The 72,089-nt window shown below is 43.3% G+C and overlaps 2 protein-coding genes across 2 annotated transcripts in view; one reads left to right on the forward strand and one right to left on the reverse strand.

Annotated features, from left to right (window-relative positions):
• The first annotated feature begins 17,068 nt into the window (after window positions 1–17,068).
• tle2a (TLE family member 2, transcriptional corepressor a) lies at window positions 17,069–53,573 on the forward strand. Its single transcript, XM_070909071.1, has 20 exons — window positions 17,069–17,145; window positions 26,961–27,127; window positions 36,829–36,892; window positions 39,766–39,810; window positions 42,029–42,091; window positions 42,531–42,635; window positions 43,163–43,376; window positions 43,779–43,795; window positions 44,985–45,080; window positions 45,674–45,718; window positions 46,690–46,851; window positions 47,381–47,504; window positions 48,487–48,689; window positions 49,049–49,128; window positions 49,828–50,077; window positions 50,350–50,597; window positions 52,084–52,231; window positions 52,371–52,521; window positions 52,766–52,842; window positions 53,129–53,573. The coding sequence occupies exons 1-20, from the start codon at window positions 17,122–17,124 to the stop codon at window positions 53,234–53,236; spliced, it is 2,391 nt and encodes a 796-aa protein (XP_070765172.1). The 5' UTR covers window positions 17,069–17,121; the 3' UTR covers window positions 53,237–53,573.
• A 6,055-nt stretch (window positions 53,574–59,628) lies between these two features.
• tle2b (TLE family member 2, transcriptional corepressor b) overlaps window positions 59,629–72,089 on the reverse strand; it is a 70,118-nt gene continuing 57,657 nt past the window's right edge. The window contains exons 11-20 of the mRNA XM_070908952.1: window positions 68,407–68,574; window positions 67,763–67,922; window positions 66,854–67,023; window positions 66,012–66,088; window positions 64,830–65,079; window positions 64,300–64,547; window positions 63,621–63,768; window positions 62,519–62,669; window positions 62,282–62,358; window positions 59,629–59,771 (exon numbers count right to left, since the gene is read on the reverse strand). Coding sequence (XP_070765053.1) covers window positions 59,664–59,771; window positions 62,282–62,358; window positions 62,519–62,669; window positions 63,621–63,768; window positions 64,300–64,547; window positions 64,830–65,079; window positions 66,012–66,088; window positions 66,854–67,023; window positions 67,763–67,922; window positions 68,407–68,574 — 1,557 coding nt within the window. The 3' untranslated portion in view covers window positions 59,629–59,663. The remainder of the gene's footprint in view (window positions 59,772–62,281; window positions 62,359–62,518; window positions 62,670–63,620; window positions 63,769–64,299; window positions 64,548–64,829; window positions 65,080–66,011; window positions 66,089–66,853; window positions 67,024–67,762; window positions 67,923–68,406; window positions 68,575–72,089) is intronic.

The following is a 72,089-nucleotide window of genomic DNA, read 5'->3' on the forward strand; positions in this document are numbered from 1 at the left end:
TTTTAATTAGGCTCACTGTTTTGCAGTGAGCATACAATCTGTTTCTCAGGCCATGTTTGCTGGAAATGGCTGCCCACAGTTTTATATAATGGGTCAGTGAGAGTGGTTGGGTTTCAATTATATGGATTCATGAATTAAAGCAGCCTGAAAGTGCAGGAAAAATACAGAGATCTGGTAAAGGGAGATATGGGTGTTGATTCACAGTGGGATAGTGGGATACAACTCTTTTACTCACCAGGAGCTCTTTGATTCAATGTTAACACCAAATATATCGCTTAATGGAGCTTTAACATTTTTTGTATGTTTTTAATTTCTGTATGTAGAGAATCAAATTAGTTTGCAGTGATGAAAGAAATGTAAGAGAGGAAGAAAGACAAGAATGTCTGTAAATGTTGGTAAAGGCACAGTTGGTTGATTAGCCTCACTTTAGTGCACCTTGAACTGGCTACACTAGAACAGTGTTGCAAAGCATAACAAATGATTGGAAACAAACAGTTTACATTAGATGAGCTAATTTTCTCCATGTATCATAGCTCACAAACTAAAAATGTCAGCTGCAGCACCCCAAAGCTGCTTTGAAAGGAGATATATATATACAACATTCAGAGGTAATCCTATGATCTGAAATAAGCTGATGATGTGTTTACGCCAGCTCTCGTAACTGCCACACAAACAGGTCTGGGTATCTACTCTGACAAACAATGTAATGTTTTTAAAAGTGACTATACAGGCTTGTCGTGCCTGGTGACTCACACTACTTTGGTCAACTCTAATTCACTAGTGCCATTGGATTTCGACTCCTAGCAATTATTCTTACTGGCAACTCTAAGTGTCATGTTGTATCACTACCCAAGTGTGTCCAGAAAAGTGTCTGACTTGTTGAACTAGTCTGAATCTGAATTAAGGAGAGAACATAAACCTGAAGGGCAGACATCACACTCAACAGTAGTGATGCTTTTCTAAAATGTATACATATAATTGTGGAGTTTTTGAATGGTTTATGTTTCCCCTGTGTGAAATGGACTGCAGAGGTAGAAACCATTGATGCAGATAAGCTTTAATTTCTTTTGGACTTTGTGTCATACCACTACTATATTGCCAATCAAATATTAAGAAATTTGGCCTCTGTCTTTGTATCTTTTGATTGTGTTTTTTTAATCTCTCAAATAATAATAATCAAAGAAGGATGAGACAACCATTTTGAAAATGGTGTTTAATTTATTTTAAATACAAGAAGTTCTTAATTTACTCTTACAAGGTTGGAAATGCCAGCGCTGTTGAGGTTTTTGTGCAATCTCCCTTGCTTGCCACTATGAGCCACAAATACTGTATATATTAATGCTATGAGACATGTTTCATGTTGCATGAAGGATGTGTATATATATGCTTGTGTGTTTTTATTTCACATGTAGCTACATTTTAATTTCACCTGTACAGTGTGCTTTGGCCCATTCCTTCTCAGACTGGTGGCTGTTGGAGTTGCCACACAAATGGATCCAATTCCAGATCCAAACATAAGCCAGATGCCTTGGCAGGGCTTTTAAAAGGCTGTTGTAATGATAAAGGGTTACATACCCAACTGTGTTTTTGAAGCTAGTTACACTGCTCCCTTCCCACTTCAAAGATTTGTCTGTGTTCCTTTTTCTCTTCCTGCGCTGATAGATGAGGTTAATTTGTGAATAAGGTCTCCTGTACAGTTCTTGTACAGCATGCAGATGCCTGGAAGACTAACAGCAGATCAGACAGACCACAAACCTGATGGGTTGGGGGGGCAGGAGGGGCAGGAAGACAGAGAGAATCTCACCTGGTAGTGATTGTGAAGCCCCGAAGCTGAGCTGGGATTGGAGAAAGGTGGGGTACTTTAGAGGGTGGGGTGTGGGGTATTCCATGGTGAACCTCAGTCCCTGGGCTCTTCTACACATTTAAAAACACAGATTTACAACAAGAAACAGCTGCAGCTGGTTGCGGTGAAGTGCTGCATGAGCCCCCCTCCCCTGCTCCCAACATCTAAATCTTCTGTGGGTTACTGCAGCCAAACTAATAGCCCAAATGAGGATGAGGATGTAGAAACGTCATGGTGTTTGATTCCCCTCCAGCTTCATGGAAACCAAGGCTCTCAGCTGGTGATGTCGCTCCATGTGTTGTTGTGCTTTATTGAATTAGTGCCTTAAAGTAGGCACTAGTTGGCCAATCTCCTGTTTATATGTCAATTTGTAGGTATGATTCATGTTGTTTGCTTTTTGTATAGATTATATCTATAGGCTCTAAACCAGAGAATTTTAAATAAAGATATAATCCACTTTCAGTTATATTGTTTTGTTTTAATTCATACATTTCATGTCACTGATGGATTTACGCCAAGCTTTCTAAATTGTTGATACAAAGACTTGAAGCACAATGTATTACATGTCTACAGTCCTTGATAGAGGGTGATGGTAAACACGTGTCCTGCAGAAAGGAATCATTGAAATGAAATACGATAAACTACATTATTGCAGCATCAAGATTTCAAGATGTTCTTGGCATGTTCACTGTTCACAATTATATTGATTGCAAGCAATTTTTCATTGGAATGATGCAATGATTGCAACCAGGCGTCCAAGGGCAGCATTGATTTCATTTAGTGTTCGTTCTCTGAAAATAGTTAATTTCATAGTGACAAAGTATCTGTTCTCAGAAACTTGATAACAAGTCAGTTTGCCCAAAATACAGAATAAAAACATATTACCTCTCACTCACTTACCTCTAATGCTATGTAGCCATGTAAAAAGTTTGGGTTTTATCAGCCCAGGTTGTGAGATATCCGTCTTTAAGATTACTGCTTCCACCCCAGTACAATGAAGGTAAATTAAATTTAGTTTGTTTTGCTAAGAGGTTAAAATAAGGACATTTTGAAAATTCCACAGTAAAATGTCTTTCCAGAAACTGTCTGGGTTACTGTAATTCATAACTTTGAGGATTCATTTTCCCTGCTCAGTCAATCATTCCTGCTTGCAACATTTTACAATGTGAGGGAAAACCCTGAATTCACCAGTATTTTCCTCATTCATGTGAAAAAGGAAAACAAATTTGCTTCCATTAGTTTGCCAGCCTTTCGATACATGATGAGTTTACTGCTGTTGGGCAACTTTCATCTATAATTCACACTCTTTCAAAATAATTAGCATAGCATTAACAGTGGAGAGTGACAGGAAAGATGAGGTTAAAGGTTCCAACAAAAGTTCAGATTCACATGTATAATATATATATATATAATGTAACAAGCACATGGTTCGAGCACTCAGTGCCTAAAGATTTACAGTTTTACCTCCGTAGTGACTGATTCATGACATGACTATCTTGTGCATTAGACATTTGTTTTGCAACAAGAATAATTAAAACCAAGTACTGAGGATTCAGGAGGGGTTAATCAAGGCTGCCCTGCTGCTTCAGTGCGTCCAGGTCAGAGAATGGAACGCTCCACTAAAATAAACACATGTATTTATAACGAAATAAACACTGGACCCACAGGGACACTTGTGGGAGTGTCGTTGGCAGTGGTATTGAAAACCACTGTCATACTTCATTTAAAGCAATATTACTCGCTTGCATGCAGTGAAAGTTATGCATATGTAAAGCTATTTTTTTAACTGTGGTGTCAAAACAACTGGGAATGGAAAACATGAAGGTATTTTATTTACATGACTATTTAGCCATTTAGCTTCTTCTTCTTCTTCTTCATGGTGATTTACAATATGTAAGTTCATAGCTTTGTCATTAATTTCTCCAGAGATGCATTATATACCCTCGCTGAATTTATTACCTTTAAGGCCTAATAGTAAATGTACCTTGTTACATTATGAGAGATGATCTCTATAGTACCCAGGGCATTTCTGAGCTTGCTAAACAGCATATCTGCCTGTGGTTGTAAATAGTAAGGCACTATCTATCTGAATTATCTAACACATACATTAGATCTACTATCTGCCTGAGGCGTTAATGAGGCAGAGGAAATAGACAATAGATAGACAGATTCCTGTGGCTTTACATTAAACTGGTCACCAAACCATCAGCATGCCAGGAATAATCATGGAAATGTGGAATAACTAGCATATTCTATCAGGAAATATTGTTCACTTAATGATGGCAGTCTTTCATGAAAGGATAAATATGGTGCAAGACCTTGTTTTAAGCCAACAAGCAAATAGCCAGACTCATATCAAAATAACGTGGTATGTCTGATCTGCTGACAAAAGTGTCGACACACACACAGCAAATAGATCATTCCTTAGAAACCATCACAAATCATGAATTGTCCGGTCCACAGGGATGGAATTCTGTGAATGACCCAGAGCCTGGTGAGAAGTGGCGCTTGAGATGAGCGGTTTTGGGAAAACCTCAGCACTGGAAGCAGTAAAGCATGACAGAAAAGACTCGGTTTCCAGTATTTTGATGCTGCGGTAGGCGACTCTGAATGTTATATACTCGAGCGGCCAGCCCGCTTTGGTCTGTGTCCCTGGGGGCGACGGCCATATGGTTTCAAGCTGGAATTTGAGGACCAGAAGAGGAGAGAGAAATGAATGTGGGACAGGGGTGCTGCAAGAAATGCCCCTTATAAGCTTATTTAGGGTCCTGAAATAATGAATATTTGTAATCTCTGGCATGTTCTAATTGAGCATCCCTTATGTGGTGTAGATGACTCTTCCACTTGTTAAATGTTGGAGAGTATGCATCAGATAGGACATTGAATTCACATTCAATTATTTGATGAAAATAAACTGAAGTTGGAGTAAAGGTGGGCTCATCAGATAGATGGACATCAATGGGCATAACAGTCAACTGAATCAGAGAGCCCTGAGTAACGAGGCTCAAGCTAAGAACCGTTGAGGAAGAGAGAATATAGAGGCAACATAACAAGCAAAGGGAATCAGGGGGAGGGGGTGTAAACCTGAAACAGACATGGAGGAGAGCTGAACTGCTTTACGTGATTAGAAGTGGATAAATGGGAGCCACTGTCACGGTCTTGTTCTTCAACCTGTGTCAAATTTAACTTTATTATTTCGTGGCTTCCATTGAACTGGAACTGTTTACATCCCGTTTTCAGCAGTCAAAGAGGGAAACCGCCTCTGAGAAAGTCACTTAATGCTCCACAGTCACACACCCACAGTGTCACAGACAGTCAATACTGCAGCCTTAGGAAGCGCTGGGGCTTCTGACCCTCTGCGTCTTAGGACATACTATCATTGATTGCAAAAAGTCAAAGGGGCAGGAGAATGTATCACAGCTTAGTGATCTTACATGAAGGGCCTTTGGCTGAGCCGTGTAGCCTGACACCCACAGTGAAGTCATGTAGTCTGTTCTCATGTGATGAATTGAGTGAGTGAGGGAGAGAAGAATTTGTACAGATTAGACTCAGATGTGCACAGCATCAGAGGCAGGTTTCTCTACAACAGTGACTTTTATCACAGTAGAAGTTACAGTTCAGTCAGAAGATCTAATTTCATTAAGTGCACCCCATGTAAGTGCTTTATATTTCAGTATTTTGACAATTGACATTATTCTGCAGCATTGACTCCGAGGTGTTGCAGAGAGCAGCTTCTGTTGCTTTCTCATGCTGGAGGCCAGTGGAGACATTTTTAGCTTGGCGCTGTATTCTAGCAATTAAAATGCCTCCAGAAATGAGCAGCTAGTCTCTGTTGTTTTTCTCTTCCTATTATAGACAGTTGTCTTCCTGCTCCATAGCCAAAAGCATTGCTTCTGCAAAGAGGCACACTAATTAACCCCTTTTCTATTCCCCACACACACACCAACATTATTAATGCAGGTTTGTCAGCCAGTGTCATGGCCTTGTGTAATTTGAAAAAACAGTATGAATATGTTGTTTTATAATTAAGCCCACAAGACTCAAATCTGATCAATTGTCTGCTCTAACCCTTATGTGCTGAGGGAATTATCTTATAGTTTCAGCGTTTCTGCTATGAAAACCTGCCGAGGTTTGATATGTTAGTCACATAGATTGCATTTCAATAAGGCAGCTACTACTGACCCTCCAATTTAGACCCAAATTCCTGCTTTCTGAGCTTTCCCTGTAAATTTGTGCCCAATTAACGTCAACAGGAAACCATCACCACGACAGTTATTTACGAAGGTATATGTTTATGGTGAGGGAGCATCATCTCTCAAAATACCAGCTCATTTCTCTACAGTTACAGTGTTGTCATATAGACTGTTTACATTTAAATGAACCATGAAGTTTGTTCCTATTGGACAAAATTTTCCTATTCATTTAAAATGAATGAATGAATTTATGTTTATTGTTTCCAGCCTACTAACCTGCAGCTGCTTGCCTTTGGAACTGATCCATGGATTTATTGATTCAAAATGTATGTATTTATGGGGGGGGTTATGATTTGTTTCTATAATCAATGATGACAGACACGAGTGACTCTACACCCACAACTATTATTCCACTCAGCTGTGGGAGACTGAGATCAAGACAGAGGGAGATGAGGATGAGGAGTCAGACAATGGTGGTGATGATGATGATGATGAAGTAGCCAAAAGTAGCTAATTGCCAGGGCCTGAAAGCTCTGGGGTCGTGTTGTCATCCAGCACAGCCTTGACTGCTGACAAAGGGAAAGTGATGATAGAACAAGAGATTAGCCACAATCTTATCTCTAAATGTTGACTTCCACCAGTAAGCAGTTCGCTGCAGTTCCCCTGCACATTTCTGACAAAGAAATTCAGCAAGCATCACACTGACTTCACACAATTACCTTATTGTCATATTTTTATTGTTCACAGAAAGGTGTGCTCTGTACTCAGGGGCTTGTTGGTTTTTAGAGGTACAGCTCTGTAAACATCAGTTACCTAAGTGTCCACAGGTAAGGCACCTAAGCCTCAACTTCCTGATAAGCACAAATGGTTAAATATCCTTCTGAATCCTTGAGTCAAACATTTAATTTGCTTTGAATGTGTTGAACCAATAACTGTTGAGCTGTGGTCAGCAAGGCCACCAAGCACTAGTCTGCAGACACCAATCCTGATTCCATTAGTGGGCCCTAGTGCTTTGTTTTAAACGAGGTTTTCTCCAATCATTTAGGGACCAGCAGCCTTCATAAAGACCCCAGAACAGACCCTGGATGTGATAAAGTGATTATATCTCCCTGCTGCTTCCTTGGGACCACTTGGGCATCCCCAGGGAGGATGAGGAAGTTGTTTTCTCTGATCTGCTCATCAACTTGTCACCTGAGCTCTGACCAGGACATGTGACTCAAAACAAGAAATAAGTGAGGACACAATGTATTGAGACCTGTGACAGTGATAAAAAAATAAATTCCTATTCTAAGCTGTATGATAATGTCAGGCTTTATGTGATTTATTATCTAAATCAGATTGTAGTTTGGCTTTTAGCCATAACGCTCGTATCTGGAGCATCTCAACAATGTGAGTAAGTAATATTTCATTGTCTGATGAACAGTGAGCCAGGACAAATGGCTGCTGCAAAGATTTTCTAACCATTAGGCCACATTACTGTGCGACTACGTCATGACGTTATATTCATGTCTCTTGCAATTTTGTATCTCAGACAGGGAGTTCAAATTCAGCTGCAGTCTGAACTGCTGAAGGAGACACTTGGCTGGAGTGATGAAGCTGTGCACATGCACTCTCAAAACGTATTTCATTTAGCAGAGATCAGTCCAGGTTGAACTCAGGAATGCCTACTCAGCCGCGGTGCTCTGCAGACGTTTCTCTCTCACTGGCAATGACCGACTGGAAAGAAAGAAGCAGTGAGGGAAAGGTTGTGGGGCAGCAGCAGCGTTTGGCTGTAGTGGAGGTGGTCGTAAACAGTCTGAGGAGGTATCTAAAGCTCTCTCCTCTCCAGCTTCCAGTCTCCAGTCTCTTGGCCTTTGCATGTTGTCTTGGACAGCAGTTCTGTGCTCGGGGGCCCTGCAGTAGGGGCCTCACTGGATAATGGCACATTTCTTTCAGGCAGCCAAGGGAGAAAGAGCCAGGGAGAGCAGAAGCAGCTTATCTGGCTGCTAGCCATCCTCACCACTGCCACCAGTGACCCTGATGAGGGATTTATATATTTATATATTTACACACACACACCATTCCTCTCACCTTGGCCAGGGGCTTCACGTCGTTCCCCCCTCGACCCTGCAAGTCATGCAAGACTTTTTAGATTTATGGTCGAGGGGAAAACGCGTCCCGCTGTGGAACAGTGGCGACACAGAGAGGTAAACAAACCTTGTGTGTGACAGGGCCTCTGTTGGGAAACAGCCCGAGGTCCTGTTTCAGGCTGGAATGATGTCATTCCAAAGGGACCAGCACCGTGTAGTCGAGTCCACGTGGATGAATACAGGCTGGAGTTATTAATGCACAAGAACGATAAGTAGGATAGGTGGAGTTTTGTTTCTGTCCTATGTTTACACAAGAAAGTGACACACTAATATACAGCGACACACCGTGAAGCGCTCATGCAGAGACCACCCATCTCATCAGCCAAGGATGATGTGTGTCTCTCACACACAGCTACGTTACAGTATTTAACCCAGGACATTTTTATAATGCTGTTCTGTTATTTTTAAGTTTCCAGATTTAGATTGCAGAGAGTTATGTATTATCTTACGGGGGCAGAGAGGAGATACAGGAGATACAGGCAAAGAGTGTGTGTGTGTGTGTGGATTTAACCCATCAGTGCGCTCAACACATTCAAAACCCCAAAACTCAGCATTTGCACAGTTTAGAGATGGTAATTCACAAATATCAACATATTTTCCTAAATGACACTTTAACTACATTTTTGTGGAAACCAAACTAAACGGTCTGACTGGTCACTAAATCAGCTGTATTGAGTGCACAGTCACTCAGCCCCAGTGGGGTACCAGGGTGCTGTATATCACTCTGAACTTGTCATTTAACACTCCTGTTTACACAGTTACTCCAAATGTGGTCTGTCTTTGTGATAACATATTTTGCTGCCGATAATAAATCCCATAGCTGAACAGGAAATTGCTTTAGGCCTCTTTATTGCTTTAAGTTTCTTTCAACACGATCATTGGGCTCTCTTCAGAATTACAAAACCTATTAACACAATAGCGGCAGAGTCATCCACACAATCTGACATCGGACTCTTGGAACAGACCTCATTCTTGCGATTAATTATATCAAACTGGTTTAAAATGGGCTTTTTTCTCGTCTTGTGTCCATGTAGCTGCAGCAGAGAGAGAAGGACCACAGGGGGAAGGGGGAGGCCTGGGTCTGCTCTACAGCCAGCTGGTCTCCCCTGGAAAATACAAGATGCCTTCCTGTGCCAGAAATCCGCAGATCGAGAGGGAATCATGAAGGAAAGAAGGGAAAATGTTAGTGTACACGCTGCCAGCCAAGAAGGAGAAGGTGGCTCATATTCCTAAAATTCAACAATCTTCTGAAGAGGGGAAAGTGCAAGCAAAAAAGAGCTGGAGGGAGGAAAAGAGAAAAAAAACTTGCATTTACCTTAATAATAAGAAGGTAAAGTAGTTAAAGAAAGTCAAACAAAAATGTACATGGCTGAGTTTTCTGATTACATTATGAAAAATGGTGTAGATGAAGCATATTGTATGATATTGAAAGTTTTGTTTTCTTGGACTGCCATGAGGTAGACATTATGGCTTCAAAGGTACTGAGCTATGGTACCTTACTGAGGTAGTTTGACCTTACGATACAGCACTTAGGAAGTATTAAAAACAGGATATAAGAGGGTAAAAACAGGAAGCAAACCTACTGGAATACAAGTTCTCCCTTAACCACAGAATGTGGGACCCAGACTTGTCACTCTAAGTGACGATCGAGTACATTTACTCAAGTATGTGCAGTACACATTTGAGAAACTTGTACTTTACTTTTTTATGCTGCTTTGCACTACTTTTTACTCCTCTATATTTATTTATTATTAACCTAAAGTTGCCAGTTACCTTGCTGGTTAACATTTTACATATAAGAAACATGACGCGCTTATAGATTAAACTAAAGAGTTCAAAATGGCTTCAGTTAAAAGTAACATTGCTAAAAGAAAATTTAAAAAAAATCATCATTACATTTTGAGCCCTGACCAAGGCAATTACTGGTTCCATTATAAAACTCCACTTCAAGCTTTAGTGAACTCAATAAAGCTTGTAGTGGTTGTAATTTAACAATTAGCTCAGAGGTAATCGTTGAACAGAGCTCCACCTTTCAGTGAAAAAGAAGAAAAAGACTGTTCCCAGTTGATGCTGTGACCAGTCTGGTGTTCACAGGCATGTTGTCTGTTTACAGTTACAGGTAACCTAAGCGTTTAACATGTTTTGCTTTTCAACTAAGTTTCTCTCAGGTTTAACCTAGACGTCAAGACATCTTTGGACCTGAATATTCACCAAATCCAAGCCTGCTGGGACAGTACCCCGTTCACATGAACCACAAACCTTAAAGCCTACTTTACTTCTATTATTATTAGCATTAACATTCACAGCCGGAGGAGCGCTGCATCTACCACTAAGATATGAATGTATGAACTCGAAATATATTTTATAAGTTTACACAAGACAGTGTTTGAATGTTATCAATAAAATAAATCAGAAAAGAAAATCAAAGTTGCAACCCTTTATTGCATAATAAATATTTGTGTGAATATATGAAAATATTTGGGTCTGACTTGGTGGTAGGGGAGTTATATAAATCAGTTTGGGTGAAGGGTACCACTGAAGGTGATTTAATTCTATTGTGACTGCCATAATTGCAGAATTACGATTATTTTGGTAAATCCACTGGAGTAAATCCCCCCTATGGCCCTCAGTAGGCGTCATGTCTGTGAGGAAATCATATTCACAGATTTAACTGCTTGTGTGTGAAAATAAGTCTCCATAGAAAATAATGTATTGCACTGGTGTGTTGACTAAGCATACATATGGGGAAGGATTCCTGATGCTTGAATACAGCTCGGCAGGTACAGTGTAATGGCGACATCGTGTGGTACAAATATATAATTGCAGCCTGCTGCCGGAAAATGGCGTCTCTACACAATAAAGCATTTAGCCTCCGGTGCAATGCTTTCCCCTAACTATAGAGAGTTTTCACCATCTTACAAAGACGCTGACAAGTGGATGTTAAATATTGAAATGACACAGTGAAAAGCTGTTTGTCGGCGTTAGTTTGACGTTTGTTCACCAGAGGATTTCATGGACTTTTTGCTGCGCAGCAGGTAACTTGGAACTTCCTCCTGAAAAACAGGTTGTACCGACATTTGAAGTGAACATTTAAAACTTCATCAGCTATATAAGATACAGTGTTGACTATTACTTATTAATGAAAGTGCAGCACTGCGCCCTGGAATGAATAACAAAAGCTGTACTGAACGCATCCTGTCATCGTAATTCAGTTTGATTTGGCTGCAATACTTGTGTTGAACAGCAGGTGGCAGTATAATGCAGTGTTCTAGCTTGTTTGCTGTATGTCTTCAGGTGAAAACCCACAAGAGACTCTGCATCAACACACAGCTTGAGTTTGGATATGGGAGTTTCTCTGGAAGGCAGGTATCATTATATTGACCCATTTTATGTGAACTGTTTACTGCCTGTAACCAACAACAACAACAATGAAGTTATTCCATTATTTAACATCCCACTCTTTACAAATGTGGCTAATTAGTGCTACATATTAATTTTAGGGAGAGTTCAGTATCTTTAGTGTCATTTTGTCAACCATAAGCAAGAGTTATGTGCTATCTTTTTTATTAAGAGAAGCCATGTACTTCTTTAATGGTGGTTGGCCTAATTTTGGAGCAAGTCTCTGTGAACATCCAACAGATAATTTCACTCTCTACCACATCCCATGTCATGCAAAGCAGCATGAAAAAAATGAAAAATGTATGTATTCTCATTCCTATTTTAACACACAAATTAACACCTGACCTGCACTCTCCAGCTTGCCAACGCTCATGTAAAGTGGAAACCTGTGGCAGTAACTGCACACAGCATCCCTCCGCTGTGTGAGATGAGTGACAGCACACGCCGAGTGCTGTCGGTAGCATTTGCAAGTCAATGCTCAGATTTAACCTCTTCACTCTCCCTTCAGTGTGGATCGACTTGCCTGAATTCAAAATCAACCTCTGGAAAGATGCTCTTTTCTCACTCTGCCCTAAAAAAAAAAAGCAGCAGAATGTGAGAATATGAACCATCGATTTGACCTTGTCGAGGAATTCCACTGGCACATATGAAGTTAACCTTTTTTTTGCAACAAGACACCATGAGCAAACTATTTTAGAACCCTCTTGCTTCGTCATTACCTCTGTGAACGTGCAGCGCAATTTTGGATTTCATGACCGAATTGTGCAAGCTGGTGCATTCATGGATATTTGGAAAGTCAGAGGGAGATCTTATTCCACGCCACTGCAGAGAGACACAAATCATCCCATTGTTCTGTCTTATAAAGAAAAAAGCCAGTGAAAAGGAGAGGTGTACATTCCTTCTTCCCGAGGTTACAACAGGTTATGATGAAAACAGTCTCCCATTTATTAAAAGATAGAACTATTTAGCAAATAGCATAGAAGTAGACGGGTCAGTATTGATCTCTTCAGCGTTGTGTTGTGTGGAATTCCTGAGTTCCCACATACACACGCCTGTGGGCGTAAATGTGTCAGCGTCTGTTTTATGTGTACATACGTGTGTGTATGTGTGCCACAGAGGGTATTTATTTGTATCTGGAGGAGGAGGAGAGGAGGTGTGTGTGTGTGTGTGTGTGTGTGTGTGTGTGTGTGTGTGTGTGTGTGTGTGTGTGTGTGTGTGTGTGTGTGTGTGTGTGTGCGCGCATGTGAGCATAGCTGCTGCTGATGTGGGTCATTACCCCTTCTTTCCCTCAGGGGCCATGCAGCAGGAGAGGACAGAAGGGGAGGGGATGGATGGACGGGGGGGAGGGAGGTGTTGGGGGCAGAGGGGGGGGATGGGAAAAATGGAGGGTGGTGGAGGGAGTGTGAAGAGGAGGGAGGGCTTGAGATTGTGTGTGTGTGTGTGTGTGTGTGTGTGTGTGTGTGTGTGTGCGTTTCAGGGGATGGAGGTGGGAGGTGGGGGGGGGGGGGCCCAGAGGAGTAGAGACCAATAAATCACTGTGCCGTCTCTGCGCTGACACCCAGCTTGTCTGATGAGGGACAGGGAGGGAGGGGGGGGTGGGGGGGGCACCACCATGACAACACTGTGGCCTTGTCTTCCTGTCACTCAAGCCCACGCTGGGCCGGAGCCATTCTCAAACCCCATCGCGAAGGCACCGGGGAAATTGGGGAGAGGTGGTGCGGCCGGGAAGGGCGGGGAGCAAATAGGGACAGCGCAAAACCAAAGTTTATGACCTGAACCAAAGCACCTGGGATGCCTTTTTTTTTTTTTTTTTTAAAGAGGAGCTGTTGAGTTGAGCAATGTTGACCTAAAGGAACACCCCACTCTTTAACTCACCTCCATGCTTAGACATCATTGACTTGTATTGCAGGACTTATTCTGAATTTAAATGTAATTTTTAAGTATGGTAATCTGACTGCTTAGAGATCAGTTAGTCTTCATTTCCCAAAAATCTCAATATTTTCTAGAAAAGGGGGGTGAGCTTAATAGACTAAATAGAAATGGTGGAACGTCGCAGCCCTCAAATGGTTTCCCTGCTGTGTCTACCAGTGCAAGTGTTGCAAAATTGTAGGTCTGGAAAGAAAGCTTTGCTCTTTGATTCTGAAGGACTGTCTCCAAAACCTGATTGATGTTTTACATAGCTGAACACTTATCAGAAATCAAACTCTATTATTAGTACGAGTAGCTCTAGTGGAAATACACTGAAGACATGTGAGGTCATCTAGATTCAGCCTTTCATCAAATGCTGGACCAAACAACAAGTGGCAAATAAATGCATCAGCGATACTGTCCACGCTGCTGTGGTTTGAGTGGATTTTGTTTCTTTTTTGAGCTTGATTTGTAGAGACTTCTGCACCTCATAGTTTTGTTTATCGATTGGATTTTAGTATACAATCCCTGCAACTGCCAGTGTCTAAGGAGAAAGCGCCAGACAAGTGAAGTCTTATTGATCCAAACACACTCATCATCGCGCTGCCTTCCAATGAACAAAAGTAAAAAGTGTGAGACATGATAGTTCATCTTCCTGACCGGATGTCTGTCTGTTAGACTGTGTCCAGTGTTATCGGGGCATCATTTAGTGTTAATAACATAGTCACAGTTTGACATTGATATTGCTGTTGGCAACCACAATGGAATGAAGTTTCGTGGGAAGTAAACTTGTTTTCATCTCCTCATATGAAAAAGCCCCCACTCCCTCCTGATGTGTTGGTCGGTGATAATTTGCCCACTGTATGAATAACCTGCTGTGTTTTCTTCCTTGTTGTGGTTATAAAGGGATGTTGCTGCTCCCTCAGGCACTTTCCACTGTTTCGCCCTTTGAGACAGGTGTGTGTGTGTGTTTAGTTGCACTCAGCGTACATGCGTTTGACAGAATTGTCTCTTTACGACCTCACACCACCGAGCTAAAACCAAGAGCTCCTGTAGCATTACGCCCATTGTGTCCTGCCCCATTGTGGGGGCCACTTTGATGTCCTGTTGGTCTGAGCCTCTGTGGAGGAGAGAAGGGCACTGTGGACTTGGTGTATTTAATCACTGGAGCTCAGCCAACACACACACACACACACCTAGCAGACTCCTTCATCTGACCTGCCAATAGCAATAATACGTGTCCTTCACTTATCATTTTCTATCATCTATATTATTATGCCTCCCCCCAGCACAACGCAACGGAGCCTCATACATCCTGTGCACTCCCTTCCTCACCCCCACCCCCACCTCGCTGCCCAGCCCAGCAAGCACCCCCTAACACACACACACACACACACACACACACACACACACACACACACACCAACATGAAACATCTCCCCGTGCAGCAGCAGCAGACTGCAAAGCACTGCATTCCTCATGACTTTTTTTTTTTTTTTCTAATAAATGTGATCCCAGAATCCGGGAGAGAGACCAGTGCTGTGCATTAAAATTCATGGGAAAAAATGGCAATAAAATCTTTCTCTCTCTCCCTTCCCCTCTTTCTCTCCTTCTCTCCCCATTTGCTCCCCTCACCCTTCTCTCTTTTTCATTCCCTCACTCGTCTGCTCAGCACACACACACACACACACACACACACACACACACACACACACACACACACACATATGCACGCTTCTTTTTTTTTTCCATCGCCCGTGTGCACTCTCCCTCTCGTTCAATCTCTAACCCTCCTACTGGCTCGTCTTTCTCAGCATCCCCCCTGCTGTCCTTCATCCTTTATTCTCTTCCTCCTCCTTCCCTCCCTCCCTCCCTCCCTCCCCCTCTGCCTTTCCTCTCTCTGTCTCTTTCTCACACACACACACATATATACTCTCACACAAACACACACACGCGCACACCCATCTATATTTTCCAACTCCACCTCTGGCAGGTTGTGATTTCCACTGTCAGAAATTGCTTTTTCAATATCTCTCTCTCTAATTATGAGCCCCGCCAAAGGGGTCGTGCCACCAGAATACCAATTTTTCCACCATTTCTCCCTTCGTCTCCAGAATAATTCTCCTTTTCCAGGTAACAACAATGCACACATTCAGTATGTAGCCATGCAAGCGTTGCAGCATTATCACTATTGTGTTTCTGTGGGTTCTGGCGCCTTCTTGGGCTTTTTATTTTAGATCCATTCTGTCTTCTCATGTTTGGTCAGTTCCCTGTGGTCATGATTCATTTTTTGACTTCTAGACAGGAGCAGGGTGATGCAGAAGTTAGAGCAAAGTCTATTTACTTCCACACCAACAAGGACGAAATGTAAGATTTCTCAATGCATTGACGGTTTGTGGGGAGCAAAAGGAAAACCACTGAATCTTGATACAACCACCACACAACTCCTCGCACTCTCAATCACTCCCTGAACCCAGGAAAGGGTTAACCTCACGGAGCAGTTGTAGCCTTGCCTGATTGACGTGCGGAGCACTGTGCTACCTGTGCCCTCCAATCAGCAAACGGTCAGCACGCCCCACGTGGGTGTGCTCACCACTCATTGGCTCGTTTTACCAGTGTTTACTGTGCCGAGGCCGAGCCCCACGTGGAGATTTCATTCAATCACTGAACACTTCCTCTGAACCCCTTCTTTCTAAAGAAAATGTTGCACTTTTTTACCTAATTTTAAATGTCCTAATTGTGTGGATAGTTTTCAATTGCGTGGCTATATGATGACGAACCTATAACCACAATGCAACAATAACGAGAGAGAATAAAATCAAATATCATCAGGATATTTGAAGAACAGCATTGTGTGGATGCTCGATGCTCTCAGTTTGCCCATGTGTAACTTTAAATGGTGGATTGGATTGAATTAATTTTTCTGGGAAAAAAAAAAAAATTAGCAAACCATCATAAGGTTATTAATTTTGCTAAAACAAACTGTGGGGGGAGGCAGTAAACCGTGTCTTTAGGTCCCCCCCTCCTCCCCTCCCCTCCCCTCCTTAAAGAAAGCTACTCATATGTTATGTCCCAGTGAGGATCAGAGAGGGGGGGTGAGAGGAGTGAGGGACTGGGAGTGTTGTGTGAAAAGAGTGCAGGCCAACGAGCGAGACAAAAGAGGCTGCGGCTGCATTGAATGTGCCGGTGGTGTGTCCGTCTCCCGAAGCCACAAGCAAACCACATACCCCCCCACACCCCCCTCCCCTGGCCTTTATGCTACAGACGGCGGAGAGATATCGGAGAGGGAAACCAACTGCGATATCGTAATTTGATGGAAGCGCGAAGTTGAGGACTTGGAAGAAAAGCTCGCTTGGACCCGAGTGTTCCTCCTCTCCTCGTCCCCCGTCCTTACTACACGTCGAGAGCGGTGCGGTTTGGGGTTGGAGATATAACCCAGAACAAAGGAGTCTTGAAGCAAGGAATGAGCGAGCCGAGACTAGCTTTGCCATTACCTTTGAAACCGGGCCAAATGCCTCTCTGAGAACCAACAATAGTACATCGGCTGCTCGTATTTCTCGACGAAGCTTTCCGCCCCGAAAGGGAAAGAGAAGAAGAAGAAGGACAAAAAAATAAAAGGCACACGGAGACACACAAGTCGGCGGCTACAATGTTTCCTCAAAACCGACCACCGGTAAGTAGGCTACGCTGCTATGTAACCGTCTGCACGCGTTTAACGAGGTTATTGTCTTGTTTTAGGAACCTCTATTGAATACAACGTGTCCGTAATGAACACCAGGTTGATTTTAAACATTATTGAGCCTCAATGAGAAAGTGCAAGCCGAAATTGTTTGTGTTATTCATCCTTGCTGTGCATTTCCGGGGACTCCTTTGTGGGGAAAATATGATACTCTATAGGCTGTTATTTACAACATATCATCTGGGTTGGCTTTATATCGGCGCCCTGTGTAATCTTTGTCTTATGAAGGTCAGGCAGATTGCTGTCAGTGTAGGCAAAGCCCACCTTAAACAGCGTCCAACTTTGCTGAGTGTCTTTGTGTGTGAACCTCATGTCCTTGGTGGCCAACACCACCAGTTTAGGAACAAGGAGCCCCCTTTCTATTTCCACACTATTGTGGAGTTGACCCAGATGATGAAGTGTGTGTTTGTTTGTCCCTTTCCTCACGGGCTGTGAGAGAGAGAGAGAGAGAGAGAGAGGGGGGGGGGGGGGGGAGTGAGTCAGCTTTGGGTTGTTGACACCTTCACTCAAGGGTCTGCCCTTTTCAAGAGCCAGTCATTTTCCCCCCCAAAAAAATCTGCCTTTTTATTTCTTTTCAATCATATCAAGGGTGATTCATGCCCCTGACTGACTGATTTGATAGATTGAGAACTAGAAGCTGCCCCCCTTTTTCAAGAAGCTGACCACGGCTGCTTAAAGTCCTCTGTGGCGGCCAGTAATGTGGCTGTAAAAATGAAAGAGACATTGGCATGCTGTCTGTGTTTTTGAGATAGATCTCCGCGAGGTTACGAGTGACGTTCATGCTGCATGGCTTTAATTTGTTTTAGTCGAGTTAGGTGGAGAGCTTTTGAGCCGACTGAAATACATAAACACCGGTCCTCCAGCTGTGTGAAGTATCAATTAAGACCTGCTCATTTGCCTAACCCTCATCTCCATCCCTCAGCCATGCCACCCTGCACCCCACCCCTGATAGTGGTTTGACATTCATGTCCCATGCATTGAAACCAGATTGAGCACACTGTGAAGTATAACTTTATGTTTGTGTATGCCACTTTAATTAATTCTTCTCACAAATTCATTCAAACAGGTAAAGACACATTGTTTACATTTTTGTAGCTATTGTGTGTTTGCATAATGCTTTAATTGCACCACCATCATGCGTAGTAACTTTTATTTCAGCCCGTACTTCCTTTGAGTGATAAAGGGATCTTGTGAGTCCCCTCTAGCCAAACATACAGCACATACACACACACACACACCAGCAGCTGTGTATGTAGTATAGCTGACTGCAGGAAGGCAGGGCAGGAGGCAGACTGTGGGTCTGTGGTTTGCACTGTAAACCCAATCCCTCTCATCCAGCCTCTCCTCGCTGTGTTCCTGTGAGAGCTCCAAACCACATCTTAATGTATGGGCAGGCGTCCCAGGGTGACAGGAGCAGACTGCGGCGGGTCTGGCTGGAATGTTTTAGGCCAGCGGCCCTGTTTCACTTCAACCCTGCACGGATCTCAACGGTACCGTGTGAGACAGCCATCCTAAGAAAGTGTCTGGCCATCGGTAGCTCTTGTTTGCACCTCGGAGTGAAGGGCCACCCAACCCGGCAAACTGTTTAATCCCTGAAATGCTAGGCTGGCGGTAACCTGTCATCGCCGGCTACTGGTGTGCTCTGAAGGATGTGACCCATATATTACACAAAACATGTGACCCATATTAACAAATATATATAGTTATTTTTATCAAATTATGATTAAAAATTGTGCCACATTCATTTCACACTCATTTTCAGGTTCTGAACAAGAGACTTCGTGGCTGGTATCTACCAGTTAGCATGTCGTTTAATCTGCATGTTAATAGCAGATCTTCTTTCATGGTGGTCCATATAAAATATGAACTTGGTAATCACCTGTTTGAACCTTTTTATAGAGCACACACAGATTCATTAGGCATACTTTCTATGGTGTAAAGTGCAACAGATAAACAGATTTGAATTTCAGTTGGTGTTTTAATCACGCATCTTGAACATTTAGTATATGTACTGACTAAATACAGTACATACCTCTGGTGTGGTGAACTTCTCCACACCAGAGATTAAACGTCTAATGATGTGCACAGATGTAATGACGCGGTGGTGTCCACATTACACAAACACGACATGGAAACTGTCGTGAAAATGCTTCAGCCCGTCGTATGTGCCCAGATGGTTTTGGGATTTTTGCCAAATGTGGTAGACTAGCTGAGAAGTGTATAGGACATGGCAGGCATGGCTGGCTGTCTTAAATCCTTAATGTTCTTTCAAATCTGCCACAGTGACAAAAAAAACGTAGGCTATGCTGTAGAGACGGACAGAAATGGATATGAAGAAGAAAGCAAAACATCAAAGCAGAATTCAAAATTGTATTCAAATGAGAAACTAACAATTGAATGATGGTAACATATCATTTGTGTTCATTTCTCGTCTCCTCTGTAGAAACCACACGTTACTGACACTTGTAATGAAAAGAGAAGAGGACTGTAACTTTGCCCTGGTGCATTAAACTAACCCTAGTGAAGGATTTGAAGTTCTTACCGGACATGCTGTGGTGGTTGTCGGTCAGCATCTGGGACGATTTATACTCTAGGAGTCACACTTCAGAACACATATACACATTTAAAATAACACACAACTAAGACAAACAAGACCTGATCTGTGGGAGGTAATAGATTTATCAGTGAGTGATGAAAGACATCCAAACCACCAGCCCTCTACCAACCATTTTATCCTGCACAATACCCTGGGCTGGGGGAGGGGTTTGTTAGGAGGCTACTATTGTGAACATTGGTTCAATTTTTGTAGTTTAGGCCGTCTTTCATACCTATTTTGATAATGTTTTATAATCTATGAGGACATACAATGATTAGACAGGTTTCTAACATGTCGTCATGTCAACAGTGATTTGGTAGGAAGTTGGTGGCTGTATAATAAAATTGAGAAATGTAATGCATTATGGAAGGAAGGCAAAAAAAATTGTTTTCAACTAAATATTCCTAAGTGTGACCATGGCCTAAATCTCTAATGAATGTATCTCTTCTCATTGCCCCAACCCCTTCAAGGAGGTGGTCTTTATAAATTAAAATCTGTTCAGTAAAGATGGATATGGTCAGGTAGTAGACACAGACTCTTGTGGGGAGAGTATGAGACGAGGCCTTCTCATCTCCGTCCTCAGAGCTAGCATAAAGAAAGCCTCCACTTCCCCAGTCCTATCAGGCTTTTAGCTCTTTATCACCACCGTTGTCCGGTGGAGAGAATGTGGCTATCGATCAGGAGCTCGCCTGCTTTGCTCAGCCACCGATTAGATGGAGAGAGAGAGAGGGCAGGAGAAAATGAAGGAAAAGAGGCTGAAGGGATCTCAGGTTTACACAAGCTGTTGTGGAGGTGCGTCTCGGTGGAAGGAACAAACGAGCTGAGGGGGTTACCTAATAAAAGAAGGCACCTCCAGCAATTAAGCCAGCTGACAGGCAAACTGTGGCGCTTCGCTAATGTGGGCTGACAGCAGGGAAATTTGAATAACGAGGCTTGTGGGAGGAAGGAGAGAGGAATGAGGAGGTGGAGGGAGTCGGGTGGGCGGGGGGGGGGGGGGGGGGGGGCTGAGAAAGAAAGATGTGCTAATGAAACAGGTGCCTGGCAGCCCCTCCCCTCTAAGTGCAGGAACCATTGAGAGATTACCAGCACGTTTCTCCAGCACAGAGCCAAGCAGATAGCCACTTGATGTAAGATGGGGGGGTGGGGAGCAACAAACCTGTGTCTTTTCTTCCCCACTGCAAGACGCTTTAACAATGCAAACCACCGCTGAATGTTGACAGTTGTATTTGAATAATTTGATATAAGAAGCTTTAACTTCAAACGCCTTTGAGACAGGACGGTGTATTGACATGTTTCATGGCTCTCAGAGACGGGGCGGTGTGTTGAGGCGTGTGTGGGTGGATACACAGAGATACACATTCAGGAATGCTATTCTGGGTTAGACCTACTGTCACTGCGTCCTTGGTGGTAGTCAGATGAGAGGGGGGAAGAGAGAGAGCTTGGTGGGTGTTTACTCTGATGATCGACTCTGTGGGTAAGCAGTGTAATTAGTGGCCTGACTAATGGGCCGAGCTATATGAAGGGAGGCTGCAGCCAGCAGCACAGCATCTTCTTCAGCTAAAGGAGGCAGACAGAGAGATCAAGCTCAGATTAAACAAATAAAAAACTGTGATCTAAACATTTGGCATTGTATTTCTTTAGCCATGCTGGCGGCACGGCTTGAGGGATGGCTATGAGTCAGTTGATCCACCGCTTAGTTCCAGACTGACATATCTCAATGATGAAACTTTGTACAGACGTTCACGGTGCCCAGGCGATAAATCCCACTGGTGCCATCATGAGGTTCACATTTGTGGTTTTGAAATAATTTTTGTGACCATCAGACTTTTCATCTACATCATCAGTAGGTCAATATTTTAATCACGTCAGTTTTTGGTTTGTGGCAAATGTTAGCATGCTAACACACTAAACTAAGATGTTTAACATGGTAAACCTTATACCTGCTTGGCATCGGCATGTTTGCATTGCCACTGTAAGCATGTTAGCATGCTGATGTTAGCATTTAGCTCAGTTCAAGTACCGTCTCATAGCCGCTAGCATGCCTGCAGACTCTTAGTCTTGTTTTTGTGTGAACAGGCAAAATTTTATGTTGAGTTTAAACTTGTTTAGCCACCAGTGGAAGTTTGTTGTAAGCTAGAGTCTCTGGCCAAAGCTGGGCACAATCAGTGTTGGGGATTTATGTAGTGAGGAATGCAATATGGCAGAAAAGAAACAAGAACGTGGCATCACTCATCACAACGCAGTGGCAGCTTTGTGTATAAAAGAACTTGGAAGAATCTTTTGAAATCTGTGAAAAAACACATTTTCACTGGTGAAAATTGCAAAAGAAAGGAAGGAGAATGTGAGAGATCATCCAAGAGAAATCTATTTCTCCCTCTCATCTTCTGCAGCCGTACGAAGACACAGAGGAGTGTTCCTTTAAGTGAACCTAATATTCTTATGGTCACACAACCACATCATAACACTGATGGCCCCATTTCAGCTCCATTAGCAAATTATGTATCACTGTGGGTCAGTGTGGCTTGTGAGAATTGAGACACATCTTGCGGATTCCCAGTGATATTGACGTAGGAGCAACAGTCATGTGCAAATACAATAAAGTGCATGCATGTGTGCTTGTAAATACTTGTGGAAAACTGCATCGTACACACATCCACTTAGTGTTTTGTAGTGGGCATGTGTGGGCGTGTAGTCTCGTGTGTGTGTGTGTGTGTGTGTGTGTGTGTGTGTGTGTGTGTGTGTGTGTGTGTGTGTGTGTCTGTGTGTGTGTCTGTGTGTGTGTCTGTGTGTCTGTGTGTGTGTGTGGGGACATGTTTTTTTGAGGGTGGGGGGTTAGAGCAAGGATGTGAGGTCATAGTGGTTAGTTGCTTGCGGTGTAATTAGAGGTAACTCAAATGAAAACAGGAATGATTTCATTCAGAGAATGCCACACTGTTAATGGCCCCTTCACGTCAGAATTTAATGTGTGCAGATCTGGTTTTCTGCACCATTCTTTTATGTGCATACATTCGTTTGTGCACTTGTGTACGTGTCTTTGCATCCATGGGTTTTGTTGCATGTGACCTTGGATATAATGTGTGTGTGTGTGCGTGCAGAGCATACAACCTGATCTGTTATGTTGCAGCCCTGCTAGCACAGCGTTGCGGTTGGCGTTCAGCTGTTTCTCGCCAGTTAGCATATTTAAAACAGCCTTATTGGATTGTCTCCTATCCTATCCCACTAAAGGGATGCGAGGTCTGATTTAAATCATTTCTGTTCCCGTAGATGACTCGTTCACGCTCCCACTCTCATCCCCTCATCATGAGGTCCTCTTTTAATCATTGCAATTGACTTAGGCCTCCCAGGGCTAAGAGAGAGATTAGTGTGAGCGTGTGTGTGCACACCTATACATCTGATGTGACAGGGTCATATCTGGGCCTTCCTCATTGAGCTTAAGCAATAAGTGGCCTTAAACCCCCTAACTTTAGCCTATAACTTTCTCTGCTGGCTTTCTGGAACAGAACAGATCACAGCTGCACTGGTAACAACACTGGGCTGCTCGGGCCTGTAAACACCTCCCCACCGATTTATTTTAACAGTAATCAGATGATCTCTAATCATATCAGAGAAAAGCTTTCCTTCCTCACACCGTCATACCTCATGCAATCCTTCCTCAGTATTACAGAACCTGACTTTACGATTGCATGAGCCACAGAAAGATCTAGCCTGTAATTGTGTAACAGCGATTTTCAGTCTATGTAAGCTTTGTTCAAGGGCAGACGGCATGCCTCTTGTTTGCTTTCAAGCCAGAACACAGCCGAGAGGGAGGGAATAACTGAGTGTAGGATTATCAGGTGGGGCTCCCAGCCTAGATCCATTCCCAGAGGTCACCAGGTCAGCTCGACCACCTGACCTCTCACTTTAAAGCCAGCTCAGCTGTTTGCCGGATCACAAGTTGGAACAGACTAATGGCAGTGGTTTATAGGAGATGTAATGAGTAGGAAAGAGGTTATGCATGCTGGGATATGATCTATGCTTGGCTGTTTCAGCGACAGCATTGGTCACATGGGTCCAGTCTAGTCTGGTGTGAATCATCATAACAACAAACCAAACCAGCAGACTGGAGTTCTGTGTAAGGTCCTGAGTGGCTGAGCCAGCAGAGAGACGGTGGTTTCCTCTACCAAAACAAAAAAAACAAAAAATTCTCTTCCTCTCTTGAATGTCACTTGAAAATAGACCAACTCTTTCTATGCCTCATCCATGCCTCCATTTCTGAGGAGGATGATCCCTCTCCTCTCACCTGTCCTCTGGAGACATGGCTATGTTAAAAAAAGAAAACCAAGAAAAATGTTAAGAAGAAATGGAGTAATAAAAAGGAGAGGGAAGAAGGATAGTCACCTCTTTCTTCCTCCTACCATCCTCCTATAAAATGGCCTTGGTGCTCTTTTTTTTCTCCCTGTGAAGAGTAATTGCTCTGTATGTGTGTGTGTGTTGTGTGAAAGAGGAGGGGTGGGTGTGTGTGTGTGTGTGTTTAATCATGGCTTTTTGTGTGAGGAAAGGGGAGTGTGTACGTGTGAGCAAGATTGACAAAGTGTGTGTGTGTGTATCTTTTGAGTGTGTGCTTGTGTGTGTAATGGTGGGTCGGCGTGTAAAGGAAAGTGTGTGTGTGTGTGCTCTAGGAGGGGGATCTGGCCGACAGATTGAGAGCAGCTTGTTAGAAAGAGGAACAATGAGGCCACAGCCCCTCTCCTATCTTCTTTTTTTGTTTCTGTCTTTCTTTCCATTTCTCTTCTCCTTTCAAAACACATTCTCAGTCTTTTCCTCTTTTCTGTATATTTCTGACTTTCTCACTTGCTAGTCTCACCTATATTACCCATCCATTTTTACTCTCCATCCATCATATCTTTTTTTCCCCTCTCCTCTTCACGCTCTCCTTTCTTCTGTATTTGCTTTCCTCCCTTTTGATAATGTTTCACCTGCTGAAACACCTTCCAAGTTTTCTTTCCGTCTCTCTCTCCCCCTCTGTACATTGTCACTTATCTACACACCTGTGGATATAACACGTTTCCTTACACATGCATGTATGGACTGGAGTTGCTTGCACACTCTGCTCTCATCATGCCAACATGCAAACGCCTCAAACATCTTTCACTCACTCTCCCTGGCTTTCTTTTTGGCATTAGTTAAGTGATTAACTTGTTCATTAAACATCATTAATGCGTGACAGACATTGTTTATGTGTAGGACATCAACATTTGAGATGTGGGTTGTTGTTTTTTAATCTAGATTAATCATTACTGATGTCATTCAGGGCTACCCACATGTATGCCTACTGTCACTGAACTCCATTGAAAAGTGGGCAGATTGTCTTTGGGAAGTTTCACTGTGTTGTCCTTAGCGGTGCGATCAAACCAAACCTCACAAGACGATGCGAGTCATGACAAATGTATAGGCATGCATCCCTTCTAGCATTGTTTCCTTACATACAATTATTTGCTCAACATAAATTCACAAAATCATCTTATACATAGGTTTTTATAACATTTTGAGCCAGGGAGCCAGCTGATTGAGTCTTTGGATAGAAGCTGTGTAGTAGTCGACATGGGAAATTATTACATGAGACATGCAAGGGAAGGGACTGAATAAGCAAAGGCAAAAGTCTCAGAACGAGGAGGAATAGAAGAAATACTTTAGGGAAGAAACCTCTGCTCCTGTCCAGTCTGGATAGTTTTCATAACTTACAACCAGGCTCTGTTTGGAAAATGTTGTAATGAACATACCTGCAAAGAGGAATGTCTAAAAAACACATAGCTATATTTCTTGACTTCTATTTATTCCAAGTGGTACAAAGAAGTTAGGTACATTATAATAAATCCCCGGGGAGCCAGAGAAAGGCAAGCAAAGCTACATGACTGCCAGTTAAGGATTCACGTTCAGAAAATTAGTTGCCCTCTTCCACTACCCTTCTTCTAGGTGAATATGTTGTGTGTGGCACTGGTTGGCAGGTTGTATCTGCAATCTGCTGGAGTTTAAGAAAAGTGTGGCTGGATTGTAACAGTGTCCACTCCACATAAAGCTCTTACACAAATGTTTTTAGAAAATGTATCTGCAAATGTTACAAGCATGTTGAAATTAAAAATCCTCCACAAATCCAACAACATTACAGGCTTATTCTATAAAAGGTTAGGCAATAGCTTCTGTCGTTTTTTTAATCTGATCAAGCAATTCTACTTGACATAAAAACTATGTCCTGCCACCATCTTCCCTCTTTACACCTCTCATCACAGGCGGAAAAAAGAGCAAATAGTGTTTGAATCCGTGACAAGACCTCTAATGAAATAACAGAGCCATATTAAAACTGTTCTGCGCATTCCTGCAAGAAAATTACAGTATATTACTACCACTTAACCTCACCGTCATACTTGACCATCGTGACGCTTGTGAACCGGCTGTCCCAGGCCCCTGTTGGCCTCTGCACTCTGTTATTTTGACAGAGAGCCAAATAGACTGACAGACGGACAGCCCCCACCACCCTCCTAGTCCAGCTCTCAGCCCCCTTTTGTCTGCCTGTCCTGCAGCATTACCCCTATGGTTGTAGTCTCCTAATTGCTCTGAACCCTGCAGAGTTGGGAGACTAAGCACAGGGTTGGGAGGGGTCTTCTGCCACGATGGGGTCTTTCTTCCCCTCTCATTTCTCCCTCCCACCGCTCTTTTTCTCTCTTTATTTCTTTCTTCTACTCAGACTTGCAATTAAACAAAGTATGCTCATTTGGCTAAGAAGCTCTTGTACCCCCCCCCTCCCATCCAAGTCTTGGTGACCCGTTCACATCTGGCTCTGCTGGCGCTGACAGTGTCTCTGTTATAGACAGCCTCACACAATAGTTACACACAGGCATGCTGGCGTGCACATACAGATATGGTGCTCGTATAGATCTTTGCTTCCTGTGGTGGTTTTGTGATGTTCTTTGTAGATGCAGCTCTTTAGTTTGAAGAACCTGCGTGAGTGAAGCTTTTCTTTTACCATATTACACAGAAAATCACTCAACCGTTGGCCCGAGGATATTGACGCAATTTTGAAATCAGATGTCAAGAATGATTTGTTTTTTGGCAATTATCCTGCACTTGTAAATGTTCAAAGTGAAATCCCTAAGTTGGCTGTTTCCTCTCTTCTCAGGCACCTCTGCAGCCACCCCCGGGGTCCTCCGCCTCAGTGGTGGCAGCTGCAGCAGCGGCGGCGGCGGCAGCGGCATCAGGGACGCCCCAGTCACTGAAACTAACCTACCCAGAAACTTTGGACCGCATCAAGGAGGAGTTTCAGTTCCTCCAGACCCAGTACCACAGGTGGGTGTTTGGGAGTTTTCTACAGTATGTGTGCTGATGTTTCCCCTCAAATTTCCCCTCTGTGTTACTGATTCAGAGTAAAAACAGCACAAAAAATGCAAGAGGCTGCTTCAGGTACAGGTGAGATGATAAAATGTGATCCAGGAAAGCCGGTTTGATTAATAGGTACATGAGTTTGAAGGCGTATCAGACGCCAAAACACTGCACTGCGTTTCAAAATACCCTGAGAAAGGGATTCACGGCAACAATAGTTTCATGCTCTGTATGGACAACTGAGAGGTTGTGGTAAAAGTTGAGCTAGATTTGACTTTTTTTCCCCGTCCTCTCTTGCTCCGCTGTGTTACACATGTACATGCACACACATACATACACACACGCTCTCTGAGATAATGCAAGGATATGTGATGTTTTGACTAACGTTCTTGGCACAGTTTCCTGGACCAATAGGGGTATATATGCAGGTGACTCTTTTTGCATTACTGTATGGTGTGCTTGATGTGCAGGAATGTGTCCAGAATGCCTTTTTGAATGTGGGATTTGGGCTGGCTGTGGAGTCCCAGCCCTCTCTCCCTCCCGTCTCTGTTCTCGTGGCACACCTTCACAGGGTCCCCACCCCCTCTCTCTTCTCCTCTCATCCTGCTTTGATTTAGCCAGCCAGAATCTCCCCTCCCTCCCTTTCTGTCCCACTTCAAACTTCTTTTGTACCGCGCCCTCGTCCACAGCCCCTCTAACCCCTGTGGCTACTGCCGCTTCCCTGTACACACAAATGCCTGTGTGTGTGTGTGTGTGTTTCCCCTTATCCCTCTGTCCATTCTGCTCACCACAAGCTCAAAATCACAGTCCAACCAACACTGAGTCTAGAATGCCTGAATCCACACACGCAGCTACTTTTTATAGGAAAAGGACTGAAAGATGGGACCTAAAATCTGTATCAATATTATCAACTTTAATTTGGTGATGAAAAGTATAACGATGAGTATTTTTCAATACATTAGTTAGCGCATGTATTTGCTTTTATCATGTTGACTCACTTCTGATATGTTTGTCCTGTGTAATTGCAGTATGACCAGTTAAAGATACTGGGATCTTGACTGATTGGTTAGCTGAACTTCTGGTTACATGTCACTGGTTGTTGTAGCTATTGCAGGTTAACAATTAATTTATTGAAAACTTCAATAGGAGTTCATTTTAGGATGGAGAGAATGTCATAACTTGATGATAATTGATTTTGTTGTCTTGTCCTAAAAGACAAAGAAAATACTCTACACACTGCTATCTAGTCCCAATTCTTCTTTTTATTCTACACGGATATGAAAACCTTTTGTCTGAGGAAGACCATTTTGTGGTTGACCTGTTGCCATGTACACATATGATAAAAGAATGGGAATGAGATAGCAGTGTGGGTGTGTTTGTTTTGCAGAATATTTCTAGTCAGAAACTGCAACAACATTATAGATGTGCATGTGTTTCCTGGTGATTATTGTCCAGTCCTACCTCATGAACCACTGCCAGATTAGGTCTCGCAGACCTATGTGTTTCCAGCACAACACCAGGGGATGTGATACTGGACACCTCCTGAGCTTGATATCCTTTTTGATATCTGTTTGGTCATCTGGATGAACATTGAATTTTGTTTCAGTGTGGGAGAATGTCTTGTGTACTCAGTGAATCAGAGGATGAACCAAGGTTATCACCCTGTGACATTTTTGAAAAAGCCCCCCCGAAAAAATATTTGCAGAGCTCCCATGAACCACCTTTTGAGCAGCACTGACCTAGACAAATCAAGCCATTCAGTGAACATGAGTCACCCCTGGATCTGTTGGTAGAGACGGTGTGATCAGCTCCACTGGCAGCCGTTCAACGTTACACCTCGTGTTACAAAACACCTGGAGCGTCGCCCTCTTGCCAAGCACTGGTATTGAGAACTAGCGAGCAGGATAAACAATAGATGAATGTGAGATTAAGAACACGATTGGGAGCAAGAGCGAGCTTGTGATTCCATCTGCATCTTCCAGTTTCAATACCACGGCACACTGTTTTAGCAGGCCAGGTTCAGGTTTCCAGGAAAGATTTGTTTAACCTTCCTACAGTCTTCTCTAACAGCCCACAGGAACAAACACACAGCAGATTAATACACTGCATATGACTACAACTGAAAGCTGACACTGTAACCATAGCTCATAACAATAGCAACAGTTATTGGAACAGATTGTGTTATCAGACGTCTTTTTTAACATATCTGTCAGATGTATGTTTAATCTGGCAGAGGTATGAACCTGTTACTTGGGATGACTGGTTTTGCTGGCTGATAACTTGAGCTGCTGCTCGTGTTGTAAAGACACAGCAACAACAAATACTGCTGCCTTTTGATTTTTAACAAATTAATTTGGAGCATCTACCATTGAAAACTAATGCAGTAGTATTGTGATAATATGATTACACTGTTATCATTTCACAAACTTTTGCAGTCGCGATGAATTATTCCACATCAAGTCAAATTAGTCGAATACGTTTGTTATTTAATGTATTGTTTTCCACATTTGAGTCTGATGTAAAGCAAAACAGTGGAAGACATTTAATAGCAGTTGTATTACGTGACTTTACGTACATCCGCCACACACTTTTATTAGCTACACCTAGTAAGTAATGCCTACAGTCCTGCAATAAATCCTTCCTTCATGAAGGTTATAATAAAAAGTTTATGGTCATTTTAGAGGCTACAGTTTGGTGGTCTTGAACTTTATTGTGTTCTTTTATTTGAGAGATGTTTCTAGTATTTTGTCCACCCCATTTATATCAATAAAGGTTGACAAAATATAAGCTAGGTGTACCTCATAAAGTGGCAACTGGGTTAATATGCTAATTTGGGACAAATGTTTTGATTAATGATTGACTTTTCAAATGAATTTCAAATACTTGCCATGTTGATGATGATGACATGCAGCTGAAATATGGATGAAGGTAATTATACTTTGGCTTTTTGTTTTTGTCTCCAAGGAGCCCAGTCATGCATGTCAAATTCTTGAGCCATATGCCACTTTCAGGTCATAAAACCACCATTATGTGGTAAAAACCGGAGTCATCCTTTAACATCTCAAGCAGCAGAGTAAACCCACTTGACTCGTTTCATTATGGCGTAACTCTTAGAAGCCGTTCGATGTCAGTTTGCTTTCCCAACGTAAAGGAAAGGTCCAGACAGGTAGCGGCCAGTAGGATTAGCAGCGGCCTTGTTTAGTCCTACAGCAGACAGGTTGAACACAGATCCACGTCTGAACCCAGGCTACAACTTCATGTAATCAGACCACCTTGGATACTATTGACACTGCAGGTAAACACACAGGACACACTGACCCATTCAGACAGACTCTCCAATCTGATGCATGTGCTTAACACACACACACACACACACACAAATAGATGTTGTCCAGAAATAGCAGGGCTTAGTTGTGTATTTTGTCTGCAGAGAAGGTGGCTGGATTCTGATAGATGTTGGATTAGATGGCAGGAAAGAGACAGAGGGAAGGGATTAGCGTTGATGAGCTGTGTGTGTGTGTGTGTGTGTGTGTGTGTGTGTGTGTGTGTGTGTGTGTGTGTGTGTGTGTGTGTGTGTGTGTGTGTGTGTGTGTGTGTGTGTGTGTGTGTGTGTGTGTGTGTGTGTGTGTGTGTGTGTGTGTGTGTGTGTGTGTGTGTGTGTGGGTGCGTGCGTGGGTGGGTGGGTGGGTGGGTGGCAGGGTGCGTTTCTAAATTTGTGTGTTGGTTTTGTTTGGCATGTCCGTGGTTGGCATGAAGGGATGAGGAAGATTACTAAGGAAGCTAAAGAAAGGGAAGGGTTAATTAATTAAAGGGTCATTGGCTGGTCAGCTGCTCTGATTTCTGCTGTGTGTTAACTATCTAAACAGGCTGTAATCAGCAGACTGAGGGGAGATGGGAGGAGCTGCTGACACAGAGCTCTCATTACTGTAATTCCCTTTCTATAAACACACACAGCCATATATCAGTCATAATGCAACCTGTGTGTGTGTGTGGTCTGCAGAGTACGATCTCCACTCTGCGCTAACATGCTGCCACTCATCACTTACGAGCCCCTCCACTCCTCTCTGCCTCTACTACATGGCAGTAGTAACTGCTGCCTCACACACTGTGTGTGTGTGTGTGTGTGTGTGTGTGTGTGTGTGTGTCATCTTTATGTCAAATATTTGCCCATCACCGTATCAAATGCTACATTTTGCTGTAGCACGCAGTAGCAAACAGAGAGACTGGCGATAGTGGCCAGACACCCCTTTCAGACAGAAGACACTATGAACTTGTGTTTTACCTCGTTCATATAAAATCTCAGGTCGTCATCATTTGCAGTAGTGCTGAAATAATTTGTCAGGTAATCGATTAGTCGAGTGACAGAAAGTTATGGTTAATAGTTTTATCATTTATCAGCCAAAGGTGCCAAACATCGGCTGGTTCTGGCTTCTCAAATGTGAGATTTTGGGCAAAACAAAGAATCTGAAGACGTCACCTTGGGCTTTGAGAAATTGTGATCACTTTTTATTATTTTTGAACATTGTATAGAGCAAGTAATCAGAGGAATTGTTAATAGATCATCATTAATGAAAATAATCCTCAGTAGAGCTGAAAAAATGTGTTTATTTAGTCAATTGACAGAGAATTACATTTAATGGGTCCACCTTCTCAAATGTAAGAATTTGCACTGCAAGAGTTTTGGGCTGTTGGTCAAACCTTGGAGTTAACTGCGGTTAACCGTTTTAAAAATCAACAGCGTTAACTTGAATATCCATGCCTACAGTAATGTAAATGCCCATTCACCTAAGCTGAGTAGTGTCTGAACTGCACTGAATAAAGGTCTGGAGGAGGAAGCTGAGTGTCTTTAGAGCACATGTATCCAGAAAGGCTGTGTATTCAGATATAATCAGATAAAATAGGCAGTTAAACACAGAGGTGCTCTGACCGTTTGTCACTCACCAAATGATGAAATTATATTTGCTTTAGGGAGGGCTGAGGGTTTTCATAGCTACGTATGCAATTTATTTGTGGTTTGGTTTGTGTGATACAACCTCTCCCTCTTTTTAATTGTGTGTTTGTGTGTGTACGTGTCAAACATTTATGAAAGAGCAGCCTTTACAGTGAGTCAGGCAGCACAGAGGTGTATGGTTGGCCTGCTATTGTGCGACAACATCCCAGCTTTGTTTGGTGTGCGTGTGTGTAGGTGTGTGTATTTGCTCTTGTACACACCCTTGAGAGATGATGAAAGAGCATGCAGGCGAGTTGGGTGGGTCCCGTGTGTGTGTTTTGAAGAGAGAGAAGCTGAAGGTTTTTCCAGTGGCGCAGAGAGGAACGGTTGATCAATAGTTAATGTGATGTAAAGTGAACAGTCACATACCTGGAGGCTGGCGGGCTAAATGGTCCACACACTGTAAAGGCACGACACTGGTGCAGTCACTACGTGGCTCCCATCTCTGTATGTGTGTTCACTGGCTGGTAGCTCTGTATTTGCATAACACTTGTGTCACTTATGATGCTTATTTGCCAAGACAACGATGGGCTCCAGACTGCAGAACAAGTGATGGTGGAACCAGACTTGGTAGCAGTATGTCAGGATTAATAAGGATCACTAGGTTTAGTGCTGAGTGATTTGCTAGAAAATGTTTTCACATTAAAAATGTTTATTTTCTGACAATGATGTTTATCAGGATGTAGAAAATGAACAATTTTGGTTGTTATATAAGTTATTCCTTGAGCAAAAATGCAAAACATTCTCTGTTTTCAGCTTTTCAAATGTGACTATTTTCTGCTTTTCTCTGTTTTTATATGATCAAAAACGGAATATTTTGAGTTTTGAACTGTTGGTCGACAAAAAAACACGTCTCCTTTTGGCTCTGGGAAATTTCGATAGGTCATTATTTTCTGACATTTCATAGACCATACTATTAATAGATTAACCGAGAAAATAAACAGCAGATTAATTGATGATGAAAATGATCATTAGTTGTAGCCTAAGTTTTAGTATTGATACCAATCACTGCTGTTTTTGACACCTTACTTCAATTCAAAGTCTTGGCACAAGCTTTGTTTTTTGTCCAAACTGTAAAGTGAATCAGTTAACTATCATAGAAAACTGAGCAAACCAGCAATTATTTACATTTATGAAAAATGTAATGTAAACTAAATTGATTATCGAAATTGTTGCAGATTAATATTCCGTTGATCAAATAACACTCAACTAAGTGTTTTATCTGTATTGAGGTTTTTCACAGAGTCCTTGATATGACTGGAAATGTCATATCTGTCACAGTAAAAAAGAAAAACAGTGTTGTAAGAGACCAGTCATGTGCCACATCATTAAACCTTTGTTTGTGTTTCTGTATACTTAACAGAAAGATTATGCAGCTGATTATGTTTTATCAAAAATTATTATTATTATTATTATTCTATTAGCTGGCACCAACTCATTTAATGATGCTTTGTGTCTGCAGTCCTGCTCACACTGGTGCCTTTTTGTGGAAAGAAAATCAAATGGTTTCTTGAATTTTATCTCTCCCAACAGTTATGTTCTCAAATATTTTCAAACAAGTGAAAGCAAGTGTTTTATGGAAAAATGTCTTTGTTCCTTCAGTAAAACAATCAATGAAGGGATAGTGAAAGTAAAAGTATTGTTAAGAAAAACAAACGCTGGAAAGGAAAGAGCTGACATTTTTACAATACCCAGTAGCCTGTTTCAAACATGGAGACTAAAAAGGCAGTCGGCACATTTCTACAAAGTGCAGGATCTTAATTAGATGCTTCGCTGTCTGTAGGCTCTCGTTAGAGTGTGTGTGTGTGTGTGTGTGTGTGTGTGTGTGTGTGTGTGTGTGTGTGTGTGTGTGTGTGTGTGTGTGTGTGTGTGTGTGTGTGTGTGTGTGTGTGTGTGTGTGTGTGTGTGTGTGTCTTTAGTAGGTTTGTGTGGGTGTGTGTGTGCATTCTGTATCTGTGTGCCTACATGCACATATGCTGTAAGTATGTTGCTTTAGTGTGTACAAGCGCGCACACCTAAAAGCTGCCGTGCTCTAAGGTGGGTGTGTGTGTGTGTGGTAGCAGTGCAGTACTGACAGAGCTGTCTGAAGGCTGGCAGGCTGCAGATTTGTAGCGCATTCGGCTGATCATCTTATCTCCTGTCACCGCCAGTGAAAGATTGGGGGAACCGAGCCCACCGTCACACACACACACACACAGGCATATCTCCTCTTTTCTTACTGGTTCTTTCTCTCTTGCTTGCTCACTCAGTCTTGTTTTTTCTCTGTGTTGCTGTGTCTCTCTCTCCATCCTCCAAACCCTCTCTCCCTCCCCCTCTCAGTAAATGGTGCTGAGCCAAACACTAATTATTACAGGCAATCATTTCGACATGAAATACCCACTTCCTGCTCGCTGCTCTCCTCCCCTCTCTCCCTCATTTTCTTCCCTCCTCCAACTTTTTTATGCTCCTACAGTCGCATAATGGTACACACATACACACACAGTAATTTCCATTTTGTGGGGAATGGTTTTTTCTTTGAGTGTGACCTTGGGGTCTTTCCTGTAAGCACGAGAAGTGTGTGTGTGTGCGTGTGTTTGTGTGTGTACATTTGCTATGCAACCTTGTAGTGCTATTGTGCAGTTTCTGGAGTGCTTTGCCAAAAACAGAGGACTGCTGGTACGGGTATAGAGACATTGATTTTTCTCCCCTGACTCTTTAGTGGTAGTTAATAGCATGGCTGACTGCTGCTCATTTGCTAAAACAAAATCTGATGAGACGAGGTGGATTTGTGAATGTGGCATTCGGGTCACAAACGGATAATTTTCAAGCACCATGAGCTGCACAAGTGCCCTGTCCTCTCAAAATGACCGGATAGCGTAAGAAATTGCCAACAATTGTTTCTTATGTGTTTTTATTGGCCACTTTATGGCTTTATTAGACAGGTGAGAGTAGAGAGAAATGAGGGGAGAGAGATGCAACAAAGGTCCCCAGACGGACTTGAACAGACAATCAGCTGTTGAAATCGTCTATCAAAGTAAATTGCCAAACATTTGTGTGAGGAGCATTTTGATGTGCACTGTCACTGTTTTTTTTGACATTTTATTCACTCAAGGATTAAGTGATAAATCAATAATCTACTGATTAATCGCCAATCAAAATAATCTTTAGGTGCAGTCCTAATCACAGCTACACGTTTTAAACATAGGAATTCCACAACAATAACTCTTATTATCTCTGTGCCGATCAATAATTGTTTCTGTTATTCGTGTGTGTGTGTGTGTGCGCGCGTGCGTCTAGTCATTACTCTGCTTCTCCAAGCTCATCCCAAGTTTATGTCGTGATGAACACACACACACACACACACACACACACACACACACACACACACACACACACACACAGTCGAATTAGTTCTCAGCCCAGCTGTGAGTGACTTCTGCCGAGAGGCAATTTCACTGTAATAAAATCTATAGGGTGGGGGGGGTTTAATCCTCACTACCCCCCTCCTCCCCCATCACCACCACCCTCTCCCACTCTTCGTCCTGCCTCTCTCCCTCTCCTCCCTCGTCCCTCTTCTCCTCAACTGGCTGGCAATGATAAATGAGTCAATTATGTGTGTGTGTGCACGCAGCGCTGGAGAAGGAGAGCGGATGGGGCTGTTATTACCTGTTGCGGCTGGGGGTAATGTTGCAGTATTAATCATATTCTAATTTCCCTCCGCCAAACGACCCCCCCCCCCCCCCCCCCCCCCCAACGTCCCACCTCACCACACCCCTCCTATCAATCTATCTGCCGCCCGCAAACAAGTCGGCATAAACTGCAGAGGGCCCAAAATATACTACCTCTCTGGGGAGGGAGGGGGAGTCGGAGGTAGTCAGAGGGAGAGAGTTGCAGAGGTAACATGGGAGGTGTTTGTGTGCTTGTACCTGATATGCAAACAGGTTCAGAAACTGTGTGTGTGTGTGTGTGTTTGCAAATCCAGCCATTGGCATTATCCAGTTTTAGAGGACACCGGGGACTGGTTTGGGTGCGAGGAGAGAGACAGAAATATAGGACACATGGGAGATGTGTTTGGCTGCTGTCACTTCGCTGTTGCTGTGGTAGCCTGACATGCTCACAGACGGAGCAACAGACACAGGTCACATCCTGAACACAAGAAGAGTGAAGTGATTGTTTAAACAGAAAAGGGCAGATTTATTACATATCCAGACAGAATTGGCCCTCTTGACCCACTTTAAGCAGAAGCTTCGACTTCAGTGAAACTTGGCAAAGTGTGCTGTCAAATGTGAAAGAAGGGGGAACGGTCAGATGGAGAGCGAGAGAGACTGGTAATTGGGGAAGCAACAAAATGAGGAGGAATGGCGCATGGATAGATTGAAAATTGTCCAGAGAGAGAAAGAGAGGGAGAGAGAGACACCTTGGATGTGCCTGCCTGCAGTCTTGGCCGGGTTTCAAGCTCCAAGCGTGACTTTGTCTATTTCTGCTCTGCTCTGAGGTGATAATGGGCTGTCAGCACCCCAGTCACCCTGCTCCCTCCTCCCCCACTGAGTGCAAGAGAGGAGGAGAGAGAGAGAGCGAGGGAGTAGGGAGTAATTTGTTGTCATGTTGCTAATTGCATTGTGTATTTTTTATTTGGGATATGATACACATCAAAACATCACTGTGTTTTTTATTTTTTCCTCTCTTCTCTCTGTTGCAGTTTGAAAATGGAGTGTGAGAAACTGGCTACAGAGAAGACGGAGATCCAGAGACACTACGTTATGGTGAGACACACACACACACACACACACACACACACACACACACACACACACACACACACACACACACACACACACACACACACAGAGGCCATGTCTTTCCACATTCACTCTCAGCAAGTGCAGTGCCAAGTCCCCTGAATCCCTTTCATCTGCTAACAGCTGCCAAACAACACCCACCAAAAACCACACGCAAGACCACACACACGTACGTATTACAGGACTGCAGAATAAACAGCACTTACATGGGTGTGCAGTCTTGTGCTGTTTCTGAGCGTTTCTTTTCGTGTCTGAGATATGTAGTCGTGGGTTATGCTGCTGATGTGTGTCCACATCTGTCTATCTGTTTATAGAACCTCCGTACTCTCTCGACCATCTTCATATACAGTCTTTGGTACCAGTTTATAGCACCGAGTATTAAACTCCTAAGTGCTGAAAGCTGGAATCCAATGTCTGATCTGATTCACACTCTTCTTTAATCTGTGATCGCATCGTTGCTGACGTTAAATAAAATGTTCAAACTGTTTAATTCAGGCAAAGTTGTTGTACAGCTGCTTGCGTTCAGAGAACAATTAATGTTTGAGCTCTTTTGGATTCTCTTGTTAAATGAGAAAAGGGTTTTATTGAAAAATCTGAAAAATCTTTATGATAGTAACTTTGGGCTTCAGACTGTTTTTTGTTCAAAACAAGACACCTGAGTGTGGCATCTTGGACTCTGGTTAATTGTGTTCGTATTTTTCATTATTTTACGACATTCTAAAGTTTAAATGACTAATTGGTTAATGAAGACAACAACTGAGTAATTGATAGTGAGAACTGTTGTTGCGGCTGTATCTACCCACTGTGCTGTGCAGACTTGTAATGGTTTTACTGCTGTGTCACTGGTTGTCAATCACCTCCCTCCCACACTGTTAGAGGTTAGTGCGACCACATGGTGTGTTCTCTGACACTGCTGCTTATTTTGTCCTCTCGTTGTAGATGTTCCCTCAAGTTTGAAGCTTTCGCATCTCACCACTGATGGCAGAGGAAGTTTATAGAAGTAAATATGTGACCATAGGTTTGAATCCCAGAGTGCTTTCTGAAAATCTGATTTTTTTAATTTGTGCTATCTGTTGAGAAGACAAAGTGTCTTTGTTTCAGAGGCTTTGATGTGCTCCATTCAGAGGCAGCCCTCTGTGTGAATATGTGTGGCTGTCTGATTGTAAAGGATACATGATCAGCAGATCTGTCTTTCTTGATAAAGTAAAGGCTGAAACTCTTTGTCTTTCTTTGTTGTTTAGCTCTGCAAACCTCCAGCCTTGATTTACCTGTGATCAGAGCCCCACAGCTGACTGAGTGTAGGCTGCCCAGAACCCGCTGTGCCAAAAAAGAGCTATGTGGCAATCTTGGCACAGAGCGGGGACTTGTGGGGGGATTGAAGTTTTAGTGATGGGGGGGGTGGGGGGTTAGCTGGCATCAAGCACAGGCCAGGTCTCCTTTCCTGGCTGATGATTTGGGTTTGGATGAGTTTGGATGTTGCTAAGCAACAGGCGAAACTTGGCATACTAACTGCCAAGCAGAGCTGCCAGCTGCCAGGAAAGGCGTCTTTTATGGTGGCGCACACACACACACACAGAAAGAGGAGCGTGCACGCACACATGCACAGAGATACACACGCCTACACAGTTGCAGGCTTGTGCTACAAACACACACACCTGCTCACACACACACACACACACACACACACGCCCGCTAACTGCCAGGAAAGATGTCTGGAGAGAGAGGACCCCTGCCATCTCCTCTCCCATCCTGCCAGCCTGTTCTGGCTGCCTAACTGCCAATCTCTTCTCTCCACAACCAGCCACGCTGAAAAGCAAATGTCAGCCTGTCACTTTTAGAGGCATCTGACTTTAAAATGTTCTCCTTTTTTGTCCATCTCTGACGAGAGAGAGAGAGAGAGAGAGCCCCACCTGTCTCTCTCTGTGGCATTCATCTCCTCCTGCATTCCTTACAGCTCCTTACACTTTCGGGTAAAAGCCAGGGTCAAAAAGCTCACATTAGGCATGATTATTGCAATAGTCTGTCACCTTCTTCTGCCCGGTGACAATTTCCCAGCCTCGCTTCTGGTTTCTGGCTTCCCGAAAAGCACCTCAGGGTCAATTTAGTGCCATTGACTTTCAGCAGAGTCAAGGTGAAATTAGTGCAATGTGCTTTTAGGGACATATGGGCACTTCAGAGTGCACTTGCGAGGGCTGGCATCCTCTGAAGCTGGGAGCAAAGGAAAATATTTTGTGAGTGTTTCGGGGCTCTCGCTGTTGAATTTATTTGTGTCAAAACAATGACTGAATTGCCAATTTATGTAACTATAACATCAGACACAAGTTATGGCAGAAATTAGATGTTTCTGAGTCAGGAAATTTGCCATCAGTTGTCTCAAAGAAAGAGTATTTGTATGATGTTTTCTCTTCATGTCTTATAGGAAATCAGACCTGATCTTTGTGCAGATAAAATAAAACTACTAACTGCGCCAGTTTTTGCTGCTGGGATACAAATTAATCCAACAGCAGATAAAACTCATGTGCAGAAAAAATTAAGTGATTTAACTTTTAAAATGTTTATTTAATGTAGAAGACGGTGTTCACAGAAGTTGTCATAACTTGTGTTTACTGTACAGTATCTATGGAGTTTGGATTAATAATGCACTGCCTTGCCTTATTTTTATTCCACAAAAGTCTTTTTAAAATGATATCCACATGGGAAATATTAATTATAAATGAATTTTAAAAAAGCCTCATAGCTTTTATGTTCTCCTCACATGAAAGTGTGTGCATGTCAGTCATCTCATATTCTTGTTCATGCATGTCGTGTATATTAACTGATGTTCTGCTGTGTTTCAGTATTACGAGATGTCCTACGGCCTTAACATTGAAATGCACAAACAGGTGAGTGAGCTCTCTCATCCCTCCTTCCTCCATACTCATAAAGCTTTGATTATCATCACCACTCTAGCTAACTAATACTTTTCTGCAAAGTCAGTGTGTCTTTGTCTCTGTGTGTCCCTCCGCCGCTGTAACGTCAGTCCTCTCTGATGGACCTATATGGCAGCGTTATGCTGTGGAGGCGTTAATGGGATCCACAAACAGAATTCATTTCTCCACCACAGACAGATGAGAATACTCTGCCTTTCCCCAATCCTCCAGAACAGCCTCCCCCATCATAAATCCCTGTCTGTTACTGGCTCTGCTCCCTCCCTCCCTGCCCTGCTTCTCTGTCCCCTGTCCCTCTTTTCTTCTTTCCCTTCAATTGCTGTCTATTTGTCTTTTTTAATGCTCTTCTCTCTTAATCTCCATTTCTTCACCATCCCTGTCTGTCTCCCTTCCTTCCCATTGATTTCTCTTTCTCTTTTTTTGCCTTTGCACCCCTCCCCCCCACACCTCTGTCTCCTTACAGACATACAGTCCATGCTGAATTTCACTTTAAATCAGGTCACTGCCTTCCTGCCGTCTACTCTCCCTTTCTTTCTCTCTCCCTCTTCGTTCATTTCACCATCTCAATCGCTTCGCTTTTGTCGTGCCTTCGCCGCCGCTGCACCCCCCCCATCTCGATTTTCCTCCCCCGCCTTCCTTCTGTTTCTTCTTTCTGTCTATTTCTTCTCTCCCTCCCACATCCTTCGTTCATTGGCTGTCATTCCCTCAACCCAATCTGCCCTTTTCCTCCTCCTCTACCTCCTCTCCTTCCTCCGCCTCCTCTTTTCATTTCCCCTCTATTTTGTCCTCCCCTCTTCATCCTCTCTCTCTCTCTCTCTCTCTCTCTCTCTCTCTCTCTCTCTCTCTCTCTCTCTCTCTCCTCTCCCTCTCCTGAAGATGTCATTTAGTAGTTGGAGTTCTCTAACAAGAAATCATTGTGTCTCCCTTGGGGTGGGGGGTGATGGATTCAGAGGATGGAGGGAAGGGGGGGGGGGGGGCTGGCTGGCTGAAAAATGGAGAGTGGAGGGAGGGAGAGATGTGGGCAAGCGAGAGGAACGAGAGAGTGGAAGAGCAAGAAAAAGGAGGGGGTGGAAGTTCAGTCCGGCATCAATAAATCACTTAAGAGAGAGAATGGGGTGGGGAGAGTGTGTGTGTATGTGTACACACACAGTTCCACACGCATTCTCTCACACACACACACACACACACACACACACACACACACACACACACACACACACACACACACACACACACACACACACCAGAGTCTAGCTGTCAACAAGACAAACAGCCTGTGGCCATAATGATGTTGTCATGATCTCTGCATGCATATCATTACTGCCCCTAACGGCCTTGTTGGGCCTGCCGCTAAACATGTTTGTGTGTGTGTGTGTTAGACAACACATGACAATGCCTGTAACACTGATTACTGCACTAATACTGGGAAGGGACAAATGGAACGAGGGATGGATGGAAAGAGAGATGGTGGTGATGATGATGATGAGGAGGAGGAGGGAGGGAGGGAGGGAGGGAGCGAGGAAGAGTTTGCTGTTGGCTGTGTAGTAGAGCAGATCGAGACACACACACCCACAGCAAGAATCCCTGAGCCCCAGCAGGAAACACACACACACACACACACACACACTCAAGCATGCAAAATGAAAACACACAGACAAACAGACATGCAAGGACACATCAGAAACACACACACACGAAACATACACACAGTGAGAAAAGATGGTGAATCTTGCATCTTCACTCCCTCCCTCTCACTCACACACACACACACTCTTGCACTCTCTGTGTGGGCTGGCTGAGGCCACAGCAGATGCTGTCCATGAATATTTTAGCCAAACTCGCTGGCAGAGTTTCCATTTGCATGGACCAAATGTAAGCAGCTGAAATATTTACCACACTGTCCCTGGGAGAAGCAGGCCACAGCCACTGTGTGTGTGTGTGTGTGTGTGTGTGTGTGTGTGTGTGTGTGTGTGTGTGTGTGTGTGTGTGTGTGTGTGTGTGTGTGTGTGTGTGTGTGTGTGTGTGTGTGTGTGAGAGACCTTTATGTGTGAGTGTTTTCTTTTTGTTCGAGCTCAATCTTGGCTGTGCGAGTGTTTGTGTGTATGTGTGTGTGTTTATTCATCAAAGCAACAGTATCTTTTTTTTTTCTTTTTTTTTTTTTCTTTTTTTTCAGACGGAGATTGCCAAGCGGTTGAACGTGATCTGTGCTCAGCTCATCCCATTCCTGTCACAGGAGGTGACACACACACACACACACACACACACACACACACACACACACACACACACACACACACACAGACACAGACACTGTACTGCATCCAGCCCTCTCTCTCTCCTGTCTGACAGCAGCCCACACAGAAGGCGTGCACATGCAAACACACAATAGGCAATAATTCACACACACGCAGAGCTGGATAGAACTTCAAAGCACATACCTCGATCGCCAAATGGTTGCATTCGTTCACATGTTTCCCAGACCGGAAAAAAATCTGTATTTCAAATATGTTATACGTTTGTGAGAGTATGAAAGCTTTTTCCACACTAATTAAGAAAAATTACACATCATTAATATTAATTCAGTTTACAGATTTAAAAAAAAAAATGGAATTTTAAGTCAGAGTATTTAATTCTGAATCCACCTGCCCTCACTGACCTTTTGGTTTGTTCCACAGCACCAGCAACAGGTGGTCCAGGCCATGGAGCGCGCCAAACAGGTGACCATGGGGGAGCTAAATGCTTCGATAGGGGTACGTGGGCTCCCCCCTCTGCCTCATAGCGTGTGTACCTTATCCTCCCATTTATTTATATTCCCTCCTTTTCTTTTGCTTTTATTGAGGCAAACATCCATTGGCCAACTCTAAAATATTCAGATTTATTTTATAAAGCTGGATTAAGATGACTATTTTGACATGCCAAGAATTGGCTTAAGATTTTTCTTTTAATTCAAGTTGCCTTACCAGGTACCTGAACAGCATCGCCAATTAAATGATGTGGCCCATAAATTGTCCCATATGATTAATAGAGAATTAAATGATATTTCAGTTTTAGTTATTTGTCACTTTATCTCCCATCACGCTGATTTGGCTGCAGAGCTTCGCCCCCCCCTAAAGAGCCGCAGCCTTGACCTCAGCATTTCCCCTTTCGTCCTCTCGTGCACATCGCAGCACTTAGTTCCCTTCCTCCTTTCCTCCTCTTGATCATTTCCTGTTGAGCCACCTTTTCCAGTGCTTGTAAGTCACCCAAATCTCTCTGTCTTCTGGCTCCTCTCTGTCCCTATTTCTTCTTCTACCCTTCCTCTCTACAGCAGCAGCTTCAGGCCCAGCACCTCTCCCAGCATGCCCAGGGTTTGCCAATGGGCCCACACCCATCAGGACTGCCCCACCCCGGCCTGGCGCTCGGCGGAGGGTCCGGGCTGCTGGCCCTGTCCGGGGCCCTGGGGGCCCAGCTGGCTGCCAAGGATGAGCGAGCACACCTAGAGGCAGCTGTCGCGGCCGCCGCTGCTGCAGAGCACCACAGAGGTACAGGAGCACTTTAGATGAGACCTGTTTACTTATTTTTCTCTCAGTTTGTGTTTCTCTAAGCAAAAAGTGTAAAAGTCTAGATGAGTTTAGGGCTGGGACCAGCGTTGGATTGCGTTCTTAGAGATGAAAACGTCTCGCTGAGGTGGGAGTAAAGTAAACACACCGAGGCTTGGCTCGATGGATTCTGATGATTGGCTTCGCTTTGGATTTTTGGCAGGGCACAGGAGTGTTGCTGATAATAACACTCCTCAGGGATATTTTTCCACTGACTCATCAGCTGCAGAGTGATGTGAAGTGATGGCAGATAATCTTGATTTGTGTGTGTTTGTCCTTATCTGCATTTGCTGTCCTGTGGCCTGGTACCTGGATGTGTTGGGTTCTTCTGCCTGGATTGAACAGACCGTGAAGCGGGACCAGTGAGTACAAATTACTGCTCTTATATCAAGATCACTCACACTTGTCTACCCGATTGTTCAGCAGCTATGTAGGCAAATACAGTGTTACACATGGGTATCCACTCCACAAAACTTTCAGTATAAATTTTTTTTTGGCTTTAAAAACTATAGAAAAGTCCAAATAAGAGTTATAAATATAAAATTTGGTAATGTTTTATTTTGGTGGTCCTTTAATATTGCATTTGACATGCAGTCACAAAAAGGAAATGTGAAAACCGATAAAAAGGCTTTTAACGGGTACATCGTTGTTTAATAATTTTCCTGGACAGAACTGTCTAATGTGTTTTTACTAATTGGAAAATGGGAATTTCCTTAAAAGAAGTGCTCCATTTTAACCCAACTAGATGGTTAGTCGTTATTAATTTATTATTAGAAACTTTATCGCCCATATGTTATGTTGCAAACTTGCCTGTAGCCACATGTTCCATTTTTTGCATGATGCATGCTGTATTTTCTCTGTAATTAGTACCACATTAGATCGCTCTATCCAGGAAACTTCTAAATTATTACGAAGTTGTTCAAAAATGATGGACCTTTTTTTCCACAGTCTACAGATTTTACAAAACAAGGTTTAACGGGCAATAAGACAAAACAGACATGTTTTCTGTTGTTTGCTGTGGTCAGTTGAAAGTACACAGGTTTTGGCAGCATCATTTTCTCTGGTTTTGAAATTAGCATAAAAGCATAAAAACAACATCTTATTGGCTTAAATTTAGCTTTCTTTGGCTTTTATACATTGCAATGATTGCAGTCACTGATGCTGGACCCTGTATGACAACACTTTACATCTCGACACTGTATCACTACAACCTCAAACTTACTGTTTCCAAAAACTGTGCATCAGTGCCAAAGCAGGCTTGGGCAGCCCCACAGTCTTTTCTGCCACCTTTAAAGAAAACTCGAAGCATTCTGTTTCTTCTTCTCACTCCTACAGCGAGCTGGCCGATCGATGGAGGCTGATATTCTTTCACATTTATCTCTGCAGCTTATGAGCCTGACATGATTTATGCAGTCCCTCTCACCTCATTATCACCCCCTTCCGTCCTCTCTGCCCTCACTCCCTTTTCTTCACTCCTCTCTCCTTCCTTCCTCCTCCTCACCACCTCGCCTTTGCTCTTTGCCTCACTCTCTCCTCCCCTCCTCTCTGCAGAGCTCTCTGTCCAATGGGGATAAGGGTCGCGCAGCAGACTACCTCAGCAACGGCAAGAAGAGGAAAGCTGATGAGAAGGAGTTCATGACAGACTATGTGAGGCACTTTCATAACGCTGTTAAATGTTTCAGTAACTGAAGGACCGCTTCACCCAGCTCTGCCAGTCCTCGTCAGATAAGACCAGTGGAGTCTGCTCTCTTTTTAGACTAGTTATTGAAATATTCAGTCTCCCTGCTGCCATCACTGTGTTATTGGTGTTATTGTGGAAAAGCAGATATATTGAGCATTGTAAGGGATTATTTTTAGTGTGATATAAATGAGTCTTGGGCAGTTCAGTATTATCGCTTTGTTTCGAGAAGACCTGCAGTATTAAAAACAGCGGTGCCTTAGAGGATTTCACCTCTCCAAGTTAAACATCTATAATTAATTACATTTGCACTGTCCGTTGCATTTACTTCAAGCCATCTCATCTCGGGCAATAAAATGTCAAGATAAGATATTTCATTTTCCTGTATTTGTAGTGTAACAAATTACAACTCTTGAGAGAGTGAACAAAATGTTTTCATAAAACTTTTCCCAATACGTTTGTGTATGACTTTATGTGTGTGTTGTATATTTCTACATGTAATCTACGTACGTCACACAGCAGAGCAGGAATATCTAATCGCCCTTTCTCTCTCCTCTCACAGGGCAGCGATGCAGATAAGAGTGATGATAATTTGGTGGTGGATGAGGTTAGTAGGCGGCCACCGGCCTCTGTTGGCCTCACTTCGCTGCTTTCATCTGCATACATCATGTAAACACACCCAGCAGGACCATCTGAATAATGATAGTAACAATGATAAACCCCCTCCTCCACCTCTGCCTGCCCTTATTTCACAACATACACGCCCATAAAGTTCATATGCAATTCATGCCCTCTACAACTTTAATGTACAATTCTGTTGTATGACTGTTTAGGTTTTATTACTTTTATGAATGAGTGCAAACAAAATGGAAAGCAAGGTTGTAAGATGTTTGGAAATAGAGTTTGTTCCACATATAGATGAGCAAAAGTAAAACCCCAGCAGCACCTTTACATTTTTCTTAAAATTTTTATCTTTGACATCCAAATGAACACATGAATAACAGTAACCGAGGCTATACCCAGTTCCTGAAAGCTTTTACTTTGCAGCGTTGGGTGAGTCGTGTTCGGAAATAAACTCCTCTGGTGCCAGGAAGTGATTTCTTTTATGTTCACTGCAGTTTAGTTCAGAATCAATAGAAGAAGAACAATAGTTGGCACGAGCAGTTAAAGGAGAGGTTTACAGTCTGTCTTTTAAAGCAGTAGTCAGGCGCTCGTGAGCTCTGAAAGAGATTTTGCCTGCTGTAATCATTCCTCATGTTCATACTGGCTGTTAATGTGCTTTCAACGTGAGTGACGGGCACAAATCTACAGTCCCTGTTCTGTGCAAATATAAGAAATGTGTATTTTACCCTAAAAGGTCTGTAACTTTGGAAAATACCCACTTTGGAATGTGTTTTTGCACAGAACAAGGACTTTGGAGTTTGTCTAAGCTCATTAGGAAAAGATTTCTAGAAGGCCAGTATAAACAGGAGTGATCACAGCAAACAAAACCAGTTTCAATATTCACTTGGGCACCTGACTGTTGTTAATAATATGTATGTCTATAATAATGTATGTAATAATGTATTTTGAATTCAGGACCCGTCGTCCCCCCGCAGCGTGCAGTCCTACTCATCCAGGGAGAACGGTCTGGACAAGATGCCTCAGTCCCGTAAGGAGGGTCCCCCGCAGGCCAGCCCCACCTCGCTGGCCTCCTCCAGCAGCGCCGCCTCTCCGTCTCGTGGCAAAGAACCCCCACAGGTACACGGAAACATCTGCGTGAACACACACATGGATTCATGTGCCGTTAAGTTGACCTCACAAAGACATAAAAAGACAAATATTTGAATCCTTTTTTTGTGGTCTTATTGTCACATGCACGCAGAATACACGTGGTATATTTCCGTAGAGGGCATCAGTGTTTCCATGCTGTCAGCACATTCTGTATTCTGCAGTTTTGTTCGGGTCAATAGTTCGTCTCGGAGTTATTATGCTGTATATTCAACATCCCACACATTCAGTCTGGGCTGCTGACATCCCATAGCACTCCTCAGGTCCCATCTGCCCTCAGTCATCCTTACTGTCATTCTCTTTTTGTTTGTGTGCTTTTCTTTGCCATTCTTCTTCTTCCTCCCTGGCTCGCTCTGTCCTTCACTGTTAAATAGTTTTTCCCTCCATATATCTAAACCTAAAGGCAGCGCGTGTATTTCACTTTTCATTGAAAGTTTATTTTTATTTTTCGTCTTTATTCCCTAACACTTCTCTTCTCTCTCTTTCTCTGCTCTTCCAGAGAGAGAAGTCCAGCACTCCAGGTATGAAGCCAGGGACCCCCATGTCTCAAGAGTCCAACACTCCGGGGCCCAGCGGACCTCCGCAGTTCAGACCTGTCCCCGGAAAGCCTGGCGTCGACCTCAGTAAGAGCATCCCATGAGCTGGCTTTTATTCCCCAAAGAACATATCATCTGTACTTTATTGTTAAAAAGGGAGCATTGAAGTTGATGTTAAGTGAAACTGTAAGCTTCGCTCCACGTTGCTTAGGAGACCAAAAGACAAATGTCTCCGTCCCTCCTCTCAGGGACACAAACTTTTACAGCACACGGGATCAATTAAAAATATGAATCTGTTTTTATCCTGTTCTCATGTTGTTACGTGTAGTGATTCTATCGACATCGTGCTGCAGTAGTTGGTATGGGCTCCCCACCACCCACCACCATCTGGACTTAATAAGCAGCTGTGGGCAAAAATATTCAGCGCCCCTCACTTTTTAAATGGAAAGATTAGGAGAGGTGATGGACTGTGACTGTGAGCTGCTTCATAATGAGGCTCCATCTATTCCATGTATCTCTTTCTCTCCTTTTTTTCCCCTCACATCACCTGTTAGCCCCCGCTCCGCTTTCTCACACACACACCATTATGCATGCATACTACACACTCATAGGTGCAGCTACATGCATAGAAAGAGGATGTAGAGGACGTTTACGTGAGCACACACACATGCACACACACACACACACACACACACACACACACACACACACACACACACACACACACACACACACACACACACACACACACACAGTCTCGCTGCAGGGAGACATGGTGGCCAGCAGGGGTCAGTAGTGGTCCAGTGCTGCAGTTAGTGATGTCCTGCTTTTTGTATGGCAGGAAGCAGCTTGTTCAAGGCCTGTCAGTCACAACTGTCACACACTGATAGGCTCTGCAGAGGGAGTCACCTCAATGATATGTGGAGCTGATTCTGGTCTATGCTAAAATGAAAAGATAAAACTCTCTGAGTGACTGACATACACTGCCTCAATCAATAATTTGTTCACTTAAATAATTCACAACAAATGAACTCTCTCTTGTCTTTTCCCTCCTCCCTCCTTCCTCCAGCTCTGGGTCTGAGAAATCCCCTGGCGGTGCAGGGAGCATACCCTCCAGGTGCTTTCGGCCTGCCCCCTCCAGGGGTGAACGGGGACCTGCCCGGGGCGGCGGGCTACGGCGCCGGCCTCCACTTGGTCTCCTCCCAGATGAACGGAGCTGCTGCAGCAGCAGCAGCAGCAGCAGCTGCCGCAGGCTACGGACGGTCCCCTGTGGTGAGCTAGACGCTCGGCAGATCTGTCTTTCCAGTGTCACTGTCATATGTAATACCTCAGCATATAAACCCGTCAGAGAGGGCAGAAATGTGTATATATCTAGATATATATATATCTAGATATATACAAAAATGAGAGAGAGCAGCTGCATTGTCATTAATTGTTAAGAATCTATGACCTTGGCTCTTGAAAAGTCTCTGCTTTATATGATCTCATTTTATTCTGATCTTTCATCTGATACTGTCTCTGTATTATCTATTTTTATGAGTGAACTCCCTGCTCTCCTACACATGAACACAGGTATCTTTTCAGGTTTTTTTTTTTTTTTTCTTACATTTGGGTATCGCTTTCTCTTCCAGGTGGGCTATGAGTCTCCACACCCACATATGAGGGTCCCTGGGCTGCCTGCCAGCCTGCAGTCAGCCGCCTCCGGGAAGCCGTGAGTTTCCTCTTTCTTGCCAGCTAAAACTCAAATCTTCACCTTTTCACTGTTAACTGTACTCAGGTTTTCCTCAATTACAACTCCAGAAAAAAAGATGAACGGTGAAAGATGTTGTAGGAAAATATTTTAAAAATTTTGGAGCCTCCAGAACTTTGTTAGGTCAGAATGTACAGCAGCATTGTTCAAATCAACCATCTGTGTTCATACATCAAGAAGTAAATGTTCACCCTTAAAGCACCTGAAAAATGTTTTTAAAAGGGCTGTAAGCAATGGCTTCTATTTCTGGCTCCACTTTACTACTTTGGCCAATGTAGATGACGTGACGTCGGTGATATTTGCAGACTCAAGCAGTTAAATACAGTATTTTCAGTTATCCAGACATCATTATTAAATGTCAGGTTTTAGTCATTGAGTGTCTGACAAAAGTATTTTTTTTAAATGCAGAAATTAGAAGTTGAAGTAGATTGCTAAAAAAGGTACAGAACTTTTTTCCCCTCAGTCTTAAATGGTGCTCGTCAAAGTTAAACACTTGTGTTAATAATCTTGTTTGTTGAATAGTCCTCTTTTAGAAACGCAGACCAAATAATAAAATGTTTGCCCTCTCTCTTCTCCCTCTACGTGCTCCATCTGATTTAAGTGTTTTAGCTGCAGCTTTTAATTTCTGTTCCCTTCTCTTTCTCTCTCTCTTGTCTCCAGCGCCTACTCCTTCCATGTGAGCGCAGATGGCCAGATGCAGCCGGTGCCCTTTCCCCCCGACGCCCTGCTGGGCCCAGGAATCCCTCGCCACGCCCGTCAGATTCACACCCTGAACCACGGAGAGGTGGTGTGTGCCGTCACCATCAGCACCTCGACGCGCCACGTCTACACCGGAGGCAAGGGCTGCGTCAAGGTGTGGGACATCAGCCAGCCAGGAAGCAAGAGCCCCATGGCCCAGCTGGACTGTCTGGTGAGACATGAGGGGGGACACTTAGATGGATGTTTGTAGACTCATATTTAGAGGTTGTTGTCCATCTTGGGTCTAATAATGTTGCTTTACTACTGAAAGTGATGCTCTTGTTTTTCCACACATAAAAACACACTTTGGATGATGAATCACCTTTTTGTTGTTTCTTTGATGAACTTTCTGTCTTTGTACCCGCCTGTCTTCAGTTACGTAGCTCTAGAACATATATTACTGTATATAAATGTTTATACTTGTCGTTTATTGTGTCCAATCAGAACAGGGATAACTACATCCGCTCCTGCAAGCTGCTTTCCGATGGACGGACCTTGATCGTGGGTGGGGAGGCCAGCACGCTGTCAATCTGGGATTTGGCCACGCCCACCCCACGCATTAAGGCAGAGCTGACGTCGTCTGCTCCCGCCTGCTACGCTCTGGCCATCTCCCCCGACAACAAGGTCTGCTTCTCCTGCTGCAGCGACGGCAACATCGTCGTCTGGGACCTTCACAACCAGACTCTGGTCAGGTAAGAGAGGAGAGAGAAGCGATCGCATCGTCTCAACTAGTTTCAGGAGGTGGAATCTGGAAAATAGCCAGATTCTGTTTAAGTAACAAGAAAGGAGGAGAGGAGGAGGGAATGATGAAAAAGGAAGAGAAGTTATGGTGTGGGAAATGAGGAGAGAAAGTCATAAACTGTTTCTGACTGTCTTTCTATAAATCACTGTCAGTGGTTTCTTATGTTGCTGTGTATTTACCACCACCCTCTTACACCTTACTATACCAACTATATTGTTGATTTGTGGTATTTTGCATAATTCCCTAAATTTTTTCATGTCCCGATGACATACCCACCTTTTTAAAATTCAGTACCTCACCAGCTAATACACACATCTAGGCATGGAAGGGCATTGCAAACTAGCTTAGGCTGTAAATGCTAAGATAAGTGGCACTGGTCCATTCTTTATGCTTGTCCTTAAAAAAGTAAACAGTAACACTTCAAGTCCCCTGTTTATCATTTACAAGCAGTATACAAACATGTAGTGAAAAGTTACTATAATGTAGTTGTACGCTGCTATAAGGACATTTCAAGTGTTTATTAATGGACGGTATTTGTCAATAATTATAACTTCTATGAAGAAATTTTTTATATTATTACAACTGTGTTTTACAATGTTGTCATTCATCATCTGTTTACAGCAGCCGCAACTTATGAGTTGTAGTTGTTGACAAATACATACTATACTATTACTACTAATACTTCTATCTGCACTACATGATAGTGTGTTATTAAACACGCTATTATTAAATGGTTATATACTGCTTATGAATGCTAAATTGGGGGACTTCAGGCAAAGTGTTGCCAAATAAAATGTGCATTTATAAGTCACTGTATTTTTTTATTTCGTCTTTTGTCTGGGACTGTTTTGTGGTGCAGACTTTCATTCCCTTTGTGTTTCGCGTAAGAATCAAGTAACAGAAATTCGTGAGGACGTGTGTTTCAGTGTGATGCATGAGTTACAGTACGTCAAGCAAATAAGTCTCTGCGTGTTGATTTTCATTGCGTACTTAAATAAACTGAAATGGGTAAGCTCCTGGAAAGCAGGAAAAATGCATTTAAACATTATAGTGCAACTTGTATTCTTATGGAAATTGTTGTCAGTAAATGTTGTAAAGTTGTAAGTGAAACATGAGCAAAGCTTCCAGCATGGTCCTTCAGAGTAAAAAGTAGTATATGAGTAATAGGAAACATGTAAACAAATAGTGTGCCTCTCTGATCTCTGCTCATTCAAAAATGCTACAGAGGGTGTGTGTGTGTGTGTGTGTGTGTGTGTGTGTGTGTGTGTGTGTGTGTGTGTGTGTGTGTGTGTGTGTGTGTGTGTGTGTGTGTGTGTGTGTGTGTGTGTGTGTGTGTGTGTGTGTGTGTGTGTGTGTGTGTGCCTGCGTGCGTGCGTGCGTGCGCGCGTGCGTGCGTGTGTCCATCTCTAAGGCTCTTGTGTGTCTCCTCCCTGCAGGCAGTTCCAGGGCCACACAGACGGAGCGAGCTGCATCGACATCTCCAACGACGGCACCAAACTGTGGACGGGAGGGCTGGACAACACGGTCCGCTGCTGGGACCTCCGAGAGGGACGGCAGCTCCAGCAGCATGACTTCACCTCGCAGGTATACACACACACACACACACACACACACACAAATCTCACTAATAGGCATTAATGTGCCGTTGGTCCTTAACGCTTTCCCACTCTCATCTCCCCATTTCTTTCTCTCCTTCCTTTGTCTCCTCTCTCTCCGTCTCCAGATCTTCTCTCTGGGCTACTGTCCGACAGGCGAGTGGCTGGCTGTGGGGATGGAGAGCAGTAACGTGGAAGTCCTGCACGTCTCCAAACCTGACAAGTACCAGCTGCACCTCCATGAGAGCTGTGTTCTCTCCCTCAAGTTTGCCTACTGTGGTACGGACACACACACACACACACACACACACACACACACACACACACACACACACACACACACACACACACACACACACACACAAACTAGGGAAGCAGAACAAATCTCCTGCCTCTCTCATTATTCAGAAACGGTTTCTTCCTTTTCACCTCTCCTGTTCTTCACAAAGGCAGCGCTTCCTCTCCATATCTCACCTCCCCTGAGGCTTTATCTGCTGATGGCTGTGTGTGTTTCGTTCTGTAGGTAAATGGTTCGTGAGCACAGGCAAAGATAACCTCCTGAATGCATGGCGGACACCTTATGGATCCAGCATATTCCAGGTAGGCCATAAAATAGTTATAAATAACTATGAAAAGTGGTAACATGATAAGAAATTGTGATTTCTGATCTGGAAACAATTCAGCTGACAAATGTGAACTTTTTAAAAACATTTTCCTGCTTTTTCATCATCTTGTTTAAATATTAGAGGGTTATTTTGGGACACAAATGCATCCATTTTGACTTGAATAACAGCCGACATGTGAATTTCTGTGTCACTAGTGTACAAAAACATGATTCATTGAGTGTTTGTAGCTAATGTGGCTTCCTCTCTGTCTCTCTGTTCAGTCTAAGGAGTCTTCGTCGGTTCTCAGCTGTGACATCTCCCCCGACGACCAGTTCATCGTCACCGGCTCTGGGGACAAGAAGGCCACAGTCTACGAAGTCATCTACTGAACTCTGATTGGCTGAAAAAAAACAAAAACTAATAATCAGGAGGTGGGGCCAAGGCTCCCTCCTGCACCAATGACTGTACAGAGCGTCGGTGGCATGGAAAACAAGAGACACTCAACTCGTACTTTGTTGTTTTGTTTACGTTTGTGAAAGAAATGAGAGAGAAAGAGAAGCAAGGGGGCACAAAGTCACATCTCTGGAAAAAAAACAAACTTTGAACTTTGTTTTTAATGCTCTGAGAACGCTGGTTAGTCTATAGCTGCGCAATTGTGGATTCCTCCAAAGAACTTTTCTTTTTGTTCCTTTTTGTTCCTTTTTTTAACAAAATAAAACCTCTGTAGTGAACAAGAAATTAGCAAAAAAACTTATTTTTTTAGCCTTTGAATTTTTCGCAAACAGTTGGACCACATCGAGTGGAAAAAGACAGACGTGGGACTGAGGAAGTGTGGGAAGGGTTCAGGGTGGGGGTGGGGGGGGGCTGGAAACTCTTAATGGAAAAATACGGTGCATATTCTGTGCTGTGTAAGTCCCAGCCTGGGTCAGTTTGGCCCGGTCTGGCCATGTCCAGTCCAGCTCAGTCCGCAGCACGCGGCTGCTCCTCGAGGCGGCAGATGCGTGGCAGATGGCAGGATGGTGTGCTGTGAAGTTCCAGCTATTTTTTTTTCTCCTGGTTAAGTTTCAGCAGCAACATGATTGTATCATCCCCAGTACACACAGGACAGAAGAGGCCTCGGTTTTCTCTGAAGTGTCCTGAGAGTTTGTCTTTGTTCCTTTTTTATTCGATTATTTTTTTCTTTATAAAAGAACAAAGCCAGACTTATTCTGGATATGTTTTTGGGGAAACCAGCCTGGAACAGAAAACCACAACCCACAATGGCAGAAAACTGAAGTCTGTTCAAACAGCTTACAACAGGTACTCTCCGGGACGTGGCCTCTGCTGCATCGTCGTCATCCTTAACATTCAACATTCAATGTTTTTTTTCTATTGTATTTGTTAGGGCACATATAGGCAGACAGGTATTTTCACAACTGGTATCATGAACCTTGAACCTTGCTATATATGGACATGTAAATAAAGTTCTCTAAAGGCAAACAAGGATGTTATCTGTGACTTGAATTTGCTTTAAGACAACTGATGAGAGTGAGGAAGTCTGATCTGCAGCGTGTCATTTGTGTTTTTTGTCTTTCATGAGCATCTTCTCTCTCAGAAAACCAGATTGAAATGTCTCCTTAAGGACCGATGTAGGTGTGATTGTGTGAAGGGTAGAAATGAAGTAGATCGTGTGTGTGTGTGTGTGTGTGTTGTTGCCAGGTTTAACTTGGATGTTTTAAAACTGGAAAAAAAATAATCAAAAGAAGCATTTGTTGAATGTTTGTTTAAACCATAACAGCCAGAAAAGCGTGTGCTCACAGCGAGGTGCCAGGAAGCGTCTTAGAAACATTTAGATAAAAAAAAAAATGAAGGCTGTGAATGGTGAGTACACACTCTGTGATGGAAGCGTTTCCCTCTTACTGAAGCAGCACAAAGCTTCTCTTCTCGTTGACGTCTGCATCCTCACACATGCGAGGACAAAAAAAAAAAAAAAAAGTGTCTTGGGATTCAAACCCACAGCTTGAGCAAGTTAGGATTCCCTGCCTCCTCTGCGCCTGGAGCTCTCAGTAAATAATGCAGACGTACAGTTGTACGTACAGTTGAGTTGTGTGTTGAGACAAAGGCAATCTGCAGCGGCAGGAGGCTGAGAAATGGATTATTACAGCAATAATACCCGAGAGGGGAGTTCTGCAGTGATTGTGTGCGTGCTTGGTGACTGTCCTGCCAAGACAAAAAGCTTTTGCTGTGAGAGACTAAATGAGAGAGAGTAAATGACTATTGGCGTACAGTTGGATAATAAATCATTTAGCTTCATTTCTTTTAATGGAAGATTGAAACCATGATTTTGACCTTCGTCCTCTACTGCTGTTAAAACCCATAATCGCAGCACTGCTTTTGTACGGCTCCCAACTAGTGTGACCAGTGGACTAGCCGCTAATTAAGAGACTGAATAAAGAAAAACAGATCGCTCACCTGCTCGGTGCTGTGGTCATATAGCTCAGCTGAAACTACCTGCCCGATGGAGTCATTTTAGTCCCTGATTAAAGTAATCTTTTCTTACAGATGTAGCTGGATGGTGTCAGTGTGACTTATTTATCCCGTTAAGGTACTCCACAATTTGGATAGAGCAGGTTTCAAAATGTGCAGTGAATGGAAATCTCAGCTGCCAATTAAAACTACACAACCTTTGAAGATGTGTGGCATGTCTGTTTTCTGTTTTTTTTTTTATTTAGGCCCAACGTCTCAGCATCTTTTTTTTTTTTAAATTCCACACATATGGAAATGTATTTAAATGTGCTCCAGTATCTCTGCTTCATTCGATGTGCACAACTTATCTAAAGAGACCAACACTGGTCACACTCCAGGATTCAGTCAGTCAGATGTAACCCAGTATTTAATGATTTTTGCTGTTTGTTGTTGGTGTTTTGCAGAAAACAATGAATCACCAATTTGCCTTTTTGTTGTTGTGATGGGATGGACAATGTCCTCAGTGTGTCGAAGTTATTGTGAAATACTGGTGAAAGTCAAACTGCTGAGAGCTCTTGTAAAACTTGTCAGTGACCTGCAAAGATTTGCATTTTTCGGACTGTGCAGAAAGTTTCTCACCGTGAGCAACTGGAGGGGGTGTTCAGGAAGAATTGTGGATGAAAAGGCCGATTTTCAACTGGACAAAACTGGCTCTCGATGTTGAGAGAATAAAGTATTCCTCTTTGGTTATTTGGCTTTTTTTTCCCTTCAGCATTTAAATCTCAGGGGAAAAAAGATGGACACAAGTTTGGTTTATTTTTCACACATAGCATCTCTTGTACAGCACATGGGAAACGCATGAGGAGGGAAGAAGACACAGTGCATTAAAAAAAAGAAGAAAAAAAAGAAGTTCCTTGGCTTTTTAAAAGAGAAACTAAACATGGGCTTGTAAAAGAAAAAATATATACTGTTCAAACAGAGAAAGCACAGGCAGGGGGGAGAGACGTTACTGACAGTTAAAGAAGAGTATCAAATACAATGTCCCAAATATTCACGCTATACCACCAAATGCATAGCCATTATACAGCATCATTCTGAGTAGTATACAAGCTTGTGTATGAGAATATCATTTTGCCTGTGGCTGACGGGCAGAAAGGGAAAGAGGCAGGCAAAGGCATTAAACTGTACAGGTGATCTCTGACTCCTCGCTGGTACAGTAGCCATTGTAGAAGTCCCTCGCAATTCTATCCTGCACTAGCACTGCAGCGAGAAACATGGACAAATCTTGCTTAAAGTTTATACAATTGAACTAAATTGCAAACTGAAATGTAAAATTCACCCGTCTGTAAAACTGCGGTTGTGAGACCGTTCACTGTACCTACTGAATGAAATCAGATTTGTCTCGTTCTATCAGCAGAAGTGGAGCTTTAGTGCAACAAGCATGCAGTAAAGAGTGGGACCTCTTCGATGGCTAAATCTGTATCGTCATGTCGCAGCCGGCGCCTGCTGTACACTGAACACAGACTCAACAGAAACATCGTTTAGTTGCACAATAAAGGACTGAAAACAGACTACAGTACATTCACTACCACTTTTGGGGAAAAAAAGGGGGGATAAAACAAAAACAACAAACAGAAGACAGAGGATCTTTTCTCCCAAACGGAGTTTGTTGGGGTTTTTTGTCTTTACATGGGACTGCTGATGTTGTGCCCTCTGCCTGTCACCATCACCAAGGATAAAAACACACTGATTCAAAGAAAAAAAAAAAAAGTTAAAAGAACAAAAATGGTTTTTCCCGCCTGTGTTGCAATTGATTTTGTATGTCTTCATGTGTGAGTGCATCCCTCTCTGTTTGCTCCTCCGAACCCAAAAACGCAGTCATAGGCAACCCCCAATACATAAACATATCATTACAGAAAGACGAGCAATCACTAGTCATAAAAAATACTTAAGTAAATGAGTAATAAAAGAAAAGCTTGAAATGTGCCTTTTTAGTCTAAACATTGGTGACGCATGTTCTATAGAAGCAGAGAGCTCTGATATACAGTTTGCCTGCCAGTCTGGAATATGATACAAGGAGTGGAAAGTAAGAATCGGGTTTGACATTTTTGGGAAATACACTTACTCACTTTCTTGCTGATACATAGATGAGAGGATTGATACCACGCTCACGTCTGTATAGCAAATATAAGGCTAGGTCAGTTAGTTTAGCTTAGCTTAGCATGAAGACTAGAAACAAGAGGACATAGCTAGCCTGGCTCTATCCAAAAGTAACAAAATCTGACAAAAATCAGCTCCTTTTAAGATCACTGAGTAACAAGGTAAATCTTTAATCGGTTAGGGTTAAAACAACAGTTTTACAGGCGAGTTATATGATTATTTCTTGGCTGGGACCAGTTACCAGGAAACCAGCAGACACTCCAGGAAGTTGCTGCTCCAGACCAGGACATAGTCCGGTGTTTCGGTTTAACTGGCGACTTTCAGCCGATTGCGTCTGTTGTTGTCGTAGTTACGACAGCTGTTGAAAACAGCAAGAGAACATGTAGCTGTCCTCGTAAATGCCTCGTTGTTTAGTTTTTCATCAAAAACAGACCTATCTGATTGATTTTTGAATTCGTTTTGAAAACGTGTCACGTACTAACACTCAAGTCTCATTTTGAACGTTGCTTGTTGTTATGGAATCTGTTGAAAACAGGAAGAGAGCGAGTTGCTTTCAGCAGCTGTCGTAACTACGACGGCAGACGCATTCGGCTGAAAGTCGCCAGTTAACAGGGTCACTCGTTAAACCGTAACACCGGCACATAACCTCCCCCATAAAAACAGATCTTCTTTGTTTCTGTACAGGCTAAACAAACGAGATATAACGTAGTAAGTGGTGCGCTTCAGAGGTGCTGGTAGGCGACAGAGCCTGGCTGCCTGTTTCAGTCTTAAAGTTAAGTTAAACTAGGTTAGACTTAGACTACAGATATGCGAGTGGTATCGACCTTCTCATCTAAACCTTGGCAAGAGAGTGACTGAGCATGTTGCCCAAAATGTCGAACTTTTCCTTTAAGGTGTTTAGCGTCTCAATTAATAGCAATCAATAGCTTACCGAACACGATTTAGCCAGAACACTTTGAACACTAGCAGGTCAGCAGGCAGGCAGAGATGGAGATGATGATAAACATGAGATCTCATCAAGTTTGCAATAACAGCAACTAGTTGCATAAAATTTGAAAGGATTCGGATTAGTCGCTGCTTAGTTGGCGTAATCGGGAGGTGTTCATTTGCCCTCTTGTCTGCCTTTACAGTGAAGTTGGCGTGCTGCTACTTCATCTAGCTGACAGAGCCTTTAATGAGAGTGAGTGCAGCGCCCGGTGTCAGGAGAACAATCCAGAGGAATTAGAGGGAACAGCTCGGGCTGATGTTCTCTGTTTGTGTCTCTGGGCCCTGGGAGAATCCCATTGACTCCGCTGCTCATTAGACGCTGCCTTTGTCAGACCAAAATAAAATAGATATTAAGCAGTGAGACGGGGAGCGCCGCGATGAATGTTTAATTGGGTGCTCTGTGTGTTGTGTGAGTGTGTTTCTGTCTTCCAACAATTACCTCAAGGGGGTGTATCCGAGTGTGTGTGTGTGTGTGTGTGTGTGTGTGTGTGTGTGTGTGTGTGTGTGTGTGTGTGTGTGTGTGTGTGTGTGTGTGTGAGCAGGTCTATGTATGTGGATATCTGAAGCGGCCCCCTCCATCTCGGAGCGTCATCGTTCCCCAGCTCCTGACACCTCTCGCTGGGGAGAGCGAGCTGCGGCGTCAGCCTCATTAAGGCTTCCACTGTCTGGCTAATGAATCGATTGTGTGGTATCAGTGCTCCTGGCTGACGCTCCCACAGTGCCGCTCCGCGCCTCCTCTGGGGGCCTCCCTTCCACTGAGCTCTTAATCAGGAAACAGCCCTAATTACCCTGCCTCCCTCCTCCTCCTCTTCCTCCCTTTCATTTCTCTTCCTTCTCGCTTTCTCTCCTCCTTCTTGTCTTTCCCTCTTTTGCTTCCCGACTTTATCTTTATGCTCCACCACCCTTTTCCTTTGTCCTTCTTATCTTGCTGCTTCCCTTTCTGCCTCCCTCTCTCTGCTATCATGCCTCATCCTTGGGCTGGAAGTGGAAGGGGGGAGGAGGGAGGGGGCGTTTGGGAGCTTCCACAGTAGCTTATATCACAGCAAAAAGGGGGAGAGGGGGTGATGTATTAGGGGTGAGGGTCAGGAGGACTGAGACAGGGGTGCTGCTGTTGCTGATGTAATGAGGATCAGGAGCGGTTGGCAGGGCAACTGGTCCTCCCCCCATCATCCAGAAAACCACCCCAAAATCTCCGTCCTGTCTCTTCCCATCTCGTCCTGGCCCTCAGTACACCACCTCGTACACCGTGGCCTTCTTGTCCCCGGAGCCCGTCACTATGTACTTGTCGTCCGGGGAGACATCACAGCTCAGCACAGACGAGGACTCCTTGGACTGGGAGCGGGCGACATAAACCCAGCAGAGAGAGAGGGAGATGATAGATGGATGGAGACAGATGGAGAGAAACAAACACAAAGAGAAAGATGTTAGGAAAGATATGACTCATCACTTAATACTCAATCATACAAGACATATTTGCATTTCAAAACAGTCGGCAATTATTTCCAAACAGACAACTCTGCAGCTCCAGGATGCTGACTCATTCATCTGCTTCAATGTGAGACACGCCGCTCTCTCTCTCTCTCTCTCTCTCTCTCTCTCTCTCTCTCTCGCTCTTTCTCCGGAGAGATGCAGCCTCATTAACTGCAGGTTGGAGCGTCACAAGCAGCGCGAGGCTGATGGTCTGTGTGAACTGGCAAAATGTACAATCCTCTTTTTCTCCCTCTCCTCTGTGTCTGAAATCCAGACCTGGGCACCTGGCTTTATGATCTAAAGCTCCCTCTACTCCCCCTCCTCCTCCTCTCCCTCCCACTGCTCCATCATCATTTATCTTCCTTCCTTTCTTCCCAGACTCTCCTCCTCCTCCTCCTCCTCCTCCATATCCATCCTCTTAGGCTCCCCTTTCGCTCTGTCCCTGACTCTCATGTCGACCCCTCCTCCTCCTCCTCCTCTCTAAACTCCTCTCCTCTCCTCCCTCCCTCCCCGCTACAGGCACAGCAGGGCTGTCAATCATCAAGCCACCGGTGAGAGGCTATTTCACACAGGATCCCTCATACTATGCCGAGATAGCAGGTGGGGGGAGTTGGGGGGGCGTTCAGGAGGGAGGGATGCAATGACAAGCCAAAAGATGAGTTTGGAAGGGGTTAGAGATGGAGGGGGAAAGAGAGGAAAACTTGTCCTGATACTCAGAGACTTAACATCCTCTAGCATTACAATGTTTAGGATGTGATTTTCTAGGTGTGTAGGATACGTCTTACATTGTTTGCCTTCTGAATATTCTGATTGTTTAGTAATGTCAGACATAGATAAAGTCCACTTTATTGTTCTCTCCCTGACAAAGTCTGATATCCTGTATTTTCATAAATATATTACAATGTTTTCATTAAACCAAACAAAAGTTACAAACACCAAGGACAAAAGCAGAGTTTCACCTTCCTCACCAAATGCACCCAATATAACGACTTGAGAGAACAATATGTACTCATTACATTTCGGGAGAAAGTATCAAAAGCTCTTTTGGCTTCAATGCATCTGCATACCACAGCCAAAGAGAAAACCCATGAAAGCACTGCTTTGTTCTACTGTGTTCTTTTAATCTAGCTGTAGTATTTACACTATTTACACATTTGTCATTACTTATGCTATTTTTCTTCTATTGTTTTGTATTCAGTAATATGTAATTAGGCTTTAGAAACGATGTATCATTAATACCCATGCCAAAAAAGTTTCTTTGATAAAAATGACAAAGAAACAGAAAGAGAGCGACATGCAACGGACCAGCCAAACGGTAGGAGAGAACGTGAGAGGGAAAAAAGTGAAGGGGTAGAGTAAGAAAAAAGGATTAAAATATATGGAAGGGAAGATAGAGAGGACAGGGATAAACCAACAAGGACAGACAAAAAAAAAAGTTAGAGGTAGAGGTAAAGTCAGATTAGGAGAGAAAGGTGAAAATGAGTGAGCACAGAGAGGGAGAAAGGACAACAATATATATAGAGAGAGAGAAGGAGGAAAAATGGTTGTAGACTGAACAAGAGAGGAGCAGGGGGTTAAAGAGAGACAGAAACTGGAGAGGACAGTGATAAAACCAGAGAGGAGGAAGAGGAAGAGGGAGAGCAGCTCTGTATAACACGGTGACAGGAGGGAGCTGTTTGGCAGGAGAAACGTTTGGCATTTGGATAACAAAGCAGATAGCCAGCATTCTCCTTTCAGTCCACAGGGAGAGACAGGAGCCGCCAACCCTGCTGCCCACTGCAGCTTACAAAAATATGACAGCCACACACACACACACACACACACACATATATACAAAACACTCAGATTAAATGTACCTTCATCTCCCCTTGCTAGTTTCATTCACACCCAGATGAACTGGCTCAGCTAAAAATATTGCATCCCTGCATATTCATGTTTCAACATTTCCTCAAACGGAGCGATTGAACACGATGGAATTATTACATTTGTTCTGTGTATGTGTGTGTGTGTGTGTGTGTATGTGTGTGTGCTTGGCAGCCTGCACTCTCTGATAAACCTCCGCAAGTCACCATGGATCAACAAACCTGGAGTTTAAAAAAATGTTTATCATTCGCTTTCTCCCTCTGAACCCCCCTCATCTTTTTTTCTCTTTTGCCTCTAGGGCTCACAGCGAGTGTGTGTGCGTGTGTGTGTGTGTGTGTGTGAGGTACAGAGACAGGAAGCAGAGAGCTTCAACAACACTATCCACACTGACTAACAGATGACTCTGCAGCCCCAAATACAGACACACATGCATATATATTTATATACATACTCAAAGATGTACAGTATATACACAGAGCATAAACATCCTCAGAGCACTCATCTCTCACCTGGAAAATACTAGCTCCATATGGTGTCCTCCATGCATTCAACAGATTGTCTTTTCCTGTGCTCACGAACCACTTGCCTGAAATAACACAGACGCACACAGCAGTGCTACAGGTTAAACAAAAGAAAGGCACAATATACTGTGCAGAAACTGCACACTAATAGCATGGAGAGTAGAGATAAGTGTTAGTAAGTGGCTGCAAAGATTCTAGAAACATTTATTAAGTTTATGTCCGTACCGCAGTAGGCGAACTTGAGGGAGAGAACACAGCTCTCATGGAGGTGCAGCTGGTACTTGTCAGGTTTGGAGACGTGCAGGACTTCCACGTTACTGCTCTCCATCCCCACAGCCAGCCACTCGCCTGTCGGACAGTAGCCCAGAGAGAAGATCTGGAGATGGAGAGAGAGGAGACAAAGGAAGGAGAGAAAGTGAAATGGAGAGAGAAAAACACGGAGGGGTAGGAGGAGGAGGGGAGGACGGAAGATAAAGGGGTGGGAGGCAAGGGTGCAGAAATGAAAACAAAAATGGGGAATGGGGAGAAATGGGGGATGAGGGAGGAAAGAAGATAAGGTTGATGAAAGAAAGAGAACAATGGAAGGAAGTAGGGAGGACAGATGAGGGAATTAAGTAGGAATGTAGGGTATCAAGGAAAAGAGAAAGATGTTGAGTGAGAATAGAAAAGAAAATAGAAAATTTTTAAAATGAAAAAAGAAAGAGTGGAATGACGTAATAGAGGTAAATATAGAGTGAATTAATACATTAGGGAAGAAAGAGAGGGAGAGGGAGAGTGGTAGATGGAGAGAGACGGCACGCGAGAGAGAAAGTCATTACATGGTGGATCGAAACTCATCTGACAACAGTGGTCAACTCTATAGCTCTGTTGTGACAGTGGAGAGTGAATAAGAGAGGGTGTGGGTGTGTGTGTGAGTGTGAGGGCACCTGTAAGGTGTTTGTTGATGTGTTGTTGTTGGTGTTTATTGGAGTAAATACCTGCAAGGTGAGGTCATGATGTGTGTTTGGATGCATGTGCGTGTAAGTTAACTGGTGAGGTTGTGCAGATGTGAAGTGTTGTGAGGACACTGTAATGTTCTGTACCTGCATGTATCTGTAAAGTGTGCATGTACGCCTGCTGCTGTTTATTTTGTGTGTGTGTGTGTGTGTACCTGAATTTGTGCTGTTGTGTGTGCGTTCACTCCATGTAAGCTAAATTTGTCTATGTGTGTTTATGTGTGTATAACCATGTGATGCAAGTGTGTGTTTTAGATGATGTCTTGTTACAGTGTGTGAAGTATGTGTGTGTATGCGTATAGCTGTACATCTGAGAGAGTGTGTGTGTGTACCTGCGAGGTGAAGTCATGCTGCTGGAGCTGCCGTCCCTCTCGGAGGTCCCAGCAGCGGACCGTGTTGTCCAGCCCTCCCGTCCACAGTTTGGTGCCGTCGTTGGAGATGTCGATGCAGCTCGCTCCGTCTGTGTGGCCCTGGAACTGCCTGCAGGGAGGAGACACACAAGAGCCTTAGAGATGGACACACACACACACACACTTTATAGACTCTGCATCCTGTGTGTTTCTTTTCTCCTAGACGTGTCAGACCAAATATATCTAATCCTTTCTCCCTGTAGCACCTACTGCCCTCACCCCACCCACACCTGATTCCCCAGTCTCTCCTGTTCCCCCATTTCTCCTTTCCTTATTATAGCCTTTCTCCTACCTTGCCAGAATCTGGCTGTTTCATCCCGCCCATATCCCCTATGGCTAGTTCATCCCCCCTCTCCATAGCGACCATAGGGTTAGTTGAGGAAGCCCCAGACTGCAACGATTTTTCCTCCCTCCCTCTTTCTTCTTCCATATTTTATCTCCTCAAGAAGTTTGTGAAATGTTTCCACATCCTCCAGCCTGTCTGTCCCTCACCTCCCTCCCTCTCCGCTGTGTGCTTTCTCCTGACAAAAATCTATTTGTGGAGGTAAGACACCACATTTTTATGTTGTTTTTCTCCTTCCACTGTCCTCTCCTCTCTTACCTGACCAGAGTCTGGTTGTGAAGGTCCCAGACGACGATGTTGCCGTCGCTGCAGCAGGAGAAGCAGACCTTGTTGTCGGGGGAGATGGCCAGAGCGTAGCAGGCGGGAGCAGATGACGTAAGCTCCGCCTTGATGCGTGGGGTGGGCGTGGCCAAATCCCAGATTGACAGTGTGCTGGCCTCCCCGCCCACAATCAAGGTCCGCCCGTCAGGGAGGATTTTACAGGAGCGGATGTAGTTATCCCTGTTCTGATTGGACAAGATTAAAAAGAATCAGTTAGGTTATGCCTATCGTGGATCAAGGGAAAAAATGATTATGGAACAGATTGTAACGTGACTGGGGACATTTTGATGATGTAATTTATCAAAATTGAGAAGGAAACATGCAGAGCCAATAAAAATAAATCAGATCAGTGAAAACAAATACAAATATTTGTTTGCATGGCCCGATGATGTGAATGCTTGTCAGTGTTCCCATTTCTATTTTTAACACTTGTGTGTGCGTGTTTGACTTTGTCCCTCATGTCTCACCAGACAGTCCAGCTGGGCCATGGGGCTCTTGCTTCCTGGCTGGCTGATGTCCCACACCTTGACGCAGCCCTTGCCTCCGGTGTAGACGTGGCGCGTCGAGGTGCTGATGGTGACGGCACACACCACCTCTCCGTGGTTCAGGCTGTGAATCTGACGGGCGTGGCGAGGGATTCCTGGGCCCAGCAGGGCGTCGGGGGGAAAGGGCACCGGCTGCATCTGGCCATCTGCGCTCACATGGAACGAGTAGGCGCTGGAAACGAGCAGGGAGAAAGAGAAGGGAACAGAAATGAATCAATACTTCAGAACTGAAGTGCTACAGCTAAAAATAAACCAAGTTTGGAAAAGTAGGTACAGCAAAGGAAATGGGCCAAAGACAGGACAGACAGAATCAATCAATCAATCAACGAGGAAGTGAAAGCTAACCCTAACAACCACACACAAGTCAGTGTGCAAGAACTACAGTAATTTTGCCCAAATTCTGGCAATTACTTGGGCCACTGTAGCTGTGGGCTGGAATGCATAATGGCAGATTGTGTTACAGGGCAGAGTCAGTGTGGCATTGCTAATGGCCGATCAATACCGTAGCGGTTGGAAGCCAAGGCTGTTTTATGATTTCGAATTAGCACCGCAAGAATGAATGGCTACTCTGCAACAAATGACAAAACCAACACAATTCCTCAGTCAGCAAAGCCCAATGGACTGTGTGCAAGTGTGCTGGAGAGGGTGACCTGGACACTTTTCCACAGTATGTACAGTCTTCAGGGTGTTAAACAGGGTTAATGTGCAACACTGAAAAGCCCTGTGTATATAGAGAAACCCAAAGTGAGCAGCTGGGAGGAACTACTAGTCATTTGGATTCCTATCCAATCCAAATATTTTTGGATTATCACTAAGCAAGTATGTGCAATTGTCTGCATCTAACTATTTTCTTAGCCTGACGTGATTATCCTGCTCAGTGTTCACATATTTCTTTTTTTCCAATCACTATTGACAGAAAAGGAAATTAACTATTTAACTGCAGCTGTAAAAGGCTTTGTGTCTACCAAATGCAGATAACAAACAGACAATGCATCAGATGCATGTATGGAGATTTTATCTTTTAGTGGATCTCTGCTTATGTTGCATGCATGCTGGAGTAGAACTTTGTGTATATGTTCATGTGTAACAGAAATACAAACTCACGGCTTGCCCCCGGAGGAACCAGGCAGAGAGGAGGACAGCCCTGGGGCCCTCAGGTGAGACCGAGAGTCATACGCCACCTGGTAGGGACGAAAGAGCGTACAAACAATTTACAGCTTGACAAGGACTTAAAAACTTAAATTTTTTTAAGGTATACAGTAATACATTAGCATAAAGGAAAACTCTTTAATTTTAAGCAGAATTAAAACAATGGGGTGACCAGAATGTAACAACAGTCTGAAAAGTGTGCTGAAGTGTGATGAGACTAATATGTGATGTTGTGAGCGTACTGCCTGTCCCCAGACGGAGGACAGGGTGGTGAACAGGGCACTGCAGTGAACATCCTGCCTTAAGGCTGAGTTATGATGATGTCTTGTGGGAGCTTCATGCAGAGGCTAGATACTGTACACACACTACATTAGCGGTCCCACCACAGCTGACATGCACATCAACTAAAATGGAACATGTCAAAGCTATGTGGGCTACGGGAGACCGTAAAAAGTATGATTGGGCTACTTTGTGTTTATGTGCACGTTTCTAATGCTGAAGACAGCAAGTCGAGGAAAAGCTAAACCTTTTTTGAATAGTGCTACAAAGGTTTTGTGTTCCAGATAAGCCATTTCAATTGTAAAAGGTCTCCTCTCTATGACTGTCACTCTCCATCAAAGTGAATTAGAGAATGTAAACATGATAACTTTGAGTATATAATGAATGCACAACACTACCTGATAACGCAGCACACATTCATCTATTTTTTAACAGTGTTATGACAGTCAGAAGGTTAGATCTGATGCTGAACTATAAATCAAACCTTGACAGAGAACAATACTTTGGCCTTTACTCACCATGGGGCTTCGAGAGTAAGCGTTGGCTGCTGCACTGATTTGTGGGGAGAGAGTTAGAGCCCCTCCGAATCCTCCTGGGCTGGCCAGTTCCCCGTTCAGTCCTGCGTGGGACACCACGCCAAAATGAGCCGGGTATGAACCGGGGGGCACAGACATGGGACTGCGGAGAGCTGGGGAGGGAGGGAAAGAGGAAGGAGGGATTGAAGGATGGAAATAAAGAGGGGAAACAATACATAGCACACAAGCACAAACACAGTCACAGAGGGGCTGAGAACAATGGAAATCTTTTTCTTTCATTAAACTTAAAGTTTCAGACCAGGAAGCTGTCAGGTACAAAGGTCTTCACTGCTGGCCACAGGGGAGCAGACAGTGGTTAAGAGCCTTGCTCAAGAGCACAATGGTTAGAGTCAGGAGGATATTCAAAACGACAGCCCTATAGACATAATTCTTTTTGTTAAACTTTGATCAAATCAAGACATTTTGGCACAAAACAATAAACTATCACTGCATAACAAGATCACAGTAATGTCTCAGCATAAACAAATGAGGAAATGGCAGAACGGAGGGACAAAGGGATATATGGCACAAAAGGCAGAGACTGGGTCCATCCAGGTCATGAGTCTAATTCAAGGAGCTATTCGGTCCAGCTACTTCGGTTTACTAAAAAATATATGAGCTCTAGTCGAGCAGCTAAATTAGAAAGCAAATGTAAAGTAATAAGTAATGTAATTCTTTGAATTTGTGATGAGTCATGTAATCACACTACAGTTTTCGTTTGGCTTTTTCTGAGTAACTTTCTGAGTTAGTGGTTACAAAGAAGAAAGAACAGGTATAAATGTATGTAACAGCTACAATATCAAATCATATTAAAATTTCATCAAACTTGTTTAACAGTCAGGAGAGTCTCACCAAGGGGGTCTGCACTGGATGCTGCTTTGCTGACCAGACGAAGGCAGGAGGTGCTGGGACCAGGGGCTCCTGGAGCTCCTGGTGCTCCAGGGGTAAGGGCCTCACGGTGGGACGGGGATGGGGTGCCAGACTTGGACAACGGAGACTGTGACTTGTCCATCTGTAGAGAAATCAAACAAGAAATATAACAAATAAAACACAGGGCTGATCTGTCATGGGACCTATAGCGCTGATCAAGTTAAGCCCCCCTTCATTACGCTAACCTCCAGAATGACTATCTGTTACTTTCCGACTAATCTCAGTGAAAAAATAATTTGTCTTGTGGTACTGGCACACCTATGATAACAGCTATCTGTACAAGACATCCATGTAGCTTCCAATACATAGTTTAATGGGACATGGATTAGTTACTGTGAAATAGTTATGGGTTGTACAAGTTTTTTTGTGTTTTTATTCGCCAAGCAAAACACTATAAATGAGAGCATAACATGAACATTTACCAGGAATGGACAACCTAAGGGTACAAAGTGAAAAATAATTCCATTTTATCACAAAAAAGTCATAATATTATTATTATTACAGTAATATATTTGCATAAATGAAAAGCAGAGAGCAGCAAGTCCCTGAGAATCAATCTATCTTACCTGTGCAGAGTCCTTGGCCTTCCCTGGGGTGGGGCTGCGGGGATTTGGGGTGGACGGGGCCTCTCCTGTGCTTGAGGAGCCCGGGAGCTCTTTCCTTAAGGTAGGAGCCCGGTCTAACCCATTCCCATGGGGGGAGTGAGGAGGACTGCCAGCCGGAGAGTTAGGCTCCTGAATGACAAAAAATTGTAAACTGTAAACTAGTGCTTATTTCTATCTTTCCAGTCTCAGAGGGTCACACCATGCTATACTATTTTGTTCCATTTCAGTCTTGCATTTTACCACATTTATTTTGTGTTTCTTTACTGCACGTCCTATGTGTTGCCACCTATAGAAAGTGCACCATTATGTAAAGGTGTTCAGACAGACACTGGCCCTGCTTGAAAGTTGCCACACCACAATGTGACGTCAGCTGGCAAGGCACTGCGTTGGCCAATCAAATACGTGCAACCACACATTCCTGGTAGACTTGTTTTTTTTAGGTCAACGCTGCTACCTTGCAATTTCAAGATGAAATGAGTGTCACCATGATAACCTTCCTGGTAATTGTTATAAACCACTGTGCAGTGTTTTTGGTGACTGATAAGTCTTCAAAGTCACGGCTCTATTACTCCAACTGGAATTCCTGGATCGTATTTCATCGTCTCACCCGTACCTGAAGCAACATGCCCCCACAAACGCAGCCCCTAGCACTTTTTAATGGAGGGTTGTTATAGTCGGATGAGTTAATGACTGCCATGTTCTTTCTTTATTTACTTTAAGCCAAATAAAACTGCAAGAAACACAAACCCATCTCTTCTGTGTGCCAGCATGTGTAAAATGTTACAGCAGTTGGTTACAGAGTTTCAAAATACACTTACTTAAAATGCTGCAGATTCTTACTTAATATATACAACATAATCTCTAGTGTCACAGTCTGCATTGTGATTTGTAAAAGGGATTCAGGGAACATTACATGAAACAGTGGAGATTGTCACTGTCGCTGGTACAGTAGAGTATGGACCTGCAGATAATGTTGCTGTTACAGCTGCTTTCATCACTGGAGCCACTGTTGAGCCAGCACTGCCTCCCCCAGAACAGAGTGCTAGGGTAAGCACTTCTCACTGGGTCACAGTGATCAGCACAGACATTTTAGTGCTTATACACACACACACACACACACACACACACACACACACACAGGCAAGCACGCACGCACAAGATGATCTACTTAAACAACCACACACATTAGACATTTACATGGCATGTACAAATAGAAAGGCATACACATATGCACAGGCTTGCATGTTTATTCAAACACATGCATTTGCTCTAAAACACACACACACACACACACACAGTCACACACACACACACACACACACCATTCACCAGAGAACGTCCCTCCCTTTTTCTGCCATTACCCACATTTGTCACATTTTTTTTCTTTCTGCTTTTGTACCAGTTTCCAAATCACACAAGAGACCGGTTCCGCTTTTGTGTGCAATATCAAAATACAGAGGGCTTAGATAAAACATATTTTGGTACACTGCGTGAAGTATTTAAAGAACTAAAATATTCCAGGGGCATAAACGGCTTTGCATATATTAAATGAACCAGACTGCAGTTATCTAATGAGAGAAGGAAGGAGAAAGGGGGGAGTTGGAGCGGGGTGAGATGAGCGGGAAAGAAGGAGTGAAAAGAAAAAAGACAGTGGAGGGTTGGAAGAACAGAGGCTTCAAGAGGTTGGAAAGAGAACAAAAATATACACGGATATGCAGATGAGAAGAAATATAAGACCAAGTATTTGTGAATGTGTGTGTGTGTGTGTGTGTGGACAGACACGGTTCACAAGAAGACAACACAAACAGCGGCAGCTGATAATGAGCTTACATAGGAGCTCTTCCTATTTACAAGGGAACTGCAGCGGAAAGCTGAACTAGCTACATACCTGCTGACTCGTTTCAGCACAGATACACACACACACACACACGCACACAAACCATGGTTACTATAGATGATTGACATTAAAACAAGCAATCTAACAAGCGAAACAAAAGCTGAAATGCAATGTTGTGTCTCTGTGTATGAGTGCAGAGCTGAAACAATGAACTGACTTGTTGATCATCAGAAAATGAGGCTGATCTGCAGGTATTTTGATAATCGAGTCTTTATTTATTTTTCAAGCAAAATGCCAAAAAATCACTAGTTCCAGCTTCACAAAATGCTAAAAATTTAGCTGCTTTTCTTTGTTTTCAATGATGGCAAAAATGAATATCTTTGGGTTTTGGACGTTGTTTCCGACACAACAACTATTTTCTGACAGTTTACAGACCAAAGGATTAATCTATTAATCTGAAATATTTGCTAAATTATTCAATAATGGAAATAATTGTAACATTTGGAGTGTATGAACCAAAATAATATTGTCTGCAAACTAACCCAAATAATAAAACAAATAAATAATCAAGTATCAAATTATAATACTAGATTATTTATTTATTTAAGTCTATTAAGTCTTTTAGTACAATAAGTCTTTTCTCATTGCTTATTCTTCAGGCAATTACCCAATTATGTGTACTTAAAGCTTTCTCTCTTTCAGCCACGTGAATAGTGCCTTTAGGACACATTTTCCTTATTCAAGACTGGCAAAATACTCTAAATGAGACAAAAATAAAACCATGACCATCTCTAAAAAAAAAAACTAAACAAAAAAATAAAATAGACAAGAAAGAGAAAATCTCTTCTAAAAAATACCAAGGACACTAAAATGAAACAATGAATATGTCAGGTAAAATAAAAAAAATAAAATGTATTCAAAACTGGCCTCACACACACACACACACACACACACACACACACACCTAGATCTGCGTGTTAAATTGAACTATCGACAGCCAGACAGACAGGTTTACGCACGGACGGAGGGTTGTTCCAAACTGAGGCAAGTACATCTATAGTTATTCCCGCAGGCAACACCGGCCCTCCCAAAGTTAGATTCATGCTTTATTCATGTGTGAGCTGCAACAGAGAGCTTCTGTTGGATGAAGGCTGTTTGTAACTTGTGGCTTTGTAAGGAAATCAGAGATATTTTCTGTAACAGGAATGTACAGCTCTTGCACAAGGACGAAGCTGTGAGGAGGTGCGTGGGAGAGAGAGTGAAGTGTGAGTTCTGTGTGTGAGTTAGACATTTTCCATAGTGCAGATGGAAAGTTGTGAGTAAACATTGGTAGTGAAGGTGGAATGTTTTTGAAGAGGTCAGAAGAAACTATTAAGTATTTTGTTTTCTTTCTGTGAGATGTATGACTTTTGCGAGTGTGGTATGAAGTTTCTGACATTGACATTGACATCAAGAAAAGATTAGACAGAAAGTAACCCATCTGACCCTGATGTGTCACTTTCTCTATTGCTCCACTTTGTTGACTGATAGTAGGCAACCAGCATTACCACAAAATCAGACTCAGATCAAGTATCATTTGTTTTTTCACTAATGCATGTTCTGGACAGTACTTTTCTACCAGCTTTGCTTGCTAAGGAATTGAAGAAAACTACCTTTAGTAGTTGAAAAGTATATATGTGTAATTTTCATTTTTGAGGCAAACTTAGATAATCTCCTATACAGAATTGCCAGGCATGGCCACTGATTACTTTGTATAACTTACCAATTAGCTTGAAAGACAAGACTTCTGAGATAAAGCTGTTCACCA

The sequence above is a fragment of the Enoplosus armatus genome, chromosome 7 (genome assembly GCF_043641665.1).
Source record: "Enoplosus armatus isolate fEnoArm2 chromosome 7, fEnoArm2.hap1, whole genome shotgun sequence".
Lineage (NCBI taxonomy): Eukaryota > Metazoa > Chordata > Actinopteri > Centrarchiformes > Enoplosidae > Enoplosus > Enoplosus armatus.

Excerpts from the sequence above, each read along its gene's own strand:
- tle2a (XM_070909071.1), top strand. The coding sequence starts at position 17,122 with ATGTTTCCTCAAAACCGACCACCG. Across the intron at positions 48,690-49,048 it reads GCTACGGACGGTCCCCTGTG|GTGGGCTATGAGTCTCCACA; the intron begins GTGAGCTAGACG and ends TTTCTCTTCCAG. Across the intron at positions 52,843-53,128 it reads ATGGATCCAGCATATTCCAG|TCTAAGGAGTCTTCGTCGGT; the intron begins GTAGGCCATAAA and ends CTCTCTGTTCAG.